Genomic DNA, 69784 nt, shown 5'->3' on the forward strand with positions numbered 1-69784 from the left:
GAGGAATCTTTTTGCCAAGTCTTTCAAGGCTGTTAAGAGTGACTTGGAATCTAGCTTGGCTTTCACGAATGGATTCTCCCTTCTTGATAGCGAAGCTTCCAAATTCTTTCATGAGCTTTCCGAGCTTGACTTTCTTTAACGCCTTTGAGCCTTCGTGATATGTCTCCAATGCATCCCAAATTTCTTTTGCAGATTTGAGAGAAGAGACCTTGTCATATTCAGCTTGATTCAGCCCATTGATTAATGTACTCCTTGCTTTTCCATTGGCAGCAACCTTTGATAGCTCGTCCGCTGTGAGAACATCAACGTCCTTGACTTTGCCATCGCTATCACGATATTCATAAGGACCTCTTTGCACTACTCTTTGCATTAGGGGATCTCTGGATAGATGAGCCTCCATTTGGCCTTTCCACCAATTGTAGTTGTCAGAACCCGTGAGGAGGGGAGCTCTAAAATCGGACTTTCCCTGAAAGTTATCAGCCATATCGATCGATACTATTCCTGTTACAGAAGTATTAGTACAAACACAGCTCTGATACCAATTGAAATTACACACCTAGAGGGGGGGTGAATAGGTGTTATGGCTAATATGACCGATTTTTAATGTTACCGAATATTTATACTGTCACAGACAGCTTGCTGTTAATTATCAGAGTAAACAGTCAGCTAGCTAACAATGCAGATGCAATGCAAAACAGATATAATCAGTAAGCTAGCAACACAGAGAATTTTAGCCAGGTTCGACCCCTAACCCTAATGGTCTACGTCCTGGTCCCCTACCAACTGGTAAGAGATTATATTATTAATCAATAATGTCAACGATTACAAGATTCAATAATATAACTCCCTTTCTCCCTTGTTCCTGTTATCAGCTTGCTGAAACCCCTGAACCACGAACCAAAAGCTCTCCAAGACCTATACTTCCCAAGTATACTCTTCTAGCTAACTAGTCCCCTTGTTCCCTTGTTTCACAAGCTCGATACACAGCAACAAACCTTTACACTTTGAACAATACAATGTATGAGTGTAATACAACCGAAACTATGAACTCAATATAGATATATATTCAAATATAAGTACTAGAGCTCAAGTAAAGATTTTGCAATGTAAGTGTGTTGTATTCAGAAGCTTGAAGTGTGTTCTTGTTCTCTACTCAAAATAGAAACCACACTCAAGTTTATATATCATTATCCCAAACGGTCATAACTCAACAAACTATCCAACGTTCTTGGTTCAACAACCTCACGTTTAATTTGCTTGAATAATGAACGTTTGAATAATGTTATCTTTACTGAGTACTAGCATAAAGTCGTTTGAAACAACTCAGTAAACGTTTGTATATAAAACGATAATTTGAAATCAAATAGGAGTAGTTTAGATAAGATCAAGTATGAGATAAAAACTCCTATAAGTTAGGAAATCGTTTTTGTTTGAAATTCTAATTTAAAACTGAGCTCTAATATTTATATAAGTCATATATAAATATTAAAGTCCTTACAAATCGATTCCTAATAAATCTCCTTGCTTTTTGACTTCAATCCTTATCCATTTGTTATTCTGTTCACGCTGTAAGCTCGCTGATAAGCCTGAATGTTAACCTGTAAGCTTGCTGACAGTGATCATAATACTGAAACTCATCAAGCTGTTAGCACATTCATATATAACTTTGATAGCTCGCTAACAAGCACCAGTTTTATGCTATTAGCTTGCTGGCAGTGTGATCATCAAAACCTTGAGAGTATCATAAACATGGAGTATATAACTTCGATCACAGGGAGCTTGATTGATCGGATAAATTAACTAGCCTAAAATCTAACAATAAACAGAAGAAGTAAATGCAGACTAGTCAGGAAACCAAAGATTTTTTTTTTTTTTTTTTGCCAAGTATAACCAAAGGAATTTACTTCTTTTGTTGGACCAATATCATTGAGTTGACTAAATAACAAATAGACAAACCTAACAGCCATCCAGAGAAGGTCTAGAGAGTGGCGGGCGCGTTAAAATAGTTATCTCTTGGGCTAGTTTTTGTGGCAATTCATAAAGGATGTAAAACCGAAGTTATTTATTATTTTATTTCTTCCTTGTGCACAAACGATTAAAGATGGCAACAAAAATTTCCGGATATTCCAAATAACCGAATACCCGATTGAAGTCATTTATCAGTATCTGAAATACCCTATTGAAGTCATTATCAGTATCTGAAAAAGTGTATGTATAATATAAATATGAGAGGCCGCACAGAGAGGCAGAGAAGATGGTCAAGTATGATCAGTATTATATACTCCACTCCACTTGTGAACTTAAAGTTATTCATCAACTTAAACTTATTTGATCTTTTAGCCATCAAATATACTGTTACTATTAGAAACCAACAACTTCCGCACTAAATCTTATTTCCAGCCAATAATCTTAAAATAGTTGATACCAATATTTTTCCATCAACAATAACAATACTGTAGCCAATTAAGCAAAACATTCTAGTTGAGATCATTCGGCACTAAATATCCCTCTTTTTGTGCCAGAGTATTAAAGTGAAGATCTTAAGATACTTTGGGTGGCTGGTTTGTGTTTCCAGTGTGTTTTAGGATGTACTAAACTATCATGCAACCGAGACTAGGTTCTTTGACATTACAGGTGAAAAAACATCCCATAGCCCTGCAAAATGATGACCAAACACGTAAAATCACCCTTACAGACCAGCCTTACATAAGATAGAATAATTTTGCCGGAATAATCCTATTTATACAGGGTACTTACAAATTCATTCCACATATCAAACATAGTTATAACCGATCTAAGCTTCCTTCTTTTCGGTAATGAAAGTGCCTACTGATTTGAACCATTCCATGAGTTGCCGGTGATCCTTTACATAAAGCCAAGCTTGGAGAAATGAAAAGAGGCTTTCATTGATGCCTCGCTCTTCAAGGTAACCATGAATTGCATTCTTCATCTTATCATCAAGATCCTGGAAGGTGGGCCCATTGTATTTGGTTGGGACCATGGCAAAGCCTGAATCCTCGCTCTTGGCCCTTGTTGAAATTGATTGAATTCCTATTGCATCTGGATACAATCCACAAAGGAAAAGCAAAGAATGACTCTGACCTGGCTTAGACACATCAACATGGAGAAATAACTGGCTTGTTACATCATCTCCATCATCTTCAAAAGCAGCAATAATGTTTCTCAACCGCATTACGGATATACTGATTTCCTCGTTCCCAAAACTCCTGGTCAAAACAGGACCAGAACTTTGAAGAGACCCTTTTACAAGCTTAAATGGTGTCGGAGGGTTTACTTTCTGTGCACAAACAAAGATAAAAACTAAATATAAACTGTGGAAATTCTACTCAGTATCATATAAAAGCATTGTCAAAAAAGATTGGTCGAACTAGAAATTGACAAGAGCGCATAGCCCAAGTAAATTACATATCAGAAGAAAGTATCAATCGACTGCAATACTACGACACACTTATTCTTGAATATAGTTTAATCCCTTTACCGGCCAAGAAAATTCAGGTATAAAAGATGGGAAACACGACTGAGCTAGCAATGGTCAAATATGCAATGGGATCCTGAATCCAATAAATAGTCATCTTTAACAAATAAATAAAAGGTGATTCCACACAATCTGAGCACCAGAGAAACTAGACTAGACAAAGTTAGCTCTCACTTTGTTGCTCTGAAACTTAGCAATATGCAAGATAGCAGAAAATCAAAGACCAGGGTCAGAAAGAATCTCTATAATTTGTGTTATAGTGGGATGAATGAAAGTAAGAGTAAAATGAAATACCCTTTACTCCTTAATCAGCAGACATTTATGATTTTGTGCCTTTTCCATTCTGTAATTGACTTGTTCAAACTTCAAACTAGAGCTAAAGCACACCAATTTGTAAATGAACGCCAAATCTTCCAAACCTTATATTAATAAATTTGGCACAACCAATTCTTTTCGGTCTTCAGTTGTTTCAGAAGAAAGTATCAATAGACTGCAACACTGAAATACTAAAACATGTTTGATTCCCATATATAGTTTGATCTCTTTACCGGCCAAGAAAATTCAGGTATATTAGATTGGTGGCACAAGTAAGCTAGAAATGGGGTCTCCGATAATGAGTCATCTTCAACCAATAAAAAAGGTGATGCCATATACTCTGAATAAAAACATACCTAGAAAAGTTAGCATCAGTTTTCTGATTTCTCACATTTTCACTCTGAAACTAGGCAATATGCAAAACAGCAGAATGTCCGCTAGACAAAATTATAAACGCAGTACAAAATCATAGTTATTTGGAATCAAAAAAAGTTAATGTGTTGGCCGTTGGGTTCAACGGTTTATAACTATGATTTGTTCAAAGAATGTATTTTCATTTAAGTTGGAGTAAAATGCAAATTGGTGGTTGAACTTTATCCATTTTTACAGTTTAGTGGACAGACTTTCAAATTTACAAATGGGTGGCTAGCCATTATTTTTATGTTTCAAAGAAATGGCTAAGTTCCTGAGGGAAAAAACGAATTTTTTATTCTAGAAAAATTGGCCATGAGCCGCCTTTTTAATGAATTAAAACAATATATGGCCACCCTATTACAAATTCGAAATTCAGGCCACCAAAATGAAAAAATGGATAAAGTTCGGCCACCAATTTATACTTTACTCTTTAAGTTAAGTTATGCCGACACATTATCTACCTGAGAATCATCAATGATTCAACTGGAACTTAGTTCCCCGGAGCTCTAAATTACCTAACTAGCTATAAAATTGCGAAACAAACGAGACCATAGTGTCTAACTTAAACTAATTGAAAATACAACCTACATAAACCCCACTTAAACCCTGAACATTTTAAAAAACACCAAAAAAATCATGTAAAAAATAACATAAAATTCAGTATCCTAATATGAAGCCAATATACACACAAAAAGTATATATAGACTAGAGGGGGCAGAGTAATACAGGGGGAGGAGTCATTTTGGAGACTTCGAAATAGTGTTCTTTGAGTGACTGGAGAATCATGGAGTTGACTGCCGACGAAACATTCGCCGTTGACTTTGTCGACGCCGGACGGGATGCTAAGATGCGCCATGGCTGTAAAATAGCTTTCATCCCTGCTCTCTTCCACATTCTACAAGCCTTTACTTTGAATCTATGATGCAGACGCACAGTGTTTTCTTCGGGTCACTACTATAATGTACTTTTGGGCCTGTTTTTCTCATTTCAAGAATAATAAGCCCACTATGCTGTTTTGTTGTTTGGGCTTATAACTTCTCCCTTTTTACATTTCTGCTGGATTTATCCCGATCTTGTTGGCCCTTTATGTGAAGCGTGTGCCTTTATATATGGGCTTGGTTTTCTGTTTCAATATTGTGTCTCAGTATTAATGAAAAATGGTACTCAAAATTATTCTCAGAAATTCTCTCGAAAATAAATTTTTGAGTCCAATTTTAGTTGTTAATTTTGATAAATTTCACTCATTAATATTTTTATATATAATAAACATAAGAAAGATAATTTGATTGTTCATTATAATATAATTAAAATAATTATATATAAATTACTTTTTATACTTTCGATATTCTAAATGAAATATAAGTAGGTTCTGTAATTGGAATATAATTTCTATTTATTTTATAAAATGAGATTTTTATATAAGATATAATTTTTTTTTTCTGAAAAATAGGATATAATTCTTATTATATAATTCATAACCACTTTTAGAATATTCTTATTGTAAAATTCATAGTTAATTTTTCTACTTATATTAATATTAATATGATTTATAAAAAATAAACTTACATCATACAAATTATTAAAATAAATATGATTTTTTAAAAAATATCATGACACGACCATAAACTAATATTAATAATAATGAGAATGTACCGAGGTATGTCACGTGATCTCATTATTATTGGCGATCAGACCTCGACATAACATTTGAAAGAGAAAATTGAGATTTTTTTACATAACATTTGAAAGAGAAAATTGGGATTTTTTTTTCGAGTACCTCCGCATTTTTTCTTCGAGTACCTCGCATTTTTCATGTAAAAAATCACTCAAATAATCAGTCATTTATCGCATCATTCGGGAAAAAAGTTTAGAATATATATCCTTGCTCATTAATATATCAGGGAAATCTCTAAAATGATTACTTTGAGATTCTTCCCAATTAATCTCTTGATAAAAGGTGTAAGCAAAGCTTCAAAAGCAAAGTCTCTTCTCTGCACTATATATCTGTGTCCGAACTTGAGCATAGTCTATTATTAGTCAGCCACGGCCATGGTCTCTCGCAATCAAAGCCATATAAACCCCTGTTAGCCAGCAACAAGCAACTTTTTGCACGAAATTTTACAACAATCGTTATTCCATGCAGAGCTAGTACAATAAGATACCGTCGAGCTCATCCATACCACGAAGTTCTCTTTTTGAATTATGGTTCAAAGGCAGCATAGTTAAAGAGATGGAACCGACTGCTAATCGGATCCTCTTAGATAAAATCTCATTTACATTGTCATACACACTTGACAGGTAAAAACTCACTGCATATCCATAATCAAGGCAAAAATTAGTACTGGCAATACTATCAAAACCTAGACGAGTCTAACAAAAGCCAAACTAATGACCACTTCAAAAGGGCATCAGATTCTCATCCATTCTAATCATCACGCCTGGTCCTCCTACGAGGTGCTGCTGTTGTGTCCTCGTTCCGTTCTTTCTCCTCGCTACTATCTCCCCCATTGTTTGAGGCCTCGGTTACTTCTTCCTTCTTAGGTTCCACTCTGACCTTCGGCGTTGCCTGTAATCATGTACAAGTTGCCTGACAGTGAGAAATCTCCAAATTAAATAGGAGCACTAAGCTATCATAGAAAATTTATAAACTCACAGGTTTCTTTCCGCCGAATAGAAGTTTAATCAGAGCAGTGAAAATAACTACGACGATGGATACAAGTACACCAATTGTAATGTTTGGTTGCTTTTCTGCTTTTTCAATGAGATCCTGCAAGACAAAGTTTAGTAGCAATATGTTAGTAGACAGACAATTTCAGGTATTTTCAAAAAGGTGAACAGTGGTAAAAAATAAGATTTGCACGGGCCCTTACCAAAATCTTAAATTTGTGATTCTGCAAGAAAGGAATGTCTGCAATCTTGTAGAGTTGGTCAAATACCACCTTCTGCAATGTAATACATTATATAGTGAATATATAATGAATAAGCCACGAGAAACTACACCTAAAGGAAAAAAGAAAAGCAAAACCCCAAATAGATTAATTACCTGAAAACCTTTCAGACTATCTGAAAGACTGCTTGTTTCCTCCTCGGCCTTCTGTTTCGCTTTCTCTACATCAAACTTTGGCTTCCATGTGGTCTGTCTGTATGATTCTGCAACCTTTTCGTCACTTGCTATCAATATATTATCAAACAATATACCATCTTGCATTGTCCAAATTTCAATGCCAATAGCAGCAATAGGCTCAAAAGCTGGTTTATCGAGCTCAAAGTATGCAGGGTTTGAAATTTGCTGAGGCTTCCATATACCCTTATAGTTGGGGTTGTCTATAAGAGGTGCGTGCCATTTTCCCTTGTAAGCTGGATTTCTCTTCATTGGTCTCTTCCACTCCCCACATCCAGGTGCATCCTCACACTTGGGGTTTTCAATCTTGGGAGCCTCCCATTCACCATCTTCTTCATCATCCCAGTCCTCAGGTTTCGATGCCTCTGGGTCTTCAATTTCTTCAGGCTCGTCATCTAGCCATCCTTCAGGTTTGACAGCTTCAGCATCTTCAATCTCCAAAGGTGCATCTTCATCCCAATCATCTGGCTTTGTTGCCTCAGGGTCGGGAATTTTCGCTCTCTCGTCCCAGTCTGTAGGTTTCTTGTCATCTGGATCAGGAATTGTCTTTGCTGGGATTAGGGCTGGATCAAAATCTTCTGAAGACAAGAAATTGACCTTCTTCTTCTCTTCCCCATCAACCAAGATTCGTAATTCATTGTCAGGCTTCAAAATTGCAGTGTACACATGGGTTAATTTGTCGGACGGCACGGATGGTGGGAACTTAACATGATGCTCAACAAACTCTCCAGTCTTGGGGTTTTTATGCTTCAAAATGAAATGGACCTTGTTTGTAACTCCACATTTGTCAGGGCCAAACATAATAGAGTAAGGAGATTCATTGTCAAATCCTTTGGGTACCCAACCGGCCTCCTGAGGTCGAAGAAACTTCAGATATGCACCACCACACTCTAGGCCATTCTGCAGACGTGTTTCAAACTGGAGAACAATAGTTCCGTCATTGAGTTTCACAGGTTCATCAAGCTCCTTGACAATTGCATATTTCCTTGCCTTCTCGCTGACAAGAAGTCCGTAATCATCATGTCCCTCACTTTTGGAGTGTTTCCATACACCTAAATAACCAAAAGAGAACATGAGTTCCAGAAAAACTTTAGAGCTACTGAATTATCACATAAATAAATCAGCAATCAGCTCAACATGAAAAGTTTTTTTTAGGCAGTACTAGAAGTAGAAGTAGATAAAAAATTTAGCTTAACTGAGTCAGCATTTTCATAATGAGGGCCTAGCACACATTAAAACATGTTAGATTAAGATCCTTAAGAAACATCACTCAGAAATGGGTTAACATATAGCAAGTACAAATTTCTTAGCAAGTGTTATCTTGGGTTGCCCTGTCTAGATACTACCATTCCCAGTAAATTAATGTGCAGAATGTGATAACTATTCATCTATTATCTATTATCTATTTCCATAAAGAGGAAAAGAAAAAACCTAAAGAATGTAAAAGAGAGCAAAGTTTTCCGGTACTCACAATCTTTACATAGACCCAAACATAATGTCGCCAATTTAACCAAATTCATCAGGCATTTCAAAATTCACCATAATATAGAAGCTTTACAGATATGCGAGATCGAGTCAAAACACAAAATAAATGCTAAGCACAATAGTTTCATGAAACTACTCCACGACAATGTAAATGATTGGAAATTTTCAATTCTATTTGGAATTGTGTAATGTCCAATCACCACAATTCAGAACTGTTCAGCTTAAATTGTCACTAAATCGCAAAATTCACGAAACACCTTCAGTTTCCCCATAGCAAGTAACAAGCAGTCAAGTACAATGAGGCCGGTCCAACCCAAAGATCATTGCATTAATCTATCAACATCTCATCAGAAATCTCAATGTAATAGTTATAATTCAATTGAATATATTCATATATACCATCAATCAACTTTACTAATCTACATAATTATCCAGAACAAATCAGCTAATAACAATCATTTTAAAAATTCAAAAAAATTACAAAATCAGCTCCATATATTACCTTGATATTCATCTTTCTCCGAAGCGATCCACCGTCCCGAAAAATCTTCATCAAACGACTCATAAAATATCTACAATAACAACAATTTCATAAAAATAGTTCAGATCCACACACATACAACTAAACGAATAAATTCCAAAATAATCGAAATTATAAATTTATCGATATTACGAAACATACCGGATCAGTAGAAGCGAATAGCTGAAAGGCAAATGAGGAGATTATTAGCAAGAAAACAAAGGGGATGATCCTCCGTTTAGCTTCTTCCATGTGCGATTCGATTTATTCAATAATGAATAAACCTCCTATAAATTTATAAATTGATCTAGAGAGAGAGTAGAGCTCTAGAGAGAGGGTGAGTGAGGTCTGATAATCAGGAGTATCAGTTTGATTTGTTATTTATGCATGTATGTATGTATAATTAATAAATGATTAAAATATATACGTATCCTTCCGTTGTTTCCACCAATTATATCGCTTGCCACGTGACAAGGGCCAATCAAATGCTTCCACGTACAGAAATCTCCGTGGCGCGTGTGTAATTTTGGTGAGATCCTTTGTTGGGGAAGACTGTTTCGATATGGCCTATTTAACTTTGACTGATCCAAATATTTTATTTACTTTTTTCTATCGATAAAAGTCAATCGTGAATTTTAAAACAAAAATGGTTTTTCTCCGGTAATATGCAAAAATTAATATACCTCCTTGTATGACATGTTAACCATTTTCCGAGTAGCACTCAGTAAATATTTTTGTTAAATACTTCATCCGTCTCAATTTATAGATCTTTTTCTGCAAAAAACACATATATTAAGAAAATAGTTGGTTAGATATAATTTTATCTCATTTATCATTAATTACTATGATAAGGGAGAATATAGTTGAGTTTCAGAAAAAATCACAATAAATATAGAGATAAATTTGTATTGAATGAAGAGAATGAGACGGAGTGATACTTCTTCGCGGTGTACACGTAGGCGTAACATCTATTTTAATACTTTTCTAAAATTATAATTTGGTTTTGAGACTATTTTTATTAAAATATCAAAATACATATGAAATAGTAAATTTATAAAATTAAATGGGACCGATTTAATGAGTTCCGGTTACATTTGACTCTGACTAATAAACCATTACACCATCGTGTTCCTTTGTTAAGTGAATATCTAATTTCTTCATAAACTCTGACAGTGTTATAATGATTTTTTTCACAAATAGGATATGTTGCTTGTGAAAAGAAAGAAAGAAATAGGAAATACTAAAATGCAACATCATATATTTGTACTTGATAGTAAATGCTAGGGAATTTATTAAAATAATATGTTTTATCTAAAAATTTACAATTTTACTCTATATTGAAATAATTTGAGAAAATATTATATGCGACTAGAAGAATTATTTTTGTAATTTGTAATAATCAAATATAGTCTAAATCAACTTTTTCTTGAAAAAAATTGGAATTGTTATCGATTACAATAAATTGATTTTGATTGTATATTGGTCTGTGCAACAGGCCCAATTGAAAATTTGAAAATTGTGCTCAACGTAAATGAAACAACATTTTGCTTAGCAGGGAACGTTAACATACCAGCGCTTAAAGAGAACAACTAAAAAAAGCGTTTGGAGAACAAATACACTGCTCGACTTCTATATCGAATGATAAAAACGCTAAAGGCACAATCAAACCCTGCAAGGCACTACAACAATATACAAATACAAAGCTCTTCTTCCTATTTATTAAATCTCAAGTTAGTACCAAAAACAAATGGATTCATCATCCATGCTTCTATACCACTCAAGGAGAGAGCTAGCAGCTGAGCAGAGTACAACACCACATTTTTGTGCTCTATTTGCTATACGGACTATCGACTCAGGGCAGATTGCTGTTGGCTTAAACACTAGAGATTAGTGAGCCTTTGGATCAATTCCAACCGATTTCAGTGTCTCGGCTCTTGGCCTCCTGCAGCATTTACAAATCAAACAAATTAAAAACAATTCAAATTCTACTTGCATTGCCCCCATCTAATTTAATTATTCGAGAATAGAGGGTTACGCATACTTTGCGTAGACGTCGTCACGGATAGGATCGGGCATGTTGTGGTGAGGAAGATCATAGTCTTGAACATGAGCAATTTTCCTGAAAAAAGATTTGTTCACGAAGCGATCAGCTAACTCCAGCTGCTGATCCGGATCATCGACCTCAGGCAATGATTCTCTTCTGGATTTCTTCACATACACGCCTGGAGCCCGGCCTATTTGCTGTGTCACCGTATGCGCACCAAAACCAGCTGCCACCAGTATCAACCCTACTGCCACGTACACGGGGACCCACTCTCCCTTGCTCCTCCTGCTCATTACGCCATTATCAAATAATAATGCAACATTTACTTTGCTACAAAAGTTCGAAAACATATTTATTCTGTCTCGTTTCACACGACCCAAAGAGGGTTATTATAAATACGGTTTTCCTAGTGTGTGCGCATGGGCACATGCTAAACGCGAAATTTTATAAATTTGACCTATTTTTATTTGCTCCTATATCTTAATAATGATGGACCCCCGTATATACAACTATCACACCAATCAAAATTTCTCAAACATATAAAATTCCGCTATGAGCATACACTAGACAAACCCTTATATATATGGTAGTAGGAGACGTCTGTGTTAAATCGTCAAAAAATATACTCCCTCCCTCCGTACCATTATACTCCCTCCATCCTATTTTAAATGTCCTGCTTTGACTTTCAACAGTCAAATTGACTAATTTTTGACCAAGCATAAAGCACAAATTAGTTATTATTTTAGAAAACTAAAAATTACATTTTATAGTGTATTGTATGTATTTTGTAATGACATAATTTTTTTTGTTTTTAAAATTTATATTATATGTGTAAATCTCGGTCAAAATTTGATCAATTTGATCATTCAAAAGTCAAACATGACACTTAAAATGGGATGGAGGGAGTACCATTTTACATGAATCACTTTTCTTTTTTGAGTATCTCAAAAATAAAAATTTCCCCTTTATCACATTTATTTAGGATTATTACGATCAGGCATTCACAAATTTAACATCCACTAATTTTTTTTATATGATTAAAATAAAGTCAAACATTCAATTCTTAAAGACGATAGTATATAGACTAATGCATATGTGGGTACATACTTTACTGTTCTTGGATTATTGGCGGACTGATGAGCAGATAAAGTCTGTGGGCTGCGTTTGGGCGTGGTGGATGTGGCAAATGTAGAGCTTGGGCTTCCTCCCATCCTAAGACGACCCATAACTGATTTCAAATTACTCTGTTTCATCACACAATAAACCAGTAAATCATATATATCCTGCACCATACAATAGCCAAATACTAATCGAAATATTAAAAATTTTGATCGGTCGATCAATATTTAAACGAACGTAAAAGCTTTGCAAACTCACCGGAGATCTGAAAGCCATTGATGAAACTGAGAACGGCAGTTACAGTGTTGCAGAAACGAATTCAGATAAGTATTTTTTTTTAGATGATAAGATTGGATATGAATTTTTGGAGATCGACAAGAGGTTCTATTTAGTTTTCTCTTATAAAGAGAAAAAAGGTGGTGTACAGACTACAGGGACTGAGAAACTTCAAGAGAACTCATACGTGGCATAATATGCTGCCTGCACGTTTGCCTCGAAGCCTCTTGAAGCTACACGTACTACTGTTGGGTGGGCCCCTGCTCAACATCTCGAACTCTGCACTAATTATCTTATCCATAACATTGTCGCCGTTGTTTCACCATATATAATGCGTCCAATTTTACCATTTTCTTTTACAAGAAGAGATATTCTTATCGGAAAGAAAATTAAAATATAGGATGTATACGCAAGGAAATTGGCAGGCAATTTCATGTTTTTCAAAGTATTTATAACTTTTTTTTTTCTGAATAAAAATTTATCATTAAACTTTTTCAAAAAAACTTTAAAAATAAATTATAAAATCATATTTTATATAGAAGTCGAGACATGCCCGGGAAAAAACACGAGATGGAAGAGAAAAGACGAGGTGTGTTTGGACTTGGGATGTGTTGTGGACGTTGAGTAATGAGTAGTGCGATATTATGTCAAGAGCGGGAATAGTGATTAGTTGTTGGGAGTCCGTTGGAATAGAATCTAGAATCAACTATAAAGTTCATAAGCTGATAGGTAGAAAGTACCTTGTGTTTTGATAGAGTTATTAACCAAAAAACCCAATCAACTTGTCAAATTTTTGCCAAAAAACCTTTGAACTTCTGTTTTCTTCAACAACTCCAATAAACTTATTAAAAATATAAAAGTAAATACAAAATAAACCATGGTTAAATCTACCAATCTGACTTATGTATCTTTCACTGATTTGTATCTTTTAATACACGTGTGTGCCACATAGCGCCTAGTCATTAATATGAATAATTTATAATATGATATTTGTTAGTTTAGATTTAAACAATAAAATAAAAACAAGTGAAGATGTGTGATATTGGCAAATTATTGTAAAGGCTGAGGTTGATGTTCGAAATAAATTAACGGGGTTATCGTTTTCACATAATCAGAGGGTGTGTGAAAATATTAACAGATGGAGTGTTATTTCAGACGTCGTTCAATACAAAATTAAGGAGATGGAACAACTTTTCATGTTTTCCTGAGTTCACAGGTTTGGTTGGGGTGTTACACTTAGGGGTGGCAATATTGGACCCGACCCAACAACCTGACACGAATTCGACCTGTAAAATACGAATTCGGGTTGGAGTTTTTCGGGTTCGGGTCGAATTCGGGTTGACCCAAATCAACCCGAAAAAAAGGGGTCATTTTCGGGTTGAATTCGGGTTACCCGAAATTACCCGAAAATTAATATATAATATAAATATTATATATATTTATATAAAATAAATATATTTATATTATTTTTTTAATATTTATTACTTAAATTTAATAAAAATTATTTAATTTAATATAAATTAATTTATTTGAATTAAAATTATATTTATTTATTATTTAAAAAATATATTTACTAATAAATAGTATATTTCGGGTCGGGTTCGGGTTACCCGCGGGTAGTGCGGGTCGAGTTCGGGTTGGGTATTCTGACCCATTAAAATTTCGGGTCGGGTCGGGTGTGGGTTTGTTTGGAGTTGCTCGGGACTATTGATTGGACAGAGTATATGGTTGAATATTTGTTTGTATTTGGTGTATTGTTGTGCTAAGTGGTTAAAATATGTCTTACTGAATTCAGGGTTCCCATTCTACTACTTGATGTGCTGCAAGGCTGCACCTGAAACTTGGTTAATTGTTTATGCTCGAGTAGCTAAGTAAAAATTTCACACGTTAATATACATCATAAGATACATATTTTCTACACAGAAAATCAACCACGTAGAAATGAGGTAGATGAAATGCCTGGCCCGAGCCTTCAGTCAGAATAACTATGACGACAGAGCAATTCTCAGTCTGTTAATTGTTTGAATGAGAGCATGGTACTTCAGTGTCTTAATGAGCGGCTGATGAACCATCTTAAATCTGATTTTAGTGGTGCTGATATATTTTTCAGTTATTTTTTTGATTAATTGTAATCAATTTGCCACATAATATGTGATGATCATGGTTAGTACACATCAGCTATAAGTAACTCTAGTTAAATGCTTTTCAAAGATTTAGAAAAGTTTATTGGGGTTATTGGTGAAAAAAAGTTTAAAGGTTTTTTGGCAAAAAAATGACAAGTTAGTTGGGTTTTTTGGTTAATAGCTCGTTTTGATACAAATCTCTCGGTTCTTGTTTGTAGAACTGTTCTATTCTTCCTCCCTTTCTTGTATTCCCACTGTTCTTAGTGGAATTCTACGTTTTATCGTTACATATTACTGCAGAGTTGGGCTGGATAAGCCCAGAAACATTGTGGGCTTTTCAACTGAATAATTCCCCCGGGGTGGGTGGGTTGGTAGCTCGTAAAGGGGGGTGGGGATAACCTGAAATTTATATTCGGTAAGTTTGGTTTGTTCGATTATTTTGATAAATAATTGAAACTATCAAATTAATAGAAAATAGTTTTTCTATTTTTCTTATATGTCACTTTTGACTTGGGCACGTAACTTTAGGTGGATTGAACGGATGGTAAAAATTATTATTTTTAAATAATTTTTTTGTGAATTAATATTTTGATTACATATTTTTATTCAGAAAAAAATAATTTAAAAATAATACTTTTAACTACCGAGTCAAATTACTTAAAAGTGTGTGCCAAAAATCAAACGTCATATATTAAAAAACAAAAGGAGTACTAATACTGAATAAATAACCAATATTTTCGGTTTAATCATCAAATCAAAATATTTTGTTATATTTTACTAATCGAACTAAATGCTCGTCCTAAGGGTTTGTCCTTTTTCGAGTAAATCGAGGGGCTTCCACCGGTTCTCTCCGGTGGGAAGCCCCAACCTTCTCCCAACCTCTTTATTATCTATTTTTACTCTCGTTAATTTCTTTTCAATAAAACCCAATTTTTTGGGTGTTTGTGTGTCTCTCCTCTTGGAGTGTGTGGTTGTGTCTCTCCTTTTGGAGTGTTTGTTATGTCTTTGTTTAGTCATGATTGGGTTGATTTCGTGTTGGATCAGTTGAAAACGAGTTTAATGATATTTTTGGTGATCTATAAAAACTGTATCGAATCTGAGACGGTGGTGATTATTGCAAGAGCTCACCTTTCACAATCAAAGATTGTTCATCATTTACGGGTTTACACTTTCGGCATGTCTATAGCTAGTATCCGGCATGTAGATAGCTTGGGGTGCCTTCGGCAAGTCTATAGTTGGTATCCGGCATGTAGATAGCTGTGGTGCCATTTCTCCAATCTCGATTTATGCGATTGGTGTTTCTGAACATTGGGCTATCAATAGTTTTTATGTGATATGGTCAATTACGATGTTACTGTTTCCAGAGATTTTGGTGCAATTTGGATCGCTTGGGATGTCTTTGATTTCGTTTCTTAGCTTCAAGAATTATTGAATTCTATCTATTAAACGATCAGGAAACAAATCATCTGATTGTTTTTAGCATGCTATTTGTTTTGCCACCTGGTTATATCGACAGTTGGGGGGTTTGTCCCGACTGTATTATATTCAAGTTAATGAAATCTTCTTGCATTTGTCAAAAAAAAAATATGCTCGTCCTAATATAAAGAATGAAAAAATATAGTGAGGGGAATAGAAAACAAAAAAGCCAAACGCCACTCGGAAATGGTGGGCATTCAGCCGGCAGAAGGGAAACAAGGTTTTGCTTTTATTACCAGCCCTCACAGCTTTGTTGAGGCATGTTTGGCGTAGTACTTATAAAACTGTTTGTTACTCTCAAAAATATCAATATGAAATCAAGAAAATTAACAAACTTTACCCCGAGGAAATCTTAACATTTTTTTATTAATTTAAATTGTAAATTTTAGAATGTAAAATAACTATTAATAATAGAATCACGAGCTACTCTTGAGCGGAAACAAACAAGGCATTACTACAAACTCAGACACTCCTGCAGTACTTTATTATCCTAGGTTCTTTCACCTGGATGAGTACATCCAATCACTAGATTTAAAAGTACACCTAGCTGTCAGCTGTCTCCCAGACACAAAATACTAGGATTATATAAACACAGACCACTAAGCATATATAAACACAAGTGAACTAAGTGTGTAATAATTGGGGAAGAATCTATCTCCATCCAGGATGGTTCAAATTCAGTTCTTATGGTGCTATGGAGGTGCCCAAGTCTTCCTCTACGATTCTTTTAGCGGGTATGTATGTAAATTCATATCTTTCTCTCTACTTATTCATATGTTTTTATAAATTTGTGTGTATAATTTAAGTAATATTTGAATTTTGATGATTTCAGGTGGAGTGAGGCAGTGCCCATGAGTGCGGTAGTGGGTGGTTCATCCACCATTTTTAGTGCATTTCGTGATCTTCCTCCTGGTCGTCATCAGGTTTTCCTATTTATAAATTGTGTTGTATTAGATGATCAATTTGCATGAGGTTTAATATGTTTAAATTACTCCTTGTAGATAAAATTAGGTGAGATCTTGATACAGATTTTAGTGTGTTCTGTGGCTATTTATACAATTTGATAGTTATGTGGAATGGTTTAAACCCCTGTTTCTGCAAAGGTTTCAGTTCAATCTTTTGTGACCGCAACGGCATGATTCCCAGAAAAACTGTGGAAATAAGATGGTTGTTAAAACTGGAAATATACGACAATGAGAATTTAGGCATGTTTGTTGAAAGAATTATGCTTTCCCAAGCATTATGGAAAAATTTGATTAATTGAACAATTTGAGATAACAATAGCGTCTACACATTATAGGGTGTGATTTGGTACTTTAAGGTGAGCGCGTGTGAAAGGATTTTGGTTTTCTCTTCATACTTCTGATGCTCAAATATGCTAAAGTTTGCGTCTTTTCATGGTAATTGTAGACTAACTTCTTTTGTTATGTGAACATAGAAAGTCACTACTAATATTTACATGTTTATTGTAAGTGTACACTCATGATTGTGGTCATGAATCCAAGCCAAAGAAACTGAAGTTAAACTACACTGTATGTAATTATTTATTCTTTGTAGATTTTGGTCAGTTGTTATAGGTCTAAACTATGATTGATTACTAACAAGCTCAGACAGGTGCCTACCTATCCAATTTTGGTTAACCGGTGAAGTGCATCAGGAAGATTTACGGACATTCTATATATGTTTCAGTTCAAATTCTTGGTTGACAATGTGTGGCGCGTTGATGATCGACTGTGTTGTTGTCAAGATAATGCATATGGAACTATTAGCAATTGTATTATGGTAACAGAACAAGGGCTTGTCAATCCAATTGTAGAATCCTTTAGCCCGGCTATTGTCATAGAGAATGAGGTCCCACAGCCTATGACAATGGTAACTCTTGCTTGCTCTCCCTCCCTCCCCCCTCCCCACCTCTCTCTCCCTCCCCCTCTCTCTCTCTGCGTGTCTCGGTCCACAGCTTGAAATTTGGGTTATAGTTGCTAATGAATGGTTGGCCTGTTGGTTTTGTGTCTTCATTTCCACACAGATAACCACGGTTCCAATCTTTATAACTTCACTCACTCTTCCATATTAAAAACTGCATGACACTTTCTCAAGCATTGACTTACACTATTCATTAATTACCATGCGGATCAGGCTTCAACATCAGGTGCTATACAACAACGGCCAGTTTTGTCGTTGCCAGCTAGTGACGTGGATGCTACTCGCCTTCATCTGTCGATGCATATGTCATCGTACACAACATATGACCTGCTACCTGAATCAAACGAGGTTTGAACACTTCCTTTCTTTTTCTTCTTTTAATCTCGTTCTTTCTCTTAGCACATAGGCTGTTTTTAATACTATTTTACGACATTTTGGTACTTAGGTCATTGCTTTGGATGTCAATCTGGACGTGGAAGAGGCCTTCTCTGTCATGTACAGAAAGGTTAAATATGTTTGGGCATTCTGTATGTATTTAGATATAAATATAATGCACAACTAGAAGTTACACTTACACATTAGTAACCCCTATGTTTTAATAAGTATGCATCAGTATCACCTCCTTACATATAAAATGTGTGTCAATGTTGTTCATGCTCACATGCCGTTTCATGTTCAGGATATGGTCAATATTATAATTTTGCTCGGGCAATTAGATTTCCCAAAATGTATTCTCAGAATTCACCCCTTTGTTCTTTTCTTTTTTTACTTAGGGCCTTGCTGTTCTGCCTCTCTGGGATGCACCAAGCAGAAGAATTTCAGGGATGCTAACTGCTTCCGACTTCATTTATGTTTTGCTGAAGGTATTTCTACAAGGAAGCTACTTCATTTTTTACCAAGAAAAAAAGAGTTTTTATTCATGCTTCAGTGGCTTATAACATGAACTCATGAAGTTTTACTCGTGCCTGTCACCAAAAGCGAAGGCATGCACTTGATAAGTAATCAAACTTAATTTTTCAATTGATAAATTATATTGATCTTCATATAAATGCCTCATCTAATTTTGAATCCTTAGTTCCCAGCACTACCTTATCTGTTCTCCTTACCTATTATGCAAACATCTTATATTTACTCTTGGAGCTTTTAGTGATGATTTAGCAAAAAGTAACCTGGCTATCAGTCTTATCTACTGTACTGTGAAATACTCTGAACAGAGTAAAACAAACCAATTTGTGATTCCACCAGTATGATGAATGACGTATGTATCTGGATACTTTAGCTGCCTCGCCATATCTGTTTAGCGCAATCACAGAAAAACTGGAATGTTGATCATGTATATATTTTTTTAATTCTAACATCTAATCAACCAATATCTATGCAACTCAGACTCAGGACCAGAGTGCTGGACACTGCACGTATCACACACCCTGTCCTAATTTTGGACACGAGTATTGGGACATTATATACTTTAGTACTGAAAAGGTGTACTAAATGGATCTCCTGCAGTATATTTGTCGTGTTCATGTTCCGGATATGGATAAGACAGCTGAAACCGAATAGTCGGAGTAACCTAGACCAATGTGAAATATAATCTTCATTGACACTTTCTAGGATTCTTTATTTATACATTTAAGTATAAAACTTTTGAGATACTTTCGAAGGTTCTCTTAGAAATATATAAAAATCTGCTTCCCACTTTTTCCAGATTCATCAGAGCCGGGCAGTTCTTACAAATGTAATGCTCAATATGTGCACAATTTCTGCTCTGAAAGAAGGTAAACTCGAATTTCGTAGAGAAGGGGCAGGTTCTTCATCATTAACATACAGATCTTTGATCCAAGTATGTCATTCTTTCTATCAGACAGACATCAAGTAGTTATACTTGTCCTTTATGCCTTTATGGTGTGACTTTCTTATTATTTTCAGCATTTTAAAATCATCTCCATTGGAGTAAGCATATTCATCATTCACACATCCTATATTTTGAAAATAAAACACATTAACTATAGTATTTCATCTCCAGCAAGAAGTTGTATATCTACCTCATGCATTTGGCAGATTAATAGGAAGTGTTTTGTATTAGTTGGAAAATGACATGTTCTTTTCCCCATCTTTGCATCTGATTATCGCATGCACTTCGAGATGGGAGCTGTGATGCGTGTGAGGAAGCCAAAAATAACATCCCCTCAGACATGCTCTAAGATTTAGTAGTGTCTATACAATTTTACGGTAAAATATGTCCAGAGCTATGTTCATCAAATCTTCTCAGTTTTCCCTTCCTTTGTAATAATAGGCTGGCCCTGATGAGTCCCTCCAAGATCTTGCTCGTAGAATCGTGGAATATAGGATATCTGCAGTTCCAATCCTGGATACCATGGAAGATGGATCATGTCCAAAGCTCTTACATATAGCATGCCTTGCTGGAATATTGAAACGTGGGTTTTGTCCTGCTATTTTATGACTCTTCACCTGGAGTGAATGCCTTCTAATGAAAACTTTTTATTATATGGTAAATAATTAGATATATGCATGCACCTGGGACACCCACCTGAATATCTGCCACTCCTTCAACAATCAATTGGTAGCCTTAGGCTAGGTACCTGGAGAATAGATGGAGATTCAAGTGGTCCTCGGCTGTTAACACTATGTCCCAGTGAACTTCTTGGTTATGCACTTCATTTGTTTATAGAAGGTGCACACTCAGTTTCATTCTATTTGAGCAACATGACTTCACTGCTGAAACATATATCTACAAGAAAACCGTAAAACAAGTGAAACTCCACCTCCCCCCTCCCTCACTCCCTCCTATTTGTTCTTTCTTTCTTTATTATTCATCTACGATAGGACAACATCATGGTATTATCTGAGTCACAACAAAATGGTCTGCATCAGCTAGTATAGAGCTCCACCATCTATTATTAATAACTGGTGAATATAACTGCTTCATTAGTATGAAGCATTGGAAATCGTATTCCTTTGTTACCAAATTTATGCACTTATATAACATTTTTATCTCCAGAAAGTATGATGTATTATTCATTTTTATAGATTAATATTGATTTTTCTCTTTTCCCTTACCAGCACAAATAAGTGCTGTACCGATTGTTGATGACAAAGGTGCCTTTTTAAATATTTTCGCTAGGAGGTAATCAATATTTACATTTTAAAGCATTAGTACAGATAAATTAAATATGCTAGGCTCACAAGACATATCTAATTTCTTTTATCAGCGATATCACTTCATTGACCAACGGCAGTGTGCATGCACAAATTCAGCTGGATCAGAGGACAATAGCTGAAGTGAGGCCTGATTGATCAATTTATATTATGTTTGTAAACTTTTTCATCGCATTAAACAGGGACTTCCATTTTATTGTTGAAATGTCAGATGTACTATATTGTCTTTTATTTGGATTAGAGAGAGTTCGTCAAATTGTGTGGTCATCAAATGTCACATTCGTGCTTTCGTAGTTTCTTTCATGTTTTCTCTATTTCTTTCTATTGGTCTTAATCCTCAGTCTTTAACCCGAATTCAGGCTCTTGCGCTGGTGGATGGGGGAGCAGTCAATAGATTTCAGCTTTGTGAGCCCTCTGATTCCTTACATAAAGTGATGGAGCTTCTGTCAGATCCTGGTATGTGAAGATACTTGGTTCGGCCATAGGCCCATATATTTATATATGTATGAGCATTTGAAAACTATTTGATGTTGTCATCTGGTCCATTTCCTTGGTGTTGCAGTGGTGCGGCGCGTTATAGTCATAAATTCTGGTAACAAACATGTGGAAGGCATCATAACTTTAAGAGATGTGTTTACTTTTTTGCTGAGCTAAAATCTTGTAAATTTTGCCACCGCCATTTACATTTCATCATACAGTATGTCATTTGTACAACAAATATATTCCATTACATATGTCGACACCAGTATCTAGCTATACATCATTTTGTTCTGTTTGAGAAAACTAGTAAGTTACTACAACGTAAAATTTGGATTGTATTAAGAGCAATGCACTCGGTAACTTTTGCAAGTGCCTGGAAGAAGGTTAAGTTATAGAAATAGCCCTGTTTTGTTGGTCTTCCGTATTAGTTGGAGATATGACTAAATCTCCATCCCCAGAACCAAAAGGCCCCTTGCCTTGGAGCTTGTTCATCCTGAGCCAGGACCAAACCCTCCATGAGATTCATCATGGTGATACAAGGGCCTTCCAAAAGTGGAACTGGTATTAGAAGGGTCTCCGATTTGATTTAGTATCGATGGATCTCAAGAAAAAAAAAAGAATTGCTTCAATATTGATGAATCCCGAAAAGAGAATTGATGTAGTAGGATGAGAAATTATGACTCGGAGATTATAAATCTTAAATAATTTCTTTGTTTTCTTGAAATGATCACAATTTTATGAGATTAGATTATAATCATCTCTTTTATTCAATTCTGAGTTAAATCTGATATCTGACTAACACAGAGAATAATGTTCTCTCTCAAATTTTATCATGTTTATCATGCAGCTGTATTTGAAGTTGGCCTTTACTAAAAGCAAGTACATAAGTGTGACATCATTAATAATAATGATATAAAAGTTAACTTCTGACCTTTAGCCTCAATATGTTGTCACTTGCCAATGTAAACAAATTTTGGCAGAAATTGATCCGTTTTTCATTCGCTTAGAAAAAAAATAAAAATCAATCAATTTGTTTCTTTGACAACAGACCTCGCTTACACGGAGCCGGAGGTAGTAAAATGAAGAAAAGTAACCAGAACAAACTGTTGTGTTCACTATATCTGAAGCGTTTTCATATGAGGAAAAAAATTGCTCCGGCTGGAACTTAATCGTCATCACATAGATAAACAGAAGTCTCACGAAACGCATACATCTCATTACAAGAAAAATGTGTTGTCAGTCGTCAAAAGAGCGTCTTTCATCATAAAACATCGGCAATTTCTGCACCTCTCTATTCTCGATTTAGAAGCAATTTAGTCGCAGATTTGTACTCATCATAAAACATCGGCAATTTCTGCACCTCTCTATTCTCGATTTAGAAGCAATTTAGTCGCAGATTTATAAGTACATCTTACATTTCTCAACAGATAGACCTTGAAACATGTTCTATCCTTAGTATCGTCAGGCAAATACCAGAAAAAATCTCCTGCTGAACCACAGGATCCTAAAGAAAGTTACATCTATCATCGTATAATCAAACAATGGCATCACCTATTGATTAGCTGTTTCTTTATTCATATTCTTCGTCATGATCATCAATCACCACCATTACCAGTTTATACCTTTGAATGTGTGGCAGCACTCATAAATGAGAGCACCTAAAATCAATCAAGATCAAGGCTTTTTTTCATAGTTTCGTAAACCAGATATGTAATACTAGCTGCTGGTACAACTTTGAGAAGATTCGGGAAAAGTCCTTTGTAGAAACCTCTTAAACCCTCATGCTGGAAAGTTCTCCTAAATACATCCGACATTCCAGAGTACGCTGTAGTTGAACTAGAATGCTGAGCCTGCATTCTGCGATGTCCAAACAATTGACGAGATATCAGACATAAAAGTTCAGCATTTTTTCAAGCTTACAGGAGGCTGTATACTGATAACATCAACTGATATTACCTTGTCCTGACAACTTGCAAGGGGTAAACACATGTTGCTCCCAGTGCTCCCGAAATTGTCCCACAACCCAGTTGCACAAGAGGGCCAGGGTCTACAAAAGATAGAAAAATTTAATAGCCAACAATTGTGACATATATTGGATAAGATTTTGAGAACACAATCATTAATATGGACACATGAGGTATGACTGTTCATACCATCATTTGCGAGATATGTTTTAGACATATCTTTCAAGGTCTCATAAGCGGCTAAGTCGATTCCAGCATAAGGGATGATCCCAAGCAGAGATGGTACTATCCCTCTGTAGAATGCTCGAGGTCCTTCATGCACCAATATGTCTCTCGATAGCTTTCCCAAGCTTGGGACCTTTCCACTCTCACAAGCATGAGTCTGTAACCGTGTTTTTACAAGATCCATAGGATAGATGGCAGTTTGTGCCACCGCACCAGCCAAACCACCAGCAACAAGCCTCCCGGAAGTCCCAATGTCACCTTTAGCTTCCCCATTGATATCACCTATGAAATTTTTTAAAAGTTCATAAGTGTAAAATTTGATAGCACTCTCAGGTGCAACCTTCACAACGTTTAACCCATTTCCTCGGAAAAATCCCAAAAGACCACCTTCCTTCCATATATTTCTAACAGCAGAAAGGATAGACGCACGACTAGTCTGAACTTGTAGTACAACCTTGAGACGATCCAGCGGAGCAGTTGCAGTACGAGAAGCAGCTCCGGCAACTCCACCAGCAATCAAATACTTGCTCGCATGGACATGCTTGCTGATGCCATCAGGAATGACAGCTTGTTCTCCAATGTCAACAAGATAAACTCTTTCCCAATACTCATAGATGTTTTCTATAGTTGCTTCATGTGGGTAGAGAAGAAGAAAATCTCTCCACTCCTCAAAAGTGATTATTCCATTATTATCTTTGTCGACATGCTCCACAAATCGAGCTAGTTCTTCATCATCCATTTCTATACCTGCAAAAGAAAAACTGCAATGGCTTATAAGACGAAGACAACTAATAAAAGAGGATGACTGCTAAAACATGATTTGATGATGAAATTTATAGAAGAAATATAAACGATAAAGCCGCTAGAAAATCAAAATAAAAAATAAAAAAATGCAAGTTATTGCAACTATATATCAGCAAAAAGAGCATTACACATAACAATAACAATGAACAATAAAAAAGGCAAGCAAGTCCACAAGTAGCAGAGTTAATATATTAGTGCAAAAGTTACAAATATTGATAAGAATCTATACCCCCAAAATATAAAAGAAGTTGTCAAGATGAAACAACCAAGGTAAGTAGTACGAGAAAAAGTTTTCATTGTAACTTAAAAATTTATTTGTGTTTAGGAGGGATACTCTCCTTTGGACAATAACATGTGAAAAATGGCAATGAAAGGAATTTAAGTGCAGAGCAATTTCTTTTCGCAAAGGCACCACAGCTTTCCAGTCCGATCTGTATAACAAGCAACCTAGATGTGATTTACTATCAAAGTACAATAAAATTTGCAGTCTGAAAAATAGACTTCTGTAGTTACGTATTTAGACCTTCCATTTACCAGAACTACTGGAATTCTCTCCCTTCATGACTTCCATGCTCTCTCTTTTACCCTTTCGGCATGAGGAATAGACTGTTAGCGATGTATGAAAAGCATTAGGAATTTAGAGATCGGGGAGGAAAAGAGGCTTGATCGAAGAATCTATTAAAAAATTAAGAAATAAGAAATTTGGAAAATTCCATGCAGAGGTTTCCCTACAATGAACTGTCAGGAAGGTAGACAATAAATGGCTTACGCAATAAGAAATGTGGTGTATTAGCTCCAGGGATATGAACTTGGATTTATTGTAGAACTAAAATATTCAGTAGTCAGCGGTGGGTTATGGTATTGCGGGTGCTGGACTGCTCGGGATCAAAGAGTTTATATGTTAGTTTAGTTTAGTGTATTAGCTTTTGAAAGCTCACACTTCACAGCAGGGCGTAATACATTAATGTTCTGAATTACACTCTCACCTTTTAAATTGCAATTTTTTGTATTGTAAAAGTAGGGTGTGTCTGTGGAAAGAGTCTCTTTACTTTAGGAGTTGAGGAAAGGTCTGCAGAAAGAAAAAACTGGACCCTGCAGGATACAATAAGAGGGTGTTTGGATGGTTGATGGGAATGAGAATCAGGAATGAGAATGGTTATCCCAAAGTTTGGGTGTGGAAGGAATGATTTACCCGCCAAGAGGAAATGAGGTTCCCGTTCCACACAACAACATTGTTAATCCAAACACCAATTTTTATCTACAACGAACAATGTAAAATTACATGACCTCAACTCAGAAATAAGAGGATCTCGAATGGCCCAAAGCTAGATTTTTCAATCTTGAGCAGTCGCATAAAAATATGATTTTAAGTAAATTTTCTCAAATAAGTCTAAGAATGTAAAGCTGAAAAAGTAACTCTACACTGACCCGTAGTTAGACAGAATTGTCATATCAACACTTCAGTGATTCAAAAATTGATTGATTACTTTTTCTCTTGTGATTTAGATTACTCGAATTATGATGAGTACAATTCATGAGAGAACATCACAAGATCCAATTAAGGAGTAACAGAATCATAATGTCCTACTTTATAGCTTCACATGACAATCTGCTTCTATAGGACTGACAGGCGGTAAAATGACAACACATTTTTCCTTTTACACTCACTACAAGTAATGTATCTTGCGGAGACTAATAAATAGGATATTTAAACTTCAATTAAGAAACCGTTATATTTAATAATATCAAACAAAAATGATTGATTAATTATGTCCTCAACATTGGGCAAAGCAGATCTATTACACATAGCACTAAATGTCGCAACTACGATGTTCGCCCAAATTTATAAAATCACCATGACTACATTGTTATTCAAAGATTTTAAAATCATAACTTGCCGTTTCTTCCTCCACATGTGGCCCAAGAAATCAACCACACAATTTAATTCTACTAGGCAAACCACTAGAACGAACAACTCATTTTTTTCCCAGTATGTTCTGATTAGCAAGACAACGAACACACTACTTATCCACTACATTATCCATAAATAACTACCGCAAATTACAAAACCTAACAGCAGTAACTCACATCAAATAAAAACATCACCAAATCACATAACAAACCAAGGAGAGTAAAATTTATACCAGCCTTAACAAGAGCATCCCACAGCTCCTCGGGCAAAATACATCCATTATGTTCGACATCAATCGCCTGGAAAATCCGATAAAGCTCCAGCTCTTTATCATCCATATACTTCCTGAACTCATAATAATCCACTCTCCCATCCCGATTCGCATCGCAAACCCTAAGTAAATCCTTAGCATACTTATACTCCGCCGGTATTTGCAGCGCCGATAATCCCGCCTCGATCTGCGCGTAATCCAAATAACCGCCATTGGCACCGTCGAAGAAATTAAACAAGCTCCTAATCCTCCCCTCTCTCTCCTCTTTCGTCTCTCCCAATGCAGATAACACGTGTTCCATCGACACAGGGCCTGGCTTTTTCACCGGATTGCAGCAGCCGGAACGCTGCTGCGGCGGTGCCGGACGGCGGTGATCGCCGGCGACGTCGGTCATGATAGTTGTTAGAAAAAGATGGGGAAAGAAAAAGAAAGCATAGAGAAAAGGTTAGATCTAAAAGGGAAGGTAATAGAAAGTGTAGAGACAGGGAGATTGTATGTATAGGTTAGGGGAATTGGATTCGGAGAAAATTGGAAAGCTGTGTAGTAGAGGAGATGAGGGGAATAATAAGAGGATCTTTCTTTTTGTGACACAATTTATGTGACTGTTACAGATTTTTTATAATTAGTTTTTTATTTGGAAAGTGGGTCAAAATATGCGTATGTGTCTATGTGATGAACGTACTAGAAAAATATCGGTGCGCATCTCCTCACATCTCAATACCGGCAAATCTCAATACCGGTAGAATATATCAGGTATTCAAAAATTTATTCTCAAATATTTTTCAAATTTTAGTTGACATTTTATGATTGGTTTCACGCGGTAGGATATCTTATATACATATAAATTATTTTATTAAAATCATTTATGTGTCTGTCACGTTTTTTGGAAAAAGAATTAGAACAAAATTTAAGGATACATAACATTATTCACATATTTATCGAACTTATTGAGAGGTACTTATATTTTACAGTTGCGTTCGGTTATTTGATCGTTCTTAATTAAAATTATCGTTAAGCCGTCATATTGATTGTAGTTTCAAAAAAATCTGAAAAACATAATTAATTCAATGGTAAAAAGTCATATGACATCTAAAAAATAATCGAGTCGAACAAAAATAAAACAAATCATTTCGCTTATTAAACTAGTCTTTTATGGAAATACAATCAAACGACTTATTGCAGTTGATATAGGTAGATGTATTAGTTTCATCGCAGCCGATTTGAGCTATCTTTTGTAATTATAATTTCATACAAATTTTTATTACTGAATCAAACTCTTGAACATATGACGGATCTAATGTCATAGATATTAAATCACAGAGACAGATCAAATTCTTAGAGATAAAGAATAAACAAAATTCATTCAGAATATATTTTATCAAACACAAGATATGATATATGAAGATAAAATTCTTATTTAGAAATGAGTAATATGTTGAAGAAAAGAAAGAACAAATTAAAGAAAATAAATGATTTGAATTTTTTTTACTGGTGAAAATCGTTGAAAGCCTTCGACAACGGCTAGGAAAAGAAGAAAAGATCGAGAGATTTTTAAAAAAAAGAGTCTAAGATTAAAAGTTGTACATTTTCAAAAGTTACAATATACACCTAAATCCAACTACTAAGGGTCGGTTAGGTTCATGATCAACGATTATGTTTAATGAAAATTGGACCTCAAACTTATACTTGGTATTTGGATTAACAATTATGTTATATGAAATGAGAATCTCAGTTCTATCCATGAGTCAAGCCATCCATTACACATCACAAAGGATGCTCTTTCTCACACTCAGACCCTCATTTTTATTATCGATTCTCATGATTCTCATCCTTACACGCTATCCAAACTCCCTATACTGATTGGAATATAACGTCTCACGATTTCGATACTATATCTGCTTTCTTTTACATGTTCCTTTGGAGAAAAAAAAAACTCTCTCAAAATAATTTTCTTTGTTTTTGCTCTTTTTACAACAACATTTTAATATTCTTCTAAAATTCATTGAAATACTATATCCACATTTGACTACTATACACATACCCATAATTTAATTTATAACAATTATAGGATTAAAATATTAAACTAATACTACCTCCATCCCAAATTAGATGACCCCGTTGACTTTGGGCACGTAACTTTAGGTGCATTGACTGTCTACTTCCGAAATTTATTTTTTTATTTTTTCTTTTGTAAATAAAAATTTCATATTTAAATATTTATTTGCAAAAATAAAATTTTAAAAATAAGTCATGTAGCTATGCGGTCAATGAACCTTAAACTGTGTGCCCAAAGTCAACGGGGTCATCTAATTTGGGATGGAGGGAGTAATACTTTTCAAAATTGCATATTTTTCTTATTTTAAACAAGACATATAAAAAAGGAACGGGAACAATAATTTCAATCAATTCTAGAGCTTGTGTCAATAATAATCTGTTCTCGACCCTGATGGAATGGTGAAATTAGATCTGCCAAATAGCATTCTTGCTCTGTTCAAAAACTTTGGTCTGAAAAATTAACACGTCACAGACCAGACTTGTGTGAAAGTGAAACGGATGACCCGGATCAGAGAAAGGTGAATAATGTGAATGGCGGACAATACTAGAAGAGTGGGTAAGGACCAAGGTGGAGGAGAATGGGTATGGGAAGAGATTAGGTCCAAATATAGAGGAGAGTCACATGTAGCGTGTATTGCCACTCACTTCACACACAATTCATATCTGTGTATGTGAAAAGGACGTCAGCTACTGGCACAAATAACATAATTTCCATGTGCGTGTTATATTGACTGCCTTTGAATTGACGCATAACATAAATCACGTCAGGGAAATACCAAGGACCCAGCTTCTAACTGGAATTCCAAACACGCAGCTAAAATTACAACGTGACCATCAATTAAACGTTAAATACATAATTAGTCTAGTTGCTGTTCGTGTGGTTCATGTGATTTAACAGGCCAAATGGTGTGATGAATTTTGGCAGAAGAAGCATGGGGAGTCAAGGGAGCACAACGTTCGATATAACAGCAACGATGGAGACCTGTCTTGTTTGCTTGAATTACAACAAGAAGTATTTCAGAATATGCATTTCATTCAAATTTTAGATTTCAAATTATCTGATATGTTATTTTAGATTTTTCTATATTTGTATTTCTTTCTAGATTTTAAATTAATTTTTAATGTATTTTTTTGAAAATTTTAGTTTACTTTTCATTCAAACATAGTATTTAATTAAATACAAAATTTTAAATAAAATTTAATTTTGAACGGGATTCAAATCACCATTCAGTCATTCACCACCCATGGGCTATAATTTAAAATGTGATTCAAATCATCCCTGAGGTCTGTTTATTGTTTAACCTCCTCGGTTGACTTTACACTGGTATTTTGATTCCGTGTGCGATGCAGGACTGCGGGGCTGGCATGCCTTATCATAATAATATTTCATTTTAACTTTTAGTTTTGTTTAAATCGATATCATTAGTAACTTAATCGGTGAAGTTACGGAACAAGGATTAATCGGGAATTAATTAAATTGATCAGGGATTAATCGGATTGATCGGTGATTAATCGGAGATTTAATCAGTTCGGCGAGCTACGGAACAGGGATTAATCGGTGATTAATCGTGATTAATCACCGACTTTTAGAACAGAGCTACAGAGTTAATATTATAACTATAAATTTAAGTTCCTTATATTCCTTATTTGAGTGAAGTCTCATTTATCAAAATTGGATAAAATATAATATAGTGATCTCATATTTAAAAAAAAATCTACAATATTTTTAATCATTCGACAAGTTAGAGATTCTACAATAATCAACATGCATCAATTGTTTTTTTAAACTCACAGGACGTTATGTTCTACAATATGTTTAATATATCCGGCGATTTATAAAATTAATTGTTATGTATATTGATTACGTTATACGACATAATCTTTATCTTGTTGGATGTTAAAAATATTATATATAGAACAGAAAAAAATTGAAATTGAAATTAAAATCATTAGATTATATTTTATCCAATTTCTAAGAATGAGCCCTCCAACAATCCACTGAAATGAGAACTACAAGAAACTCTACTCTTTAAGTTGGAATATTGATAATAAAATTTTGTTATATTCAGAAAACAAATTTTTCAAAACTATTCTTTATAGGAATATTAAAAATATATATTACGTCTCTGTATTCTAATATATACAGTTCAGAAAATAGGAAATATTAAATTTTGGAAACTTCTAAATTTCGGGGCTTTGCTTGATTAGGCTTTAATAATATACTTACATGATGCATTCCCAATATTAATATTTATAAGGGTGCCTGTATTTGTACAGAATACTAATTTAATCTATGATATACATAAGGATGGCTTAGAATTGACTGGGTGCATGTCTCCGTAACCTACATTTTGTGATATATAACGATGGCTGAAAATTGACTGCGGTCCATGTCCTCATAACCTACACTGTAGGTCTGTCAGTGGGTGTGTGGATGTTCTTACATCACTCTTTGGGATCGTAATATTGATTGCGTGTGTATGATTGTATATGTAATTGCGTTGTTGGTAGGGATGAGCAAAACCGAACCAAAAACCGAAACCGAAACCGAAACCATAAAAAACCGAACAAAACCGCACCATTAAAAACTGAACCGATTAATAACTGAACCGAATAAAAACCGAACCAATAAAATGGTTGTGGTTCGGTTTTGAAATTCTTAAAACCGAATACAAACCGAACCGAACCGAATAAAATTATATAAATATTTTTAAAATTATTTATATATATACATATACATATAAAAATAATAATATCTTAATTTGAAATTGTGGATTTCCTTATAATTTTAATATATGGTCCTTGTTTAAAATGTGAACCCAACCCACTAAGGAATAAAAGCAGTACTACTGCCATTATGTTGACACTTGACAGAGGCTATTTCTGTTTCCAAGTGAGAAAATATAACAAGATTGTACACCAAGTGAAGTGCTGCTAACGAGTTTGAACACTAATTAACTCAAGCTTATAATCACTTTAGTTTAATGGTATATGGATAATAGGTTATCTATGATTGAGTCTTGTAATAGTAGTTGTAAAGTGTCCAAGAAAAGTAAGGAATGTGTTTAGCCTTCCGGTGACATTGTCCCTGGATATTATGCTATTCTATAAAATATTGATTCTTTACACATTGTTTTCTTATAAATTCTAACATCCATCTAATATTAAAAAGAGAATAAGAAAATTTTTAATTTGGTTTTAAATCGAAACCGAACCATTTCAAACCGAAACCATAATTAAAAACCGAAACCACACCAACGGTATTTGGTTTGGTTTTGATTTTCGATTTTGAAAACCGAATAAATATGGTTACGGTTCGGTTTCCGGTCGAAACTGAACCAAACCGAACCACGCTCATCTCTAGTTGTTGGTGGATTAAGAGTATTGTAATTGGTGGTTGTGGTTGTTGATTATGATTTTATGATTATTTTTGTAGTTGCTTTTCTGATATTATTATTGACCTGTAGGGCACTCATTTTTCTGCAATTTATAATGTGATTTTAACTGTCTTCCTAAGATTTGTAGTTGCAAATATGGTTGCTCGTAATTGCAGAATTGATTGCATATGCAAAATCGCATTTTTACAGAAAATATTTGAAATTTTACAAATTTTCTTTAAGAAAAGATAGTATTCACAAATATCATTCTAAACTTAGGTATTTACGAAAAACCCATAAATATAAACACATATGAATGGTGATTAAGTTATTTTCATAATTTAATAAATAACAAAATCATATCATTCTATTAATTTTTTAATTTAAGATATTGTCAATCTTAAAATTAAATTTAAAATATGAATTTTCAAATCTTAAAATAAAAAATATACTTTTCCATATCTTAATATATTTTAAGATAATTTAATTTATTATACGATAAATTATATAAACATTTGGTTGACTAAGCAGTTAAGATCGCGGTTTCAGTTTTACAAGTTAAAATTTGTCCAAATAATACGCCAAAAGAGCGGTAAATCTGTTACACCACCTTTAACCTGAGACAAACAAACATCCTAAAACATCAAGATTCAAGACAGGGGAAAGTAATAGTCAGGAATAAGAATGGAAGGTGAAGAAGAAAGTCAGGTGGAGAAGGAAGTAGAACAGGAGAACACCACCAGCCATGGGCACAGCCACGGCCACCGTGATAGAGACAAAATGGACAAAAAAGAGAGAGCCAGGGAGCGAAGAGAAAAGAGACGCCAAGAGATCTCTCTCCTCCGCACTATTCCCTATTCTGACCACCAAAAGTATCATGCATTTCTATATACATGTCCTATTAATTCCCGTGTCCTGCGAGGGGCGGATCTAGAATAATTTTTTCCGTGGGAGGGGAGCGGCACCAAGTAAATTTATGGAAAATACATTCTTATAATTTCAAAATTTATGACAGCATTTCTATATTTTTGTAAAAGATATAATGGTGGAAAATTGTCAAAAATTTGTTTAGAGGGGATACTGATCCCCGGTCCCCTTACTAGATCCGCCCTCGGTTCCATGCATGTAGTTTGTGATAATTCATTCTCTCATGCACCTTTATTCTTATCATTTGTTTCTTATGGGTACATTTAGGTGGTGGTCTTCGGAAACTATTGCCATGGTGACAGGGGCAAACAGAGGGATTGGTTTTGAAATTGCACATCAACTCGCAATGCACGGGCTGACAATAATTTTGACATCGAGAGAGACTGCAGTTGGTGAGGAAGCAGCCAAAGTTTTACAAGAAGGCGGTCTCAATGTGGTTTTCCATCAATTAGATATTATCGATCCTGAATCTATCAAAGCATGCGCTGACTGGCTGCAAGAGACTTATGGTGGTTTAGATATTCTGGTAAGACGCCTCTTCTAAAACCAGATCCAATTGTTTAAGTAGTGTTATCTGGTATTGATGTCTTCAACATTTCAGACATGCTACTAACACCATTATAATTTTGCAGGTTAATAATGCAGGGGCTAATTTTAATTATGGAACAGACAATTCTGTGGAACATGCTGAGCAGATTATTCAGACTAATTATTATGGAACCAAAAATGTGACCGAAGCTATGATTCCAATAATGAGGCACTCTGATGTTGGTGCACGTATCGTTAATGTGAGCTCAAAACTGGGAAAACTCCATAGCAGGCGAAATGTATGTGAACATACTAACTTTCTGTTGCCTAGTTTTCTTTTTTGCACTTGCTATTATCTTACAGACAACTAGACAGGGGAATACTGGTCGGAAAAGGCTCTCAGGAATAATCTTGAGGTGTTGGTCCTAATTAACTCGTGGTATTGAAGAAAAATTATACTATGGATAGTAAATGTTTTGTGAAGGCCTTTCAAATAAGAAGTGAATAGCTTCTACTTTTTATGCAAGTGCTTATAATGTCACGGTCCAGAATACATATAATGTGGCTCGACGCATCTTCTCACATAAAGACATTGTCACGTATATATATGTGTGTGAGCAAGAGAAAATACCCTATAATTAATAACATAGCCGTATAAATTATAATTATATAGGGTTTATACCAGTCTGAATCATCTTCAAACTTTTTTTTTTTTAATGCATTTGGAAGTTGTGTAGCAACTGCTGAAGATGATATTATAAGTTTTGGCATTTTACTTGTGATCTTGCTGCCAGAAGAAGATGATAGACGTAACGCTTCTTGTTTCAGAAAATTGAAGATGTTGCACTAAGAGAACAACTAGAGAATACTGATACACTCACTGAGGAATTCATTGATCAGACCGTGAACACGTTTGTTGAACAAGCTAAAGACGGGACTTGGCAATCTGGTGGATGGCCTCAGACTAATACTGAATACTCGGTATCAAAACTTGCAATAAATTGTTACACCAGAGTAATGGCGAAAAGACTCTCTGAGAGGCCTGAAGGACAGAAAATATACATCAATTGCTATTGTCCAGGTTGGGTGAAGACAGCAATGACTGGTTGGGCAGGAGGTATATCTCCCGAAGAGGGAGCTGATACTGCAGTCTGGCTGGCACTGCTACCGGACCACCTTGTGAGTGGAAAGTTTTTCTTTGAAAGGCGCGAGACAAGTTTTTAATCCAGTGTAATTGAAGACTAATGATAAGGTACATTGTTCGGTTTCAGTTATTTTGACAAAGTCTGCTAACAGCTTAAATAAAGTTCACTTTGTCCAGGAAAATTGTCATGTTATGTCTGTAAACGACTACTTGATACTTTCGCATACATAGGAAAAACAAACGCTTGTCTATTGAATCTCATATATGGTGGATACATCAAATACTGAGTGCGAGGCGAGGGAGATGGAAATGTAACCCAGATTCTTAATTTTGTGCAAATCCTGTGATATTCAATTCTATTCTATATGAAAATTCATTAATTATATTGCAGATTCGGCATTTTATGATGGTTATAATACTATTTTTTCCTATCTTATGCAATTTAAAAACTACTGTCTTAGTCTTACCCTAAACATTTGTGCAATCTGTTAGCTACAGACTTCAAAACAGTTGATTGTTGGTTTGTTGCAAGTGTGTATTCAAATATAAAACTCAGTTCTGTTAAATGTAAATCAAAAAAATTACATGAGTTCTGTTACGGAAGCTGTTTATTGAAATCATGTTGGCAAGAGTCGACACTACTCAACTCGACCTTCCAAATGTAAATCACTGAGTTCTGTTCAGGAAGCCGTTTGTTAAAATCATGTAGATAGGAGCCGACGCTACTAAACTTGGACCACTAGCAATAATGAAGACATCAGATCATTAGATCAAATCGTTTAATGCTTTGTGCATAAGCTAGGTAAAAGGGCTGGGAATAATGAAGACACCAGATCATTTGATTAGACTGGTTTAATGCTCTGTGCATTGGCTAGCTAAAAGGGCTGGGAATTTGAGAAGCTATACCTGGTTTCCATGTGAGACGAACTCATTCTTTTTCAATCATTGTCGTTGAAAATTGATGGAAAAGTAATTAATTTGATCAGAATTGTAGAACAAAAAATTAAAAAAAATCAGTTTATAATATATATAAAAATTATTCTGACTTCAAGATTTTATCCGGTATTCTAAAAATCTCTAATTTATTAAAAATTTGTTTCATCTGGATCAATCCTTAAATGATATTTTACGATATGAATATAAATAACTAATTTATTAAAAAAAATAAAGATAAATCCGAAATGAATCAACTACTCCCTCTGTCCCATAATTCTTGGCTTGTTTGACTTTTTATGGTCAAATTGACCGAACTTTGACTACAAATTACATGTAATTCTCTTGTAATTTTAAAAATATATAATATGCATAATAAAGTACGGAAAGTATATTTTTTAATGATATAATTTTTGTGATTGTTCTTAATCATATTATATATGTAATTTGCGGTCAAAGTTTGGTCAATTTGACCATCAAAAGTCAAACAAGCCAAAAATTATGCGACAGGGGGAGTACTCCCTCCATTCCAAAATAATAGTTACTTTGACTTTGTGCACGTATTTTGAAGTGCAAAAAGAACATACTTGCACATGTTATTTTTGAATTTTTTTTTTCTGAATAAAAATAGAGATATTAAACTTTTATTCAGAAAAAGAAAATTTCAAATATAATGTGTAGAAGTATGGTTTTTTTACACCTCAAAATACGTGCACAAAGTCAAAGCGACTATGATTTTGGAATGGAGGGAGTAATTAGTTATGATTTCCGATTTTTATGAACACGATTCTATTCCAATATTACTGATATAGCCAAAAAAACCATCTAATTTACCTGTTCCATTCATCAAAATAACTTTTTGTTCCAAACTAAAATTTATTTGTTGATTGATCATCTGAAAAGAAAAAAATTAAATTGCTACAAGAAAATAGAAAAAAATAAATCGAAAAGAAATATTAAAAGAAAAGGAAGCCTAAACTGTGTCCCTCCCCCCTGCCTTGAAAAAATACTTGGATACACAGCTGACAACAAAACACAAAAAGAATTGTATAAATTTGCTTCCCTAGTTCTATTTTCTCCGTTTAGCGAAGAAATCATGTCGAATATGAGAAGGGCTTTGATGTCCGCGATTCCTCGAATTCTCAATAATTCAAAGCCCGTTGCTGATCCTATTCACTTCTCTCCTATAGCTTCGCATAATACTTACAGGTTTTGTGTCCATCTTTTTATCGCTTTTTATCGTTTTTTCTTGAAGATGATTTTTGCTGATTAATTTTTGTTAATCAGGCCATTTGTGGGTTCAATTTTTCGGTTCTCTTCTTCTACTACTCGGGAAAATTATACAATTCAATCTCTAGATACTCACATTGATATGTCTACTGAAGAAAGCAAGCGCCGCTTGTTTAACAGGTCTGTTAGTTCTATAAATATTGCTAATAATGATTTTTATTAAATCGGGGTTTAGGTTTTTTATGATATCATTGTTGTGTATATATTATAAACCCTTGTATTGTTGTGATATGATTGTGTGGGTATAGGCTTGCGTACAGGAGCAAACAGAGGGGGTTTCTTGAGCTGGACCTTGTTTTGGGGAAATGGGTGGACGAAAATATACATTCCATGGACGAAACCGCAGTGAGGTCTCTTATTGATGTTCTTAACCTGGTATGTAAAACTTTATATTTTTCGTATTCATCTTTGGAATTAATTATGTTATTTAAGTTTTGAATTTCGATTTTTCGCGATTATTGCCTTTTCTGTTGCTACAGTCTGATAGGATGCAAACAGAACATTTGCATGATATTAGTTGTTAAAATTAACTGCTATCTACCAGTTCTAAATTTATGATTAGTTCAGACCTTTAAGTCTTGAATTTCTCCAGAACTAAATGACAATTCTCGTACTGGTTGAGGTAAATCTGGTCAAGGGCTCATCTACTTGATTGCGATCTCACGCTGTTCACGAGTCATGAATTTGTCCTCCACAATGCTTGAACGTAGCTTTAGTTTTCGCAATTTAAGCTCGTGAGCTGTGAGTGAAGCAGAGGGTAGATAGCAGACCTACAATTGAATGCCTGCTACTCCTAAAGCTATAGTGAATGAACTTAAGAACAAGTTTTTATCGGGTCGAATTTCCTACTAGCTACCAGCCAGGTTTCTATCTTTATGGGGGAGCATTTTAGTTCTCATCCCACCCCTTTTGAACAAGATTCTTTTAATCACAATTCACATGTTATTAAACCAGCCATAATATCAAAGTCTTTAGGGCCAGAAGCATTTTACTAAAATAAAAGGGTACATGTCTTGTGGAATGAATAACTAAGAAGCCACCCTAAGTAAATTGCAAACAACTGAGATTCGAACTGAATTGCGAAATTTGTAGTTGAACAAATGTGCCTCATAACAACTAATATGACTACTCAATACGAGTTCAACTTTAACAATATTTAAACAATTATTAAGATTATATGTATGGCCCAACCAATAATTGTACAAATGAAGGGATTTCCCCTAGTTTCTCCATTAGATGGTGAACATAATCATTAGCCACTCACTTAAAGTTGTGCATGGGAAACCAGGCGAGCCATGTACTTCTGCAGCATTATTTGGAAAAGAAAACGTTAAGAGCAGTGCTGATTACATTGTATGCAAATTTAATTTTGCTGAGTTTTAATATTTGTTGGTTGCCATGTTACAACAGATCTATTGACAGAAGAAATCCACACCACTACAAAAATTCTAGGAACTTCAAATTTAAATCAACTAGGTGCTCTGTTTACTAGTATAATGAATAGTAAATACTCCCTTGGTTCCAAAATCAAAGGATAATGTTGTGGTCATTTAGACATGTTTAAAGATTATCACAGCTGTTATAGCTGTACTGCTTTATAACACAGTGTCTAAGAGTCCAAGTTCCAGCATAGTTATTGCATTCGGTTGTCTGTTTAATATGACATAAAGAGAGGTTAAGAGCTGATGGATCTGGAACAGGCCAACATATTATAGATAAAAAGAGTTATCCATTCAACATCATTAACAGTTCAAAGACTAAATAACACCGCTGTTACTGCAGTATTCAGAGCAAGATGCTTATTCTCCAATCTAGTCTTTATACTTCAACTTCTATATCTTCTACCAAAAGAAAAGGTATTAAGTATGGCAAACTTCCGATCCAGGTTTCCTTTGTGTATTTAGCAATGTAATAAATAATTGTATCCTTGATGGTTTTAAAGTAGGGTGGTTTGTACTGTTTTGGTATCGTTGCCTACAAGATTAATTGGCTAAAAGAATGTGAAGTGATGATCAGCAATGCATTTTTTAAATTATAATTGGTAGTGAGCGTAAACGAAACAACCCCCCCCCCCCCCCCCCCCCCACACACACACACACTAAAAGAACTGTGCAGACAACTCATCGACCACCTAGGTTTCAAAATAACAATAATCATTAGATTATAGCTGTCATACCATCTATCCGATTGTCTCTCCTTTACACAGTAAGTGAGCTTTGTTCGCTGTATTGTTACTATATCATCTTCTATTTTTTTTCCTTCAGGAAAACCCTGATCTGTGGAGGTGGCTCTCTGGGCAGGAGCAACCCCCTGAGGCGATCAGCAACAATCCTGTGAGACATCCAACTTTCAGAATAGTCTTTGTCCATGTTTTTGTGATAATTGTTGCAAATAGTTTCTCATCTCTTTGCTATTTACTGTAGGTGTTCACTGCAGTACACAAAAAAGTTATGGGCAACCTTGATAGCTACGCTTCTCCCGAAACAAGGGCAAGCGCTGGGAAGCCATGGGTGAGAGGCTGGGATGATTTCAAGAAAGGCAAAGACAGCCCTATAGTCGGGAATCAGTAGCTGGTTTCTCTGCTTGGAATTATCTGGTTCTTCTGCAGGGAAGACGGAATAAAATGGTGAACTGTAGGAGTATCTGTATTTGTATGTAGAGTATAAATAAGAGCACAAGCGAAGCTGTTGGAACTTGTATCTATCTTGATGTGCAACATCTGTAAAATTAAATTTGCAGCTTCCTCTTGAGCATTGAAAATAAACTAGAACTAGTATTATTTTAATTTGAAAGATTATTAAAGTGGTTCATTTACTTTAGGCAGGAGCTAGTAGTATTAATTAACAACAAAACTTATCTATTTTTTTTTGGGAAAATAGATTTTTTTACCATCCAACTTATGGTTTGTTTAGAAATTTGCCACCGAATTATAATTTTTTTCCTTTTTGTTACTAATGTTAGGTTCAGATTCTTTTTCGTCACTAATCTTAGGTTCGGATTTTTTTATTTTTTTTTTTTGTCATAAGACGGTTGTATTATACCAAGAAAGAAATATACAATTCCGGACGGACAGAGTTTCCTTCGTTCAAGAAGGTATATCATCTAACCGAAAGTATGTAAATACTCCGGAAGCTTAGATAACATAGCCTTTCAAGTCAGAAGAGATAACCCACAAAAAAAGGGTCTCGTTAAAACCCCTCAAGAGCAAAACCCTGTGGGAAAAAACTCAAGGGGGAAAAAGAGTACCCTACAAAAATTACATCTGATTACAGACTAAAAATGATGTCTTCTATGTTTGTAGCTCAACTTTCTTGTACACCAAGGTTCGCGTCTTCTCGGAAACAGCCTTAATAAATTCTTACATTCTTTTTCAAGCATCCTGAAAATAAGACAAAATCGAATAAAAGAAATATTAGTAAATTTGAATTTTTTTAAAAATAAGGACATAAATGAATCAACATTATGGCTCTTAAATGCCTCTATGGGCCATAAACGCCCCCATTATGGTCGCCATGTACTAAAAACCCATAATTAAGAATAATTAATATTCTTAATTAAGGCACAATTATCTCCAAATTAGGATCTTTCATCTCCGCCCATTCTGAATCTCTCCACCACCACTACGGATGTTACGATCTTATTGTGCAAGAAGCTCCAAACACAAATCACCACGGTGATTGAAAATAAACCCAATCTGCAAAATAAAAATGATAAACAAAAGATAGATACACATAACGGCAAAAACTAAAAGAAAGATGTGATGTTTAATATTCATATGTATGCTTGTAAAAACAACATCCCTGATTATCTTTTTACGCTTTGGTTGAGATAATCTCATATGACTTGATTGTAAGGCGCTCCTGTGTTTGACTACCGAAGATTGATCCAGAGAGAGCCAATGACAGAATATCCATCAGAATGAAACAATAGCCACTGAAGCAATGCCGCAGTCTTAGTTGAGTTAAAAACAAGCGAGACCAATCAGAGAGATCGTAAGCAGCAACAGCGCTGTACTTGTTCCCCAACAAGTCCGATAAGACGACCACGACGCGGATCCTCTTGCTGTCAATGGTGAACCCCAGAGTTGCATTTCCGAATAAATCGGCGTCTTTGACGACGGGAATCTCGGGGAGGACTGAAGTGGTGGTGGCGTTAGAAATGGGGATGATGCCGAGGCCGCCTTCCATGAAGGAGACGATGAAACGGCTGTTGAGGGCGTCGTATCTGGAGCATTCTCGGAGGAAGCCGGAGGAGTGGAAGTGGTACTGGTGGGAGGAAGGTGTGGCGGATTCTAGAGAGGAATGTATATTATTAGGTTATCAACTCATAAATCCTTGAGGTGTAGGGAGGATTATATACGCAATGTATATTATGCAAAGCGTATTCGTATTTTTATGGTGAACTACTGAACTATGTTATTAGCCCTAATTCTTTACTTTGGTTAGGTTCGGATTTGAATATTAACATTATGTTATTTTTTTAGTATTATATTTCGTCACTAACCTTAGGTTCGGATTTGAATATTAGCTTTATGTTATTTTTTTAGTATTATACTAAAATATAATGATAGTCTACAATATATTATGAAGATCTGATATATGTCTATATCTTTGTATATAGTATATCATATGTACCGTAGATAGTTCACCTACATGTATTTTAAGACTCCTAGAAGATTTAGGTTCATAAATTATTTTATTTTTTTTTAAATAAAAGTTATGATTGTCTATTGTCTATATTATATATTATTTCTTAAAAATCAAGATTAGATGTCAGCTACAATTATCTATACTGTTGTACAAAAATAAGGACGAATACTATAATAAAAGTAGACAATATACAATTATTCTCGATTTTACCGCTCATTTATGTTATTATTACTCCCTCCGCCCTCCTCATTTTTTTATACTTCTTTTCCTACTTTTTATAAAACATAGTTCCATAATTTAATTTTAAGATTTTCTTTTTTGTGTATAAAAATCCAAATGTTAAATTTTTATTCAGAAAAAAATAAAAATAATTAATGAAACTAAATTTTTTAGGAGGCTTAAAATACGTGTCAAATTCTCGTCCTCCAAGGTACACTAACGAGGACACATATGGAGTACTTCATATAAAGATATAGACACATCAGATCACCATAATATTGTGGACTACCATTATGTTTCAATAATGCTAAAAAGAATAATATAATGTTAATAAATTAATCCGATCCTAATATTAGTGACAAAAAAAATATCCGAACCTAATATTAGTGACAAAAAGGAAAAAATTTATAATTCGGTGGCAAATTTTTAAACAAACAATAAGTTGGGTGGTGAAAAAATCTATTTTCCCTTTTTTTTTACAAATATGGCTTATAGACAGCCCTTAACCACTAGGTTATCCAACCGTGCTCAAAACTTATCTTTTAAATATATGAGAAAAAAAAAATCAGCTACGGTTTACAAACACAAGGAAGAGTAAATTTATAATAAACCTGTTTGCTCACTTCGTATATCCAATATTCTGAAGATCCCGATTCATTGAAAAATCCTGAATAAATTCCCTTTATCCAGAATCACACGTCTAAAAGAATCGATAAACAAGCAGACAAACAGCGCATAGCACATACGCGTGTGTGTATGTATATATATACGAGAAATTCACTGTTTTAAATCCTAACGAAAAGCCCTCTTTCTCACCCTCTTATCGTATCTTGGCTTTTCAATTGATTAATAACGAAAATTGTGTTCCAGCAATGAATAATACGCAATCATTCAAGTAGAGTAGTTGTAGTAATAGTTGGTAGCAGCAAAGAAGATGTGCGTGGGGTCAGATAACAAAGGGTGGAGCAGAGCCGGCGGTCTCGTAGTCAAGGCGCTGCTTCTAATCGGCGGCGCTGTTCTCGTTAAACGCTTCACCAAGTCCACCACTCGCTGGGACCACGCTCGTCTCGTCGCTCAATCCCTCTACGGCGAAAAGGTCCATTTTTCTCTTCTCATTTCCATTTTATTTTTCATTTTGTTATCTTTAAATTAACTGCATTTTGTAACTGAATTTTGTGTGACCTTAGTTTTCCAAAGACCAGGCGTCTAGAGATCCCGATAATTTCTTTAACTTGAGGTATTATGGTTTCGGTGGCATTCGGTGCTGGTTTGGAATTGATTAGGGTTTAGTTGTTGATTGATTATTTTGTTGTAGATGGCTTTCGTGCCCTGCTGCAGATATGGTTGATGGTTCTAAAGTCTTGTACTTCGAACAAGTTAGTATCCCGTGTTTTTTGATTGCTGTTCTTCGTAGGAAGTAAGATGTTTGCTTTGTTTAATCAATTGTGTGGCGTATGTGTTTGTTGACAGGCTTTTTGGAGAACTCCTAGTAAACCTTTTAGGCAGGTACAACTGTTATATTAATCATGTTTGCTAGTGTATGTTCTTCATTTCTATATTGCTTGTTTGTTTCTTTAACATGTATATATCATGTTCAAGACTGTGATTCCTTCAGAAATAAAAATTTAAGCATTATGTTTATGTAAGGCTTTGTCCCTAACGGCTAATGGTAGACAATAATTATCTTATCGCAGAGATTTGTAATGGTGAAGCCTTGTCCAAAGGAGATGAAATGTGATGTTGAGGTGAGATCAACAAGCTTTTTTTTTCTTACATATACCTGTTCTCTTTAATAAACCATTGTTACTAAGATTTTTAAATTAGTTGCTGTTTACATGTTTGTTTATCTCATTTTGAGATTATAAGCCATAACATGATCTTTCGCTTGATCATTCTGACTTCGAGATATTAAGAAAAATGTATTATTTGTTGCTTCTTTTTCGTAATCATGTTGTATGAATGCAACTAACTGTTAACATAATAGTTCTATGGGATTTGACTGTTGGATTATTAATTTTTTTTTCTGGTGATAACAGAAAATATTTCTTAATCTGCAATTAAAATTTGTATTGTGGTCTTTTTCATTGACTTACTTTTATACTCTGAATTAATTTATGTATGCCCTTTTCCTCTATATGAGCATGTTCTTTCAGTTGTTATTCGACAGTATCCTATGATAAGTAATTTTAGCATATATTTTAAGTTTTAGCAAACCAGATATGTGGAATTTAGGGTTTTCCCGGTTTTATATTCTGCTGTTTTCTTGAAGTGCATGATGTAGACTGTATGCTGTCAAATGAATTCCTAATTAACAAAATCAAGTGCAGGTGTTTTGTAGGACAAGAAGTGAAGATAACGAAATATGGAATTAAAACAATAACATGTGATTGCTTGGGTGGATGAAAAGCAGAAAATTCACTATCCAAGATAGAAACTAGGATGTTTCAACTGCGGAAAAACTTTTATCCCTAAAAATCGAACCATGGAATGGAAAGAACATAATGAATCACAACCTATAAAGAGAGCAAAAATAGGAAAACTCCAAATTAATAATCTCTGAAAATATGTACACCTCCCTGTACATCTGAGAATCCTAAAACCAATGTTAATGGTAAGGAAACTATCCTGATCAATATCTATTTATCGTAACGGATACATTGCCCTGAATAAATAATATGTATTTTCCTGCTCTAGTACCATACCCTAGATTCTTCTATAATCTAGTTGTCTATTGGAGTAAACATCACAAGAAGTTGCAGTCACTTATGTTTTTATCAACGTGTGTATTTCAAGAAATACATACATATAAAGATTTTAATTTCTTTTCAAACATTTACGTGTCTGCAGTTTTCTTGAAGTGCCCAATGTATACTGTTGAGAGTTGAGGAATGAATTCTCAAGTAGCAAAATTAACTGTATATGCATAGGTGTACTTAAAGTATTTGGCAATGGAAGTATGGGCTGTAAGAGATTAGGCACTACATTATTATACAGACCCAAGTTCCCTTAGTTTTTTTGTTAAACAAAATAGTACAATTATGACTAATTCAGACGAATTAAAACACCTGAATAATCAAGAATAGAAATAGAACAAAGTATAGATCTCAATCAAGGTCAGTGTTTATCAGTTCACTATACATATGCCATTAAAGTGTATCATTAGAATTAAAATTTTTCCTGAAAATCAGTACATACAAGAATCTAAACTATATATTAATTAAAATTATGTTATTTTAGATTTACAATATTAAAACAGATGTCTCTGATTTTGTCAGCTAAGTACGTATGCCATTCGAGATGCAGAGGAGTATAAAAACTTCTGTGATCGGCCGAAGGACCAGAGGCCACAGCCTGAAGAAGTCATTGGGGTAAGCTTTAGGTTTGTTGAACTTTTTATAATTTACTTGCTTCTAGAATTTACAAATAGTGGGGATTGAATATACCGGCGGCACTAAATGAACTGTACATAACAAATCGTATTCAGTATGGCATACTTAGTTATATGTCCATATAGGTAAATTTGTGGGAGTTTTATATGGCACAAAGGATCTACCTGCGTTTATAGGCCTAAAGTATGGAGGTCCTGTTTTTGTTATCTAACCAATACTAATGGTTTACCAGATATCAAGGTATAATATATGACTTTAAACATCGAGGTAAAACTAAAAGAATTTACAGAATAAAAACTCAAGTGGAATCTGTTTCGACATATTGAGTCTGTATGAGCAGACATCTTTTTTACTTGATACCTGGGGGTAGGTCTCCATTATATGAAATCCTTTTTGTTCTGGTACATTTTACTAATTGTAAGCGGTGACATTTTCTTTTTCTCATGCCTGATATATTCTTTTTGAATTTACTTTCTTGTATTTCACCTTAAGTTACACTCATGATAGTGTAAATAACTGGTTTTTGATGACCCAAACCGATATATCTGGATTATTAGTTTAAGCTCCTTTATTTAGGTATAAAATCTGAAATTCCATCATGTTATGACTTGCAAATTAGTATCTTCAGAGGCCAGGTTTTTGTGTTTGATTCCCTTTAATTGAAAATTTTGCTTTCCATATTAGATATTTAGATAGCATGATGGCTAGGTAGCTGATGTAAAGTAAGACTGTCAATTGTGTGCACATCTCGACCTTGTCCACCCTCTCTCCTTGTCACCTTCTTAGACCACTTCGAAACTCCCATTAGCTGGTGTTTGGTAAGGAGGTCTGTTTCAGATTTTTTGTAGTTATAAACTTATAATCATGTCAGGATCTGGTACTTTCCTGACCTAGTTTGGGACTTTGTTTGGTGTTTTCTGTATATATAAATGCAGAAATAGAGTAACAGCAGAGAAATTGAGATGAGAATAGAGAGAAATAGAGGTGAGAAACAGAGTTTAGATGAGAAGAGAAGAGAATTCTAGAGAGAGAAAGCAGTTATAGAGAGAGAAGCAGAGAGAGAAGTTTTGGAGGCAAAAGCCAATTTTCATATCATAACCAAAATGAAGACTACATCAGTGTATTTATAGGTCTGCTCATAACAGACTATCAGACTTACAACTACCATAGGATAAACTGACTAAAATACCCTTCCTCCTTACTACTATATTACTACTATATTACTGTTATACTCTTACTACTATACCCTGCTGATACCAGGAACCTAACATTCCCCTCCCCTTAAATCACACCATGTCCACATGGCTGTGCAATTGAACTCCTGGTACTTGCTTGGGAACCACATCTGTGTCTTCATGCATCCTACTCAGAGCATCAGCAACCCTATTCTCAGTCCCCTTTCTGTACACAATAGTGTAATGGTACCCCAACAACTTGCTGATCCATTTCTGCTGCAGCAGATTGCTAACCTTCTGCTCAGTAAGGTACTTTAAAGCCCAGTGGTCAGTCTGGATAATAAAGTGCTTATCCATTAGGTAATTGGCCCACTTCTTCACAGCTGTCACCACTGCCATCAATTCCTTCTCATAGGTTGACATGGCTTGCCCCTTTGGTCCCAAGGCCTTACTGAAATAGGCTAGTGGATGGCCTCCTTGGGTTAAAACAACTCCAATGCCAGAGTTTGAAGCATCTGTTTCCACTGTGAATTGTTGAGTGTAGTCTGGCAGTTTAAGTACAGGAGTACTGGCCATGGCTGCTTTTAAGGCCTCAAAAGCTGTGGTGGCCTCCTCAGTCCACTTAAAATTGTCCTTCTGCAACAAATTAGTTAAAGGTTTGGCAATAATGCCATAATCTTTAACAAATTTCCTGTAGTATCCACTTAAGCCCAAAAACCCTCTCAAAGCCTTGATGTTGTGAGGAATAGGCCACCCTAACATATCTGTCACCTTACTTTTGTCCACTGCTACCCCTTCAGGAGTAATGACATGTCCCAGATAGGCAACCTGTTTCTTCATAAACTCACATTTAGACTCCTTAGCATACAGCTGGTGTTGCCTCATGACTTCAAACACTCTTCTTAAGTGGTGTGTGTGTGCTTCAGCAGTCTTAGAGTATACCAGTATGTCATCAAAAAAAACCAATGTAAACTTCCTCAAGAAGGGAGCAAAGACCTGATTCATCAAATGCTGAAAGGTTGCCGGAGCATTAGTGAGGCCAAAAGGCATCACTGTAAACTCATAGTGTCCCAAATGTGTCCTGAATGCAGTTTTTTCAATATCTTTGTTTTTCATTCTCACCTGATGATATCCAGCTCTTAGATCCAGTTTGGTGAAATATTGAGCTCCATTTAACTCATCTAAGAGATCATCAATGAGTGGAATAGGGAACTTATTCTTAATAGTTAAAGAATTCAGTTTCCTATAGTCAATACAAAACCTCCAGGAGCCATCTTTCTTCTTTACCAGTAATATAGGAGAGGCAAAAGGAGAACAACTAGGCCTAATAATCCCAGATTCCAGCATTTCAGACACCAATTTTTCAATCTCATTTTTCTGCTCATAGGAACTCTTATAAGGCCTTATAGAAAACGGTTGAGCTCCTTCTTTTAACTCTATACTGTGTTCAATTGGTCTGTTAGGAGGCAACCCTGTTGGGGCCTTAAAAATGTCTTCATACTCCAGTAATAAGTCCTGTAGATCCCTGTTTCCTGTACTGCTGCCAGCTGATGGCCCTTGTTCAGAGTAGAGTGGTTCTGATGATTGGCACACCTCACTCACCAAGTATAAGAACCCATGATCTTGTCTCTGACAACTTCTTACAAAAGCCTTGGCTGTCATTTGTTGTAGCCTTGGTTTCAAGGGTTGTGAATTCCCTTGGAGTACCACCTCTTGTCCTTTGTACTGGAATTGTAGGATCAACCTTTTATAGTCAAATGTCACCAATCCCAGGGACCCTAACCAATCCACCCCCAACACCAAATCATAGCTCCCCATAGGCAGAGTCCTTACTGGAAATGTAAATTCATGCTTTCCAACTTTCCAAGTGAAATCAGCAGATTCATACTGACTTTCTAATTGATTACCATTAGCAACTTGTACCTTTAAAGGCTGTGTTTGAACCAATTCACATCTCAGTTTTCCTGCAATGTGCTCATCCAGGAAGCTGTGAGTACTTCCTCCATCAATTAGTATAGAAAACTGTTGTTTTCCCCTTCTTCCTGTAAGAGTAATGGTTTTGTTGTGGTGGAGTCCTTCAATAGCATGTACTGAGACCTCCATCAACTCACTGTCATCCTTTTCTAACAAGTCTTTCTTGCCTGTGCTGATTATCTCCTGTTCTTCCCCAGGCTCTTCTTTTTTCATCATGAACAGGCAAGGTTGGGTGCAATTGTGATTAGCCTCTTCTTTGTCCATACAGTAAGGACAGAGCCCCTCACTAAGCCTTCTTTCTACTTCCTGTGGAGTTAACCTGATCACCAGAGGGAGTTTTGAACTCTTGGTGTTCATTCCCTGAATGTTGGCTAGCTCTGCAGGATGGTCACTATTCCCAACCTGACCAGTCAACTTAGTATCCTTAATCCCCTTATCAACAGTGCTTCCAGAAACAGTGTACTGCCTTGCTTGCCTGTAAGCTTGGTCCATGTTTGTAGGTGCCAGCATCCTCACAGTTTCTCTGACTTGGTCTTGCAACCCTCCAATAAAGCTCTCCACAAAATACTCCTCTGCCAGCTCAGGCATCCTGCCTTTAAGCTGTTCTTTACATTTCTCAAATTGATCAAAATACTGTTCCACTGTAGTGGTTTGATGTAGTTGCTTGAATCTGTTATATAGAAGTTCCTGTTCCCAGGATCCAAACCTAGCAGTGAATTGTTTGCAGAATTCCAGCCACTCCATGCTATTCTTTCCCACTATATATACTTGAAACCATTTCCTGGCTGTTCCTTGCAGGTTCATACCAGCCACTGCAACTCTTTTGGACTCATCTACTCCACAAATTGTAAAGTACTGCTCACAGTCCTGTAGCCATTCCACTACTCCCAGGCCTTCTACAAATCTAGGAAAATTTAGCTTGATATGTTGCAAGGACTCCTGTTTTCCTGTTTTGCCTCCTCCTGGCTTAGACTTGGCACTAGGAATCTCCACTTTTCCTGATTTTCTGGCAATCTTCTTTTTTACTAGTAGATCTATTGTCTGTGCAGCTAGGTTAAGAGCCTTCTCTAGCTCCTGAAATCTCTTGTCAGATTTCTTCTTATAGGACTCAAACTGCTCCTGCAATTCTGGAGATAACTCCCATGAGGTTTGCTCATCCTCCATTGTTATCCACAGTTTTAATTTCTTCCACAACACTTCTAGTTCTTCTAAGATCTCACAGCAATTCCTCTCAGGCCAATACTCAAACACCTGATTACTAGCAACTAAACTACAGCACAACACCAGAATCAACAATCAAACCTCTCAAACAACTTCTTTTGTAATTTTCTGTAGTAATAAGCTATAGCAACTGTATTTTACTGTAATCTATCCACAATCAACTGAACTTCACTCCAATTTCACAGAAACAACTTCACAATTACAGATCTGAGGAGAACAGTTAAGAAAACAGAGTACCTGACCTGTCAGATCTCAACTTACAAACTACACCTGCGATTTCTGTGATTCCACAACCGCACAGCTCGCCTTTAACAGCACAGTGATATGGAAGCAGTAGTTGATCGAAATTTACAGCTCTGATACCAATTTGTCAGGATCTGGTACTTTCCTGACCTAGTTTGGGACTTTGTTTGGTGTTTTCTGTATATATAAATGCAGAAATAGAGTAACAGCAGAGAAATTGAGATGAGAATAGAGAGAAATAGAGGTGAGAAACAGAGTTTAGATGAGAAGAGAAGAGAATTCTAGAGAGAGAAAGCAGTTATAGAGAGAGAAGCAGAGAGAGAAGTTTTGGAGGCAAAAGCCAATTTTCATATCATAACCAAAATGAAGACTACATCAGTGTATTTATAGGTCTGCTCATAACAGACTATCAGACTTACAACTACCATAGGATAAACTGACTAAAATACCCTTCCTCCTTACTACTATATTACTACTATATTACTGTTATACTCTTACTACTATACCCTGCTGATACCAGGAACCTAACAAATCATGAGCTGGTGCTCAACCTACTTACCTACACATTAGTATATTACATTGATTATTTACGAGTCAAATGTCTTAAAGGCGGGCTTTGGTTAGTGCCTAGGTGCTCATGGCTTTTGGCCTACTAGTCAGTTTAATCACGTTATATCTCAATATTTGCTATATTTGTTGTTTAACGTAAATATCTCAAACCTAACTTGCAAAACATTGTAGTTGATATGGATATAGACAAATAGTATGGTTTAGTGAGAGAAAATTATAAAACTCAAATTGTATTAATGGCAATGTAGAGGAATGCTATCAATCTCCAAAGCTGCTAAGTGCTAAGTGGAAATTTTGCTCTTGCAAAACAACTTGTTCTGTGCGTGCGTTATGTGCAAATGCAACAGGAAACAAGCATTTTTTTTCATTTACCTACCTTCCTTGCTATACTTATTACTTAGCTGATGGTATCATTGTTAGTTTTCACATACATGATACCCAAAAACCCAGTCATGGTTGCACTACTTGTCTCCGTTATTAATTTAAATTCACCACCATGTAATGAAGCCACCCCACTAGCAGTCTAGCACACACATATCACTAGTAAAAACATCTGCTACTCCACTTTTGAAATTGTTACTCCAGGATAGCACCATGGTGCAGAGCTGATGGCATGCATAATTACTAGTTTACCGCTTTCAGTCATCTTTGTAATTGTTAGCAACAAGATGCATATATTTTGAACACAGTAAGGAGCTTGGATCAGAATAACCAGCCAAGCCTTATTTCATTATTTGTATCATAGATATTTTAGGACATTATGTGGTCATCGTTTTGGATTAAAGTTCCTGAAACAATAGTTTATTTGCATTCTTTACACAATTAATTACTCCTTGGACATTTGTGTTTTGTCTGGTTGGGAGGAATGGAATGGATAAAACTAAAAGGAAACAATGGAGGTAGGGGGAGTATATGAGGAAATAATGAGTGACTCCAAATTTTCTATGAAGAGATTTGTAAAGAAAATGGGTATGACTTGTGAGGGAGAGTGCACACTTTCTTGAATTAGGGGGGTTTGAGCTCTAGTTTAGGTGGTTAGAAATGGAATGGAGGAAGGAATGAAAATTCTGACCATTTACCATAATATAGTTTAAATTTATTCCATTCACTCCAATATCATTTATCCCGACCAAACACAACACTAGAACTATGCACAAGTTTGTTTGATGCTTATTTTGTATGAATTTGTGCTACTATGTTAATTTTTGCATTATAAGCAGGACATTGCAGAACATTTGACCACTATACATCTGAAACGATGCGATCGAGGGAAACCCTGCTTATATGAAGGCTCCACGCCACCAGATGGGTTCCCCAATTCATGGGTAAGTGCCTGTTAATGCATTTTTTTTTGTACTGCTGACGTCTTATTGAACATGATATCTGCTACACAAGCTGCTTTGAGTTGCTTTGAGTTTGATAGCAGAAATTTATTGATCCAGTTGCATTTTCTTGTCTAACAGAATGGGGCAGCATATTGCACATCAGAACTTGCAGTCTTGAGAAACAATGAAATACATTCATGGGACCGGGGTTATGATGATGAAGGAAATCAAGTTAGTAAATGCCCATGTGTTCCGTCACAAATAATTGAACCACCTACTAGTATTAACTAAACAATAGGAGAACTTGTATGGCCTTTCCTGAAAACTTGTTCTGACCTCATACCGAAATGTGTTATGAACTTTCTGTTCACTAATGTTGCAGGTTTGGGGAGTTAAAGGAGGTCCTTATGAGTTCCGGCCTGTACCTGCCTCTAGTTTTGTTGGCATGTTCTCTCCTTTAAATTTCAATACCCAGGCTATGGAGAAAAGGATCGAGGGTTCTTTTGTCCTACAAGAATGATAAGCTGTATCTGAAAATAGAATGTAAAAATGGTACTCCAATTCTTTTTGGAATAAATGTATGTTAATCTGTAACTTGTAAGTGTAAATTTGAGGTTAATCTGCAGTCCGATTTTAGCAGCAAGCTTGTAAAGATTGTCGGTGAGTACATAGTTGGAGCTGGCAATTTGGCAGGCATGGAATGATATTCATTTATATCACATGTGCTTGCAAAGTTGCATCATTTAGTTCCCTGGACCACCGACTATCTCCAAAGCTAGAAAATAGACTTAGCAAAAAGTAACAGGTACTCAAATGGAACACAATGAGTCAGTGACCTTGTTTGGGGATTAGCTGTTAGCGGATTGAAATAGATGTTTTGACGGGCGGATTGAAATAGATGTTTTGACTGGCGAATTGAAATAGCTGTTTCTTGTAAAACTGTTTGGTTAATAGCTGATTGATTAGTTTTTCAGACACAAATCAAAACCTCTAACCTAAAAAGCTCCTCAAAATAGCTTTTTCAAAATTAGCTTTTCAGGTCTAAACCTCTATTTCAATCCGCTAACTACGAAACACTTATATTAGCGGATTCTAGTGGTCAAACTTCTGAACCATCCCAAACTTCTAATTTTGCCCAAAACCCGTAACTTCCAAACATGGTTCATATTTTGTGAAGTGGTACGAGTTTAGAGTAATGGGTATTCAAATGGAACACGATATCCCGTGGAGTGGTATGAGTTTAGAATGAGAAAGTGGGTTAAAGTTGTCTTGTACTTGCCCTAGATTTGTTGAAAAGGGAAAATTGATTAGTGATGCTCAGATGCAAGCAAGGGATGAATGGAATAGAGTTCCAAAAGGGCAGATTAGTTTCCAAAATTGAATAATGAAGAACTTAATTAAGCCAAGTATTTTTAGGTATGTGTATTTATGGTTGGTTAGCTACCGCTTACCGGGCACCAAAAATACGTTGAAGGTTGACCAAGTACTCGAGTAGTCCGAAAGTGGTTGGCAGACCGGTACTAAGTGCAATTGTGGTGTGGTGTCAACGACACTCGGCCGGCCTTGGCCATACCGCCACATGCATTTATATATAGGGCTGTAAAATGATCCGGGTGATCCCGGGTACCCCTCTGCTCAAGTATCGGATCATATTATTTTTAGTTTGTCCAGATTTGGGTCCGGGATCGTTTTATTCGGATCTAAACCGATCCCGAGTATTTGAGATTCGGATCTGAACCGGATATGATCCAGTATCGTATTTTATATTTTTTAACCGGGTAGTTTATGATCCATCGAATATGAGCCGGATATGATCCACTAACACTAAGTATCATTATTATTTCATTTGTTCAAATAACTATCATTAGTCTAAGTAAACATAATATTATAAAGTATAATAATTTTAAATTAAAACTTATAGTTATATATTGATATATATCATTTATTAAATATATATGAAGATAATAAGTATGATCACATTAAATAAATCAAATTTTTTGAAGATATAAACTTAAATAAGATATTAAAATTTTATAAAATGATAACTATTTACTTGCAAATATGATGGTGTTAAAATATAATATGTATATGAGTTTGAATCGAATATGAACCGCGGATCATATTCGGTTATTCGGGTAGGATCATATTATGAAAAGTTATATGAGCCCGAATCTGAGCGGGTATAGGTGTGCTCGTATCCGGGATCATATATTATACGGGCTTAATTTTTCCGCCAGATTTGGATCGTTTTCAAAACGAATATGAGACATGTATCATATTTTCGAGCCGGATATGAGCCGAGACACCGGATAGTCCGTATCGATTTACAGCCCTATTTATATATAGCGCGCACACAACATAAATCAAATTGATTTACTCCCCTGTCCCACTTCTTTTGTCTTGTTTGACTTTTTACGGTTAAATTGACCAAACTTTGACCGGTAATACTCTCTCTGTCTCTCCCATTTTTTTACACTTTCTTTTTTGGGGTGTCTTATCCAATTCTTTACATTTCAAAACTTACCAAAAATAGTTAATGAGCCCCACCACTTCTCCATTTTTTTTTTCCTTTTCACACTACTTTTACTCCACTATCTTCTTTTTATACATTAAAAATCAATGGGTCCCACCATTTCACCCACTTTTCTTCCTCTTTTCAATTACTTTATACATTTTTCTTAGACTCTGTGCCCAACCCATTTGATAAGAAATGGGAGGGACGGAGGGAGTAACTAATTATTCTTATATGATTTTTGAAAGTCGAAACATACATCTTAAAGTAGAACAAATGTAAATTTTGGTAATATATTTTTTATAATCTTTCTAAATTATTTAATAGATGCAAATTTCAGTCAAAATTTAATCAATTTAATCATAAAAAGTCAAACAAATCAAAAGAATTGGGACTTGGGACTTGGGACGGAGGGAGTAGAAATGTCCATCCATAATGGGAAATGTAATAATCAGAAGTACAAGTACTGTGGTTATGAGCTTTTTTAATCATATCTTCTATTGGTACCAAAATAAACTAGTCCGCTACAGTTTTCTTGCAAGACTTGCACAGAGATTGCATTGATGCTTTGAAAGGCATATGTTCAGCCTATTTGTATTTAAAGAGGTACAACTCAATTCAGATAAGAAAGCTCAGTAAATAGCAAGTCAACGGAATCCGTACGAAGAACGTCAAATGATTTATGGGAATTATATGTCAGATAAATTCCAGGATGCTGCTGCACACCACTGAAAGAAGTTCATTAATATGTTCAAGCCTCAGTGCACAAATAATCCTTTGTGGCACGTCCAGGAGTTCAGAAGATATAAAGTTTCTATTCTTTATTTTATCAGAAGATTCCATTTAATGAAGAAGTACTTACAAGACGAAGACTCGACGAACAAATCAAATTCTTAATGTTTATTTGACAAAGAATATTTGATTTAACTAGATACAGATGAACCAGACAGTGCATCTGTGTATCAGTTATTCAAATTGAATATTTGAAGTCAAGCAGAGTTGGTGGTTCGTTCGCTCGACTGATCAAAACGGAGTTTTTAATGTTTAAAGAAGACGGGAAGCAGTTCTGCTGATGAATGGGTGATTAAATATTTAATAGATTATTATTTCACTTCTCAAATAATTAAATTAATTATGTAATTTATTTGTTAAATTAATTCACTCTCGAATTAATTTAATTTATGAATTTATATGATTAAATTAATTAAGTGGATAATTTTCTATTTTAATATAATCTACAAATCACATTCAATCATCCACTCAAGCTCAGCAAGACAATCTGAGATTGTCTTACCGAATTTCCAACTGCCAAGACAATCTGAGATTGTCTGACCGTAGCTAAGCATGCAAGACAATCCTGATTGTCTGACCGAATGGTACTCAGCAAGACAATCCTGGATTGTCTGCCCGAGTATGCTCTGCCAAGACAATTAGATTGTCTGACCGACTGGATACTTGCAAGACAATCTAAATTGTCTGGCCGAATGCATTCTGCCAAGACAATCAAAGATTGTCTGACCGAATGAAGATCAGCAAGACAATCCTTGATTGTCTGACCGAATGTAGATTGTCTGACCGAGCTCTGAATTGTCTTGCGTGCCTTGAAATTGTCTTTCTGCAGTGTCTTGTGCTTGCAAGGCAATCTAAAATTGTCTTGCCCTTGCTACTTTGTCTTTGCTACTCACAATTGTCTTGTCTTTCAATTGTCTTACAAGTACAAATGCTTTGCCTATAAATATGGCATTGCATCCTTCATTTTTAAGTGTTCATTCACTTTGTAATCAAAGCATTTGTAAAGCTTTCAAGTTGTTCGTAACTTGCTTGATCGTTATATCCACAGTTTTCTGTGCTTTGATAACCTGGTTGTTTTAATCACTAAATCTAGAATATACCCTGTCGAATTTATTCTACGAACTTTAGTGGACATTAAAACTGAACCATTTTAATTATTTTAATTAATTATAATCTGATTAACAAATCATATTCAATCAGATTAACTTCCGCGACGATTTGGTACTGATTGTATTCAACCCCCCCCTTCTACAATCATATCTGGACCTAACAATTGGCATCAGAGCGGTTGATACCATTTTTCCGTATCAGATCCTATACACACTCTGTAACGTCCAAATAATATTTTATTCGAATTAATTTTATTCCAAAAATTAATTTTAATATTATATTATTTTTCTTTCAATTTCTATATCTCATCCAAACACTATACACTTTTAAATCTTCAAGATGAGTACACAAAAGATCAGTAGCATCAAAATCCCACCGTTCAGCCAGGAACACTTTGGCCTATGGAAGAGGCACATGTTCCTATTCCTCCGCACTGCGAACAGAAAATACATTGGGATTTTAGACAAGGGTGTTACTACTCCGATGAAGGTCATATTAGCACACGAAGAGGATGGTGTGTTGATACCTCATCAGGTCATTCCAAAAGAACTTTCTGAGTACACAGATGAAGAGAGTGATCAGATGAACTTAGATGATGCTCTTCAACTAATCTTGGTTGAATCTCTAAATCCAGTGATGTACAATGCTGTTGTAAATTGTACGAACGCCAAGCAAATCTGGGATACATTAGAGATTATCAATGAAGGCTCAGAGGAAGTTAGGGAAAACAAGAAAGAGATACTGATGGCTCAGTATGAACAGTTTGGTTCCCATCCCGGTGAAGGGATTTCAGAAGTATTTATCAGACTTAATAATTTGATAAATAATTTAAATCTGAATGGGAAATTCTACGACAAGAAAGAGGTCAACATGAAGTTTCTCTTAACCCTTCCTGAACATCTGGAACACAGAATCACTGCCATCAGGGAAAGCAGAGACCTGAATGAGATTTCTCTGGAAAGACTCTACGGAGTTTTGAAAACTTATGAACTGGAGCAAGTTCAGAGTAAACAGAGATATGGCTGGGGTAAAACACAGAACCATTCGAGAGCTCTAGTTGTTGAGTCACCTGTACTGGAAGAAAAGAAGAAGGATGTTGTTGTTCCTTCTGAGACTACTCAGGAATTTGTTGTACCTGAGATGGGTCAGACTGCTTCTACCAGTGGTGACGAAGAGTTCTATACAATGGAAGAGCTTGAACAGTTAGAAGATCAATCTCTATCACTGTTTGCCAAGAAGTTTGGAAACATGAGATTCCGGAAGAACCCTTCCTATAAATACAAACCTACTGTTAGTAAGTTTCAGAAGGGAGGCTATTCATCTTCTACAAGCAAAGGAGGATACAAGACTGGGATGGTGGACAGAAGCAAGTTCAAATGCTTCAATTGTGGTGAACCTGGACACTTTGCAACTGAATGCAAACAGCCCAAGGTTCAAGGAAAAAGAAAAGATTCGTATGATGAGCTGAAGCAGAAGTATGATGCACTGGTTAGAAAGCATCATGGTACTTCTGGGAGTCAAGGTTTCAAAAGCAAGTCTTATCTGGCAGAAGGCAAAAGCTGGGATGATACAGATAGTGATGAAGAGGAGCAGCTAGGGAATGTTGCTTTCATGGCTACTACTGGATCATCTTCACCCCCTCCTGCTGGAAGCTTTCAGGTAGATCCTACATGCCCTAAACTGTTTATGCAATTAGGACTTGAAAGAGATGATGCTATTAAAAGGATGAAAGCTGCTAATCTTAAAATTGATACTTTAGTCTTAGAAATTCATGCTTTTAAAATGAATGAGATGAAAGTATTAAAACCTAAAATAGAACAATTGACTATGGACTTAGGATTACAATGTGCTAAAGTCAAAGTTCTAGAGAAAGGTGAGATTGCCTTAAGACTTCAGCTAGACGAAGAGAAAGTGAAATGTAAAGCCTTTAAGGATGCCTCCTTGATAGTCAAAGAACTTAATGATAAACAAGAGATCAAGAGAACTGTTGGAATAGGCTTTGACTATAACAAATCTGTAGGTAAGGCTAGTAACATTACTCCTTTTAAGAAGAGTGCTGAAGAGAGAGGGATTCCTTTTGTTTTGAAAGATTCCCTTAAACCTTTGTTTAAAACCTCAGAAGCTGAACCTCTTTTAGAGACTCCTGTTGTCATTATGTTAGATATAATTGATGATTACTGCTAATGTTCTTAAAGTTTGTTTTAGAACAGGAATCATCAGAGTTTAAGCTAGAAGCTGATCAGAGTTAAGTAAAGTCTGACAGAGTTTAGTAAAGTCTGACAGAGTTTGATAAAGTCTGATCAGAGTTTACATAGTCAAGACTCGACAGAGTTTACACGTGGAAAGAGCTCAGAAGCGGATATACTTCAAGGAAGGATAGATGCTGAGGAGTGATTTGCTGACTATGGAAACTAAACAGAAAACTGGAGCAATCTTTGATTGATAGATTTATTAGCTGATTTATAGGATATCAAATCAGAGATTGATTTTGTAACTGTGTCTATATAAACACAGATTAGGGTTACTCTATATGAGTAGAGTTATCGAGTACATTGTTAAGAACCCTAGCAGCTCTTGGTGATAGAATATAAATCACTGAGAGAGTTTTTGTAACTATTAAAGCTTTGTGAATATAAGAGTTTACTGCTTTCGATCTCTTATATTGTCTTACTGTGTTACAGATTGTGATCACTATATCATTCTATATAGTGAAAATATAGGACCTAACAAGTGGTATCAGAGCCAGCTCTGTTAAGATTACTACAGTGAGATCTTAAACACAATCATGTCTGAAAAATCACAAGCTTCATCCTTTAGAGTCCCAACCCTTAAGGCATCTGAATATCCAGTCTGGAAAGAGAGAATGATCATATTCTTAGACTCTGTTGATCCAGAATACCTTGACAGGATTTATGATGGACCACATATGCCTACCAAGCTCTCTGTTGGGGTTGCAGATGAACCTCAAAAGATGGTTCCAAAAGAGAAGAAAGATTATACTCCAGAGGACATCTCATCTATCAGTAAAGATGCAAAGGTGAAGCATCTGTTGCATAGTGCCCTTGATAATGCAATGTCTAATAGGGTGATTGGGTGCAAAACTGCTAAACAAATCTGGGATGCTCTGGAAACCAGATGTCAAGGAACTCAGGCCATTAAGAAAAACAGAAAAACAATCCTTACACAGGAGTATGAACACTTTGACTCAAAATCTGGTGAGTCCCTGACAGATCTGTATGACAGATTTGTCAAACTGCTGAATGACTTATCTCTGGTGGACAAGGAATATGATCTTGAAGACTCAAACCTCAAATTCCTTCTAGCTCTTCCTGAAAAATGGGATTTGAAAGTCACTACAATAAGAGACAATCTTGATCTTGGAGAAATGTCTCTTGATGATGTTTATGGAAGACTGAAGACTCATGAACTTGAGATGGAACAGAGGAGCAAACGACATGGAGGAAAATCAAAGTCTGTTGCTCTGAAAGTTCAAGAGGAAGCTGCTAAGAGCAAGGGAAAAGCTCATGTCACAAAGTCTGACATTGAGACATCAAACTCTGATGACTCAAACTCTGATGTTCCCTCAGACTCTGAAGAAAGTGATGATGAGATGATGCAGTTAGCAGCATTGATGGTTAAGAGCTTCAAGAAGTTGGCTTACAAAAAGTTCAACAAAGGCAAAAGTTTTTCAAGAAAAGACAAAAACTCTGACAGAGTTTATGACAAGAAGAACTTCAGGAAGAATGAGGGCAAGGAAGGGAAAGCTGGAAAAGCTGACAAGTACACCTGTTTCAACTGTGGTGAAAAGGGTCACTTTGCATCTGAATGCAAGAAGGCCAAAAAGGAAAAAGAAAAGGCCTTTATCACCAAGAAAGGAAACTGGACAGATACATCTGATTCAGAAGAAGAAGTCAACTATGCTCTAATGGCAAACACTGACAACAACTCTGAATCTACTGCAAAGGTACCTCATTCTACACTTGCCTTTGATACTGAAGATATAACTGAGTTAAGATTATTTCTTAAAACTTTGCACACTAGCTTTAGAGATCAGACTTTAGAAAATGAAAGATTAAAATCTGAAACTCTGAGTGTAAAGAAAAGGAATGATTTTTTAGAAAAAGAATTAGTTCAAATGCTAGAAGTTCAGAAAGAAAGAGATGATGCTGTCATTGTCAAAGATGAATTATTAAAAAGGTATGCATCTCTTCAATCAGAACTTGCTAAGGAGAGGGAGATTATTAAGACATGGACTAGTTCAGGCAAAACTACTCAGGATATCTTAGGTAGTGGAAATTGGAAAAAGGGACTAGGTTACACTGATAACTCAGAAGCTGAGTCATCAAAAACAGAGTTTGTCAAAACTCAAAAACCTAAGGTTAAACCTGTTAAATTTGTTGCTGAATCCTCTAAGTCTAAACAGAGTAGACCAAAATCAGAGATTAACAACAATTTAAAATCTGAAAAGCCCAAACAGGTTAACATAGGACTGATGACTCAGAAACAGCTTAAACACAAGCTTAAAGAGGTAAAGTCTGATGACAAAAACAGAGAGCCTAGGAAAAATAGAAATGGTAAGATTGGTATAGACAAGAGTAATAACTACATGCCTATTCCAAATGCACCTAGGAAGACATGCCATAACTGTGGTAATACTAATCATCTTGCTAATTTTTGCAGGAAGAACAAGGACATTAACTCTTTACCTACAAAGTCTGGAGTTAGAAAAAGTAGTATTAGATATAAACCACAAGATCCATGTTTTCATTGTGGTAGTTTATGGCATTCTATTTATACTTGCAAAGAATATCATAGTTTGTATTATGATTATTATCAATTGAAACCTTCTTTAAAGGTTAATAAAAACTCTGCAAGTACAAACTCTGTTTCTAGTACAAACTCTGCTACAAAGTCTGTTAGCTCAAACTCTGATAATAATAAAGAATCCGCTGCAAAAGCTAACAAACTTAATAAGGCCAAAGGATCCAAGCAAGTCTGGGTCCTTAAAACTAACAATTAGTGGTCTTTGTGATTGCAGGGCAACAGGAAGAATATCCTAGTCTTGGATAGTGGATGTTCAGGACACATGACTGGAAATAAAGCCCTGCTATCAGAGTTTGTGGAGAAAGCTGGCCCAAGTGTTTCTTATGGAGATGGCAACATAGGAAGGACTCTGGGATATGGCAATATCAATCTTGGAAATGTCATCATATCAAATGTAGCTCTTGTTCAAGGGCTAAAGCACAATTTACTCTCTGTCAGTCAGATCTGTGACAAAGGGTATCATGTTGATTTCTATGAAGAACACAGTGAGATAGTAAGTAAGTCTACAGGCAAGGTGGCAGTGATTGCACACAGACATGGAAATATTTATGAAATTCACCTGCCTACAAACTCTGAGGGAAAAGCAATTTGCTTATCTACAAGAATCTCTGCAGAAGAAAGTTGGAAGTGGCACAAGAAGCTCTCACATCTAAATTTCAATTCAATAAATGAGCTTATAAAGAAAAAGCTTGTGAGAGGACTCCCTGAATCACTACTGACATCTGATGGATTGTGTGATTCATGTCAAAAAGCCAAGCAGAGAAAGACATCTTTCAAGAGTAAGACTGAATTCTCAATAAACAAACCATATCATCTTCTACATGTTGATCTATTTGGACCAGTCAATGTACCATCCATTGCAAGGAAGAAATATGCTCTTGTCATTGTTGATGAGTATACCAGATACACCTGGGTATATTTTCTTCACTCTAAAGATGAAACAGCCTTGCATCTGATGGATCATGTGACACAACTGGATCATGGATCTGATGACAAAGTGAAAATCATTAGAAGTGATAATGGAACTGAGTTCAGAAATTCAACAATGGAGGAGTTCTGCAAAGAAAGAGGTGTAGTGCAACAATTCTCTGCACCTGGAACACCACAGCAAAATGGTGTAGTTGAGAGAAAGAACAGGACTCTTATAGAAGCTGCCAGAACTATGCTTGATGAGGCTAAATTGCCTACTTATTTCTGGGCAGAAGCTGTTCAAACAGCTTGTTTCACTCAAAATGCAACCTTGATTAATAAGCATGGCAAAACTCCATATGAGATGGTGAAGAAAAAGAAGCCAAATCTGAAGTACTTTCACATATTTGGGTGCAAATGCTTTGTATTGAAGACTCATCCAGAACAGCTTACCAAGTTTGATTTAAAAGCTGATGAAGGCATTTTTGTAGGTTATCCTATCATAACAAAGGCCTTCAGAGTCTATAATCTGAGAACCAAGGTGATCATGGAATCCATACATGTGTCATTTGATGACAAAAGAATAATGGGTCTAACAGATATGGATGATCATGAAGAACTGCATTTTGAAAATGAAGAAATTTTCTCTGATTCAACAAACTCTGATGATCAGTCAAACTCTGACTGTGAACAAAATACAGTAAACTCTGATGAAAACTTACAGGTTCATGATGGTGAAGCACTTGTTGAGGGGGAGCATCAGAATGTTTCAGACTCTACTGAAGACTCATCAGAGAATGTTAACTCAAACTCATCAGAGAATGCTGATTCAAACTCTGATAGCACAATTGCAGGGGGAGCTACAGAGAATAATCAGCAGAATCAGGAGAGCATGGATCAAGGGGGAGGATCCAATGATGAAAATGGTCAACTTCCACATGCTAGGAAGTGGACAAAATCTCATACACCTGATTTAATTATTGGAAATCCAGAAGCAGGTGTACAAACAAGGACAGCTACAGCCAATGAGTGTTTACATCATTGCTTTCTGTCACAAACAGAACCCAAAAAGGTGGAGGAAGCTCTTCAAGATGCTGATTGGATTCAAGCAATGCAAGAAGAGTTAAATGAATTTGAGAGAAATAAAGTCTGGACCCTAGTACCAAGACCCAAAGACAGATCAATAGTTGGTGCTAAATGGGTTTTCAGAAACAAAACTGACAGTGAGGGTGTCATTACAAGGAATAAAGCAAGACTTGTGGCAAAAGGGTATTCACAACAGGAAGGTATTGACTATGATGAGACATTTGCTCCAGTTGCAAGATTGGAGGCAATTAGAATCTTTCTGGCCTATGCTGCACACAAGAAATTCAAAGTATTTCAGATGGATGTCAAAAGTGCTTTTCTAAATGGGAAACTGGATGAAGAGGTATATGTTGAACAACCTCCAGGCTTTGTGGATCCAAAACATCCAGACTATGTCTACAGGTTGGACAAAGCACTTTATGGACTAAAGCAGGCTCCAAGGGCATGGTATGAAACTCTAGCTCAATTTCTTCTTGAAAGTGGATTTACTAGAGGTACCATAGATAAAACTCTGTTTTATTTGAATCATGGTAATGATCTGCTTTTAGTTCAAATCTATGTTGATGATATTATCTTTGGCTCCACTAATGCTAAACTCTGTCAAAGATTTGCCAAGCTCATGCAGTCTAGGTACCAAATGAGCATGATGGGGGAACTCAGTTATTTTCTGGGCTTACAAGTTGAACAGACTGAAGATGGGATTTTTATAAATCAAGCCAAGTATACCAAAAATCTTTTGAAGAAATTTGGTATGCAAGACAGTTCAGCTGCAACTACTCCTATGGCAACAGCAACCAAACTAGAAAAAGATACTGGTGCATCAGTGGACATCACAAACTATAGAGGAATGATTGGATCATTGCTTTATTTGACTGCAAGTAGACCAGACATTATGTATTCCACATGTCTATGTGCAAGATTTCAGGCAGATCCAAGAGAGCCTCATCTGATTGCAGTAAAAAGGATATTCAGATATCTCAAGGGAACAACATCATTGGGATTATGGTATCCTAGAGAATCAGATTTTAATCTAATTGGATACTCTGATGCAGATTTTGCAGGTTGCAAAATTGACAGGAAAAGCACAAGTGGAAGTTGTCAATTTCTGGGTGGAAGACTAGTTTCTTGGTACAGTAAGAAGCAGAAGTCCATCTCAACATCAACAGCAGAATCAGAGTATATTGCTGCAGGCAGCTGTTGTGCTCAAATTCTTTGGATGAAGAATCAACTGTTGGACTATGGGTTATCCTTCTCTAAAATTCCTATTTATTGTGATAACCAAAGTGCTATTGCTATGACAGGAAACCCAGTTCAACATTCTCTGACAAAGCACATCAGTATCAGATATCATTTTATCAGGGAGCATGTGGAGGAAGGAACCATTGAACTTCACTTTGTTCCTACTGAACAGCAGCTAGCAGACATTTTCACCAAACCATTAAGTGAAGCAACTTTTACTAGGCTGGTGAATGAGCTAGGAATGATATCAGGAACTGAGTAAACATATTGGTTAGATCTTTACAATTTAAATTGTCAAATTTACCATATGTATTACTCACACATTTGCCATGATATAATCTGATTGTTAAAATCTGATGACATTCTCTGATGATATACTCTGTTTGCTTTTCTCTGATGACATTCTCTGATAGTATTCTCTGATGCTTATAAAACTCTGAATCTTGATAAATGATCTCATTTTTATCTTCTCTGAGACAAATCACCTATGAAGATACCATGAAGCATGTTCAGAATGAGTAATCATGAATCTCAGCTAAGTTCCTTAATCCTGATCTCAATTTTGTGCTGCATTAGTTCACACTATGCATGCTGATATCATTGAGACTCTACTACTTCACATATCTTAATTATAAGTGAGACTGATTAATTTGAATTTTCTCTCATATATTAGACAGTGATTATCAACTCTGATGTTTTGTTACCCTGAGACAAAACCCCCTGAAGAATAAGCATGGTACTCCTTTGAGATCTTAGATGACAGTGACTGGGAAGAACCAAACATTTGCTGGTATTAAGTAATTGCTAAGATTTTATAATCTATGGTGACCAGTCACATTCTCTGATTACTGGAGAAATACCAATGCCATATTATATTTAAAGGTCGTGCCTCACTTACACTGAGAAGCGTCCTGAAAAAAAAAAAAAAAAAAAAAAAAAAAAAAAAAAGGGGGTTATATTATTTTATTGTTTTCATCAGAGTATGTCCCAGTCTAAATTTTGAGAGCTTGCATAAATTATTTTTGTCTACCTTATAATTACGAAATTGTGAAATTTTATATTCTCTGATTTCACATGTCCACACACAGATTTCACAAGCACATTATTGAGCTATGGATTTTAGAACAAACTCTGATTTATTGATGAATATTCTGACACTTATGTTTTTATTCTGAGGTATTTAGAAATTTATTTTCTATGATTTAAATCTCAGAGTTTAAAATTCGAGTGAATTGTTCTTGATTTTTTTAAATCTTGTACATTTCAGGAGTTCAAATATTCAGAGAATGTGAAGAGAGTATTTTCAAACGGGTGTATTGTTAGTGGGTTTACATGAAAAACATTTTAATAGGAGAACGTGTAATCAGCCTTTATTACTGCGCGTGTTTTACTGCACTCATGATTACTAATATCGTTTCTCCATCCCACTAACTTTCATCAACCAGTTGTATTGTGACAGGTGTCCAAGTGAACAAACAGCTCATGCGTGTTCAGTGAAACAAAATCTGAAGAGTTTTTCACTTCAGATTTTATTTCTTATCATTCACTTATACACTTATTCACTTCTTCACTTACACATACTCTCTCAACACACTCTTGCTCTCTTCTCTCTAATATTCAAATCTTCTCACACACATTTTCTCAAACACAATCTCTGATATAATGGCCACTACAGCTTTTATCTTGGCAGGTGTTGAATTTGTTCCCAACAACTATGCAGCCATCCTTGATACTGCTGAAGCCCCAAGGGATTATCATCCCTTTCAGCGATTCTTGGCACAGAGTGTCATCGGTACAGCCCTCACCGCTCCTGCAAGACTTTCAGGAAGCCAAATCATCAGCTTTTGGAGGTCGGGTACATATGACAATGGTGGTGCAGACGGATCACCATCAATTGTGTTTTCCTATGACGGGGAGGAGTATGCAGTCACTCCAGCAACAGTCCGTCAGGCACTCAACTTGCCAGAACATCCTGCATACATTACAAATGGAGATGCAAATCTCAGAACAATGATGCTTGATTTGGGGTACTACGAATCTCTGGATAAACTGGGTCAGTTGAAGCGTCCATGGCTCAATAAGGAGTGGAGTTTCTTCTTCGATTGTATTACCAGAGCTTTCCAGAAGAAATCTACAAACTGGGATGCTATTCCAATGGACATGCTCCAAATCGGGTATTCTCTGATCTATTCTACTGCTTTTGATTTTGGTAGATTAGTTCTTAGAAATATTGGTGAAAGAATGCTTGAGAACAGGAACGTCATATATTTCTCAAGATTTTGTCAATTGTTGTTTAATGCCACTGTTGGAGAAGTGGAGTTTGATGCTGCAGATGAGATCAAACCCTTTAAACTTCATAAAAGGGCTTTTAAGGATCTCATATCTAAAGATGAGAAGAGACCAGTTCTCAGGCCTCTGCAAATCCCAGCTCCATTCAGAGCAAGGCTGAATCTACCTCAGGCACCACAACCACAGCCTCAACAACCTCAACCACAACATCCAACCTCTCCCACAGTCACCAGAAAATCCAGATCATCAACTACAAAACCATCCAAATCAACAAAGTCTGATGACCAACCCTCTACAACAAAAATCAGAACCTCTGTTGATACACAAGTTCTACAGACAAAGTCTGATAAACCACCAAACTCTGAAGTTCCAAACTCTGATATCCCAATAAACTCTGAAGCTGCTTCTACTCCAAAGCAGAAAAGAAGGAGGAGACTTGTTGCAGCATATGAATTTGATGATCTTGAACCTGCACAAGATGTAAATCCTGAACCTATTCCTACAACAACAAATGAACCTGCTCAGCCCAGTCCAAAACCAGCTAGATTCAAAAGAAGGGCACACAAGCCAAAGAGGGCCAAGATTCCAGAATCTGAAATTACTGATTTCACCATCCAAGAAGAGCAAGCACCATCCAGTTCAATTCCTGATGATTCATCTCAACCTCTGATGGTGGACCCTCTTCAAGCTGTTCCTCTAATATCTCCTACAACATCTCCTAAAGCAACTTCTACAGCATCTGCAGTAGATGAAGAAATAGCGTGTGATGCACAAGCTACAACTGAAGCTGGAGCCACAATGTCTCAAATGTCTGATCCTAAATCTCCAATATCTGATCATGGCCATTCTACTCCAATTCCTCATTCTCCAATGAAAATACCTGAGAATGCCATTGTTCATGATACAGCTCCAGAGAACTACAGGTCTGATGTAGTTGAGGAACCTGACAAAGTAGCTGTAGAAGCTTTACAATCTCTTGCTCAGACTGGTAAAGAGCCCATCCTGTCACAGTCTGAAGCTCAAGAAAAATCTGCTAAGGATAATGTGGAGAAAGTTGCTGATCCTGTTCCTCAAGATGAAAAAGCAAACTCTGATACTGAGGATGATGCCAGTTCAGATACTGACAAGGATGAAAATGCTGAAGTCCCTCTGACACAACAAAAATGGGAGTCTACTAGCCAGTTCAATGCCAGGCTACAAACTCTGAATACAGCCTCTGAGCCACTCCCAAGGGATCTTCAGGTTGATCCACCAAGTGAAGTCTGGGATAAACTCTGGTTGAGCCACCAGCATTCCTTGGAAACACCTAAAGCTGAAGAGTTCTTAGCTATGGCAGAGAAGAAAATTACAAACTCTGATGTTATGTCAAGCCTCAAAGGCACAATTCTCTATCTAAAGACATTTCATCCTGCTCATGCCCAGACATCTAAATCAATAGATGGTCTAAGAACAGAGGTGGCAAAGGTCAAGGAGACCAATGAACTGGAAAAGAAAAGGACAATCAATCCTATGAAGGAAAATGTACAGAAGCTGGTAACTGCAAATGAATCTCTGGACCAGAGGATGACCTTGATTGAATCAAATCAAGAAAAGATGTCAAAGCAGCTGGAAGCTATCCAAACATCACTTTCTCTGATCACATCAATTCTGATTCCTGATGAGGATGATGCCAAAAAGGGGGAGAGAGTAGCTCAAGTCAAATGCAAGTCTACTACTCAAACTCTGAAAAGGAAGAAAAAGGATGATGATGATGATGCTGATGACTTCACAAAGCACAAGAGATTTCAGGCAGGAACTGGTGGAAGAGTTTCAAACTCTGACAGTTCAAAACCTAAGCAAAGTTCAAAGTCTGTTCCAGTCCCAACACACAATGTCACATCTGGGTCAAAGCAGAGACCAGTGGCTGGATCAGATCAACCAATGACTGATGAAGAACTTGCTAAGTTAATTTTTGAACAAGAAAATCCAGAAGCCAATTTGGACTTGGAGTTGATTGCTGCAGAAGAAGAAGAACTAAAGAAAGAACATGCTGAAGCAATAAAGTCAGGAAAAATCCAAAAGCCTGCAAAATCAACTGCCAGACCAAAGGAAAAAGGGATACTGATCAAAGAAGCTACTGTTGCTGATCAGAGTTTACCAGTCAAAAAGGTATTCTCTGAAGATGAATACACCTCTAAGGGTAAAAGCAAAGTAGATGAAAATCTGGAGAAAGGCTGGGAAAAGAAGAAGCCTACAACCTCTGACAAGGATCAAGTTGTGAGGGAAGAGAAAACAGAAGCTGCAATCTCTGACAAAGCTCATGTTGCAGAACCTCAAAAAGAAAGACTGACCTCTGACAAAGCTCAAGTCAATAAGGAAGCAAAGAAAGACACAGTCTCTGACAAAGCTCAAGCTGTGTTCAAACCAACAACTACACCACTGGCTGGATTTGCAAAACCCACTCTGATGACTGAAATAAGTTTTGAAAAAGACTCAATTAAACCATTCTCTCATCAAAAGGCAGGAAGAGATAAAGGAGGGCTGGGATCCAAGTATGAAAAATTTGATCAGAGTATAGGATCAAGACCAGATGACCCTTCATCTCTCTGTGCTCCTAAGACTGGAGTATTGCAAGATAAAATGGACAAACTTGATTCAGTCCAGTTGGTAAAGAATGACAGAGGAGATAATATCCTTATCTACTTCATGTCTGATGGAACAGTGTTTAGAGTACTTGAAGCAGATCTCTATGCTAAACACTGGGAGGAATTGAGATATGTATCACACATATTTCAAGTGAGAAACAAGTCAGGACAACACATCTCCAACCTGCTAAAAGATCAAATCAGAAGGAAGATGGGGATTACAGGAAACAAAAAT

The 69784-nt window shown here is 35.8% G+C and overlaps 8 protein-coding genes across 12 annotated transcripts; 4 read left to right on the plus strand and 4 right to left on the minus strand.

Annotated features, from left to right (window-relative positions):
• Positions 1–2628: 2628 nt before the first annotated feature.
• LOC108194110 (uncharacterized protein At2g39790, mitochondrial) lies at positions 2629–5178 on the minus strand. The gene is made up of 2 exons (XM_017361009.2): positions 4952–5178; positions 2629–3298 (listed from the first exon to the last, which is right to left on the minus strand). The coding sequence occupies exons 1-2, from the start codon at positions 5117–5119 to the stop codon at positions 2795–2797; spliced, it is 672 nt and encodes a 223-aa protein (XP_017216498.1). The 5' UTR covers positions 5120–5178; the 3' UTR covers positions 2629–2794.
• A 1224-nt stretch (positions 5179–6402) lies between these two features.
• On the minus strand, positions 6403–9748 carry LOC108196469 (calnexin homolog). The gene is made up of 6 exons (XM_017363769.2): positions 9514–9748; positions 9334–9403; positions 7269–8398; positions 7096–7167; positions 6879–6992; positions 6403–6791 (listed from the first exon to the last, which is right to left on the minus strand). The coding sequence occupies exons 1-6, from the start codon at positions 9601–9603 to the stop codon at positions 6651–6653; spliced, it is 1617 nt and encodes a 538-aa protein (XP_017219258.1). The 5' UTR covers positions 9604–9748; the 3' UTR covers positions 6403–6650.
• A 1125-nt stretch (positions 9749–10873) lies between these two features.
• LOC108194309 (uncharacterized) lies at positions 10874–12911 on the minus strand. Its single transcript, XM_017361259.2, has 4 exons — positions 12773–12911; positions 12503–12639; positions 11393–11680; positions 10874–11293 (listed from the first exon to the last, which is right to left on the minus strand). Exons 1-4 carry the CDS (start codon positions 12788–12790, stop codon positions 11239–11241), a joined length of 498 nt encoding a protein of 165 aa, XP_017216748.1. The 5' UTR covers positions 12791–12911; the 3' UTR covers positions 10874–11238.
• A 3895-nt stretch (positions 12912–16806) lies between these two features.
• On the plus strand, positions 16807–22272 carry LOC108194091 (sucrose nonfermenting 4-like protein). Of its 3 annotated transcripts, XM_017360993.2 has the most exons (13): positions 16811–17123; positions 17222–17312; positions 18079–18261; positions 18526–18660; positions 18758–18817; positions 19086–19175; positions 20018–20152; positions 20606–20747; positions 20834–21004; positions 21394–21457; positions 21543–21612; positions 21849–21945; positions 22052–22272. In XM_017360993.2, exons 1-13 carry the CDS (start codon positions 17056–17058, stop codon positions 22141–22143), a joined length of 1398 nt encoding a protein of 465 aa, XP_017216482.1. In that variant the 5' UTR covers positions 16811–17055; the 3' UTR covers positions 22144–22272. The 3 variants fall into 3 exon arrangements, with proteins under 3 accessions (XP_063937300.1, XP_063937301.1, XP_017216482.1); XM_064081230.1 differs by lacking the exon at positions 20834–21004 and having other exon boundaries at positions 16807–17123; XM_064081231.1 differs by lacking the exons at positions 20606–20747; positions 20834–21004 and having other exon boundaries at positions 16808–17123; positions 20018–20087.
• An 889-nt stretch (positions 22273–23161) lies between these two features.
• Positions 23162–27741, minus strand: LOC108196918 (calcium-dependent mitochondrial ATP-magnesium/phosphate carrier protein 2). Of its 3 annotated transcripts, XR_010285582.1 has the most exons (5): positions 27107–27741; positions 24123–24905; positions 23926–24016; positions 23330–23826; positions 23162–23256 (listed from the first exon to the last, which is right to left on the minus strand). XR_010285582.1 is itself a non-coding variant. In XM_017364408.2 (4 exons), the coding sequence occupies exons 1-4, from the start codon at positions 27537–27539 to the stop codon at positions 23634–23636; spliced, it is 1500 nt and encodes a 499-aa protein (XP_017219897.1). In that variant the 5' UTR covers positions 27540–27741; the 3' UTR covers positions 23301–23633. The 3 variants fall into 3 exon arrangements, 2 of the variants coding, with proteins under 2 accessions (XP_017219897.1, XP_017219898.1); XM_017364408.2 differs by lacking the exon at positions 23162–23256 and having other exon boundaries at positions 23301–23826; XM_017364409.2 differs by lacking the exon at positions 23162–23256 and having other exon boundaries at positions 23301–23826; positions 24123–24919; positions 27107–27247.
• Positions 27742–33178: 5437 nt separating this feature from the next.
• Positions 33179–35565, plus strand: LOC108195668 (uncharacterized). The gene is made up of 4 exons (XM_017362643.2): positions 33179–33449; positions 33772–34030; positions 34137–34331; positions 34861–35565. Exons 1-4 carry the CDS (start codon positions 33262–33264, stop codon positions 35254–35256), a joined length of 1038 nt encoding a protein of 345 aa, XP_017218132.1. The 5' UTR covers positions 33179–33261; the 3' UTR covers positions 35257–35565.
• Positions 35566–37098: 1533 nt separating this feature from the next.
• Positions 37099–40211, plus strand: LOC108194024 (succinate dehydrogenase assembly factor 2, mitochondrial). The gene is made up of 5 exons (XM_017360913.2): positions 37099–37318; positions 37397–37519; positions 37648–37774; positions 39664–39732; positions 39823–40211. Exons 1-5 carry the CDS (start codon positions 37206–37208, stop codon positions 39967–39969), a joined length of 579 nt encoding a protein of 192 aa, XP_017216402.1. The 5' UTR covers positions 37099–37205; the 3' UTR covers positions 39970–40211.
• Positions 40212–42993: 2782 nt separating this feature from the next.
• On the plus strand, positions 42994–52883 carry LOC108196676 (chromophore lyase CRL, chloroplastic). Its single transcript, XM_017364073.2, has 9 exons — positions 42994–43363; positions 43455–43504; positions 43583–43643; positions 43738–43773; positions 43962–44012; positions 45543–45635; positions 52060–52164; positions 52303–52395; positions 52547–52883. Exons 1-9 carry the CDS (start codon positions 43202–43204, stop codon positions 52682–52684), a joined length of 789 nt encoding a protein of 262 aa, XP_017219562.1. The 5' UTR covers positions 42994–43201; the 3' UTR covers positions 52685–52883.
• Positions 52884–69784: the final 16901 nt, after the last annotated feature.

The sequence above is a fragment of the Daucus carota genome, chromosome 7 (assembly GCF_001625215.2).
Source record: "Daucus carota subsp. sativus chromosome 7, DH1 v3.0, whole genome shotgun sequence".
Lineage (NCBI taxonomy): Eukaryota > Viridiplantae > Streptophyta > Magnoliopsida > Apiales > Apiaceae > Daucus > Daucus carota.

What these genes read in the sequence shown, in the direction of transcription:
- LOC108196676 (XM_017364073.2), top strand. Translation starts at nt 43,202, where the DNA reads ATGTGCGTGGGGTCAGATAACAAAGGGTGGAGCAGAGCCGGCGGTCTC. An exon ending in CTAGTAAACCTTTTAGGCAG is followed by an intron (nt 43,774 to 43,961) that starts GTACAACTGTTA and finishes ATCTTATCGCAG; the next exon opens with AGATTTGTAATGGTGAAGCC. An exon ending in AGCCTGAAGAAGTCATTGGG is followed by an intron (nt 45,636 to 52,059) that starts GTAAGCTTTAGG and finishes CATTATAAGCAG; the next exon opens with GACATTGCAGAACATTTGAC.
- LOC108194091 (XM_017360993.2), top strand. Translation starts at nt 17,056, where the DNA reads ATGGTTCAAATTCAGTTCTTATGGTGCTATGGAGGTGCCCAAGTCTTC. An exon ending in ACTTCATTTGTTTATAGAAG is followed by an intron (nt 21,005 to 21,393) that starts GTGCACACTCAG and finishes TTCCCTTACCAG; the next exon opens with CACAAATAAGTGCTGTACCG. An exon ending in TTAAATATTTTCGCTAGGAG is followed by an intron (nt 21,458 to 21,542) that starts GTAATCAATATT and finishes TTCTTTTATCAG; the next exon opens with CGATATCACTTCATTGACCA.
- LOC108196918 (XM_017364408.2), bottom strand. Translation starts at nt 27,539, where the DNA reads ATGACCGACGTCGCCGGCGATCACCGCCGTCCGGCACCGCCGCAGCAG. An exon ending in GGATGCTCTTGTTAAGGCTG is followed by an intron (nt 24,906 to 27,106) that starts GTATAAATTTTA and finishes TTTCTTTTGCAG; the next exon opens with GTATAGAAATGGATGATGAA. An exon ending in TTGCAAGTTGTCAGGACAAG is followed by an intron (nt 23,827 to 23,925) that starts GTAATATCAGTT and finishes TGGACATCGCAG; the next exon opens with AATGCAGGCTCAGCATTCTA.
- LOC108194309 (XM_017361259.2), bottom strand. An exon ending in AATAATCCAAGAACAGTAAA is followed by an intron (nt 11,681 to 12,502) that starts GTATGTACCCAC and finishes CGTAATGAGCAG; the next exon opens with GAGGAGCAAGGGAGAGTGGG. An exon ending in CGTGACGACGTCTACGCAAA is followed by an intron (nt 11,294 to 11,392) that starts GTATGCGTAACC and finishes TAAATGCTGCAG; the next exon opens with GAGGCCAAGAGCCGAGACAC.
- LOC108194110 (XM_017361009.2), bottom strand. Translation starts at nt 5,119, where the DNA reads ATGTGGAAGAGAGCAGGGATGAAAGCTATTTTACAGCCATGGCGCATC. An exon ending in CCAAAATGACTCCTCCCCCT is followed by an intron (nt 3,299 to 4,951) that starts GTATTACTCTGC and finishes GTTTGTGCACAG; the next exon opens with AAAGTAAACCCTCCGACACC.
- LOC108195668 (XM_017362643.2), top strand. Translation starts at nt 33,262, where the DNA reads ATGGAAGGTGAAGAAGAAAGTCAGGTGGAGAAGGAAGTAGAACAGGAG. An exon ending in CCCTATTCTGACCACCAAAA is followed by an intron (nt 33,450 to 33,771) that starts GTATCATGCATT and finishes GGGTACATTTAG; the next exon opens with GTGGTGGTCTTCGGAAACTA. An exon ending in ATGGTGGTTTAGATATTCTG is followed by an intron (nt 34,031 to 34,136) that starts GTAAGACGCCTC and finishes ATAATTTTGCAG; the next exon opens with GTTAATAATGCAGGGGCTAA.
- LOC108194024 (XM_017360913.2), top strand. Translation starts at nt 37,206, where the DNA reads ATGTCGAATATGAGAAGGGCTTTGATGTCCGCGATTCCTCGAATTCTC. An exon ending in TTATTGATGTTCTTAACCTG is followed by an intron (nt 37,775 to 39,663) that starts GTATGTAAAACT and finishes TTTTTCCTTCAG; the next exon opens with GAAAACCCTGATCTGTGGAG. An exon ending in AGGCGATCAGCAACAATCCT is followed by an intron (nt 39,733 to 39,822) that starts GTGAGACATCCA and finishes TATTTACTGTAG; the next exon opens with GTGTTCACTGCAGTACACAA.
- LOC108196469 (XM_017363769.2), bottom strand. Translation starts at nt 9,603, where the DNA reads ATGGAAGAAGCTAAACGGAGGATCATCCCCTTTGTTTTCTTGCTAATA. An exon ending in ATAGTCTGAAAGGTTTTCAG is followed by an intron (nt 7,168 to 7,268) that starts GTAATTAATCTA and finishes ATTACATTGCAG; the next exon opens with AAGGTGGTATTTGACCAACT. An exon ending in ATCACAAATTTAAGATTTTG is followed by an intron (nt 6,993 to 7,095) that starts GTAAGGGCCCGT and finishes TTTGTCTTGCAG; the next exon opens with GATCTCATTGAAAAAGCAGA.